The 66,960-nt window shown below is 47.6% G+C and overlaps 1 protein-coding gene across 2 annotated transcripts; it reads right to left on the bottom strand.

Moving 5' to 3' along the window:
• Positions 1–18,949: 18,949 nt before the first annotated feature.
• On the bottom strand, positions 18,950–60,258 carry Cacng5 (calcium voltage-gated channel auxiliary subunit gamma 5). Of its 2 annotated transcripts, none has more exons than XM_028761293.1 (6): positions 60,100–60,258; positions 28,261–28,512; positions 26,807–26,893; positions 25,511–25,651; positions 22,219–22,364; positions 18,950–21,911 (listed from the first exon to the last, which is right to left on the bottom strand). In XM_028761293.1, the coding sequence occupies exons 2-6, from the start codon at positions 28,454–28,456 to the stop codon at positions 21,654–21,656; spliced, it is 828 nt and encodes a 275-aa protein (XP_028617126.1). In that variant the 5' UTR covers positions 28,457–28,512; positions 60,100–60,258; the 3' UTR covers positions 18,950–21,653. The 2 variants fall into 2 exon arrangements, with proteins under 2 accessions (XP_028617126.1, XP_028617125.1); XM_028761292.1 differs by lacking the exon at positions 60,100–60,258 and adding an exon at positions 56,571–56,632.
• Between the last annotated feature and the right edge of the window lie 6,702 nt (positions 60,259–66,960).

A 66,960-nucleotide genomic window follows, 5' to 3' on the forward strand; every position in this document is an offset into this window, starting at 1 on the left:
CTCATTGGTTCTCCAGACTGAAGTCTGGTGGAATTGTACCTCCAATTAGTACTTTGGTTTGTCACTGGGACCTTAGGAGGAGGGGTAGACACTTTACACTATCCCCTAGGAGAAGAATTTTAGTAACAAAGTGTGTTAGCCGGGGTGTTCCACTCCATGCCCATACAGGTCAGGGGCCAGCTTGCAGGAGTCGGTGCTCAACTTCTAATGGGTCAGTTCCTGGAATTGAACTTAGATTGTCAGGCTTGGCAGCAAGTCTCTTTACCTGATAAGTCATACCACTAGCAGATTTTTCTTTTAAATGAGATGTCTTTAAGCACGTTGTTTATAGAGAAATGTCAATTTTAAAATGGTACTTATATCCTATAAGAAAATATGTCATTTGCTTTTTTTAATACATGGGCACACAACTCACCTTCCAGAACCACAGGTTTCTGCCTATGGATTCAACCAACCTCAGACTAAAACTGTCAGAGAAGGCAATTGCATCTTTACTTAACATGTAGATGGTTCTCCTTGCCAGTATCCCCAGATGATACAGTGTAACACCCATTTGCACAGCATTCACCATTGTACTAGATGTAAGTAACCTAGCAATGAATAAAGAACATTAAAGGGTGTATGTAGGTTATATGCAAATCCGACCCCATTTTGTATTAGGGATTTGAGCATCTGGCTCTTGGTACCCAAGAGAGCACTGCCATCAATTCCATTCCAACACTGAGGGAACACGCATGTGTGGGTGGAGATTTTTATTTATTAACAACGTGTAGGTTTTTGTTTTGCTCTGTGTTCTTTGTAGCTTAAGAACACTCAGTGCACCACTCTAAATGCTAGAGCCGTCTTGAAAATATAGATATAATATTTTGTTAAATCTTCGAGAGTTTCACACGATGCAATTGGATCCTGTTTACCTCACACTGCTCCCCCTAGCTTCTCCTTGACTCATCCACCCATCTCCCAACACCTCCCAGCTTCATGTTCTCTTTTTCTCTTTCTCTTTAATTACTACTGTTACATGTATGTATACATGTATGTAAACACATAAATGCAGCCTGCTGAATCCGTCTAGTCTTGTTGTGTGTATGTGTTTCTGATGGATGACCACTCGGGATCTGATAACCAACTAGGGGTCTCACCTCTGAGGAGGACTGATTCCCCCTTTCTTATCAGTCACTAGGGGTGGGGCTTTGTGAGATTTCCCTCGTACATGTTAGTGTGTCAACCAGTACAGTTGTTCAGGTCTTGTTTAGGCAGCCATGTTGTTGAGATCTCATGGGTGGAGCTTCCTTGTCCCTTACAGAAGACAGCTTTCTAGTAGATGTCTTTGTCCCCTCTCACTCTCCCATAGGCTTTCCTGAGCCTCAGGAGTTGTGTGCGTTCAGGCTGGAAACCCGAAGTCACTTGCTCTCTGCATTTTGTGCACTGTGGCTTCCTGTAATGGTCTCTGTTGCAAAAAGGAGCGTTTCTGTTGAGGAGAGCCACCCTTACCCATGGATGTAAGAATCAGTGTTAGCGTGCAGTTAGCAGTTACACTGGTTTAGGAGAAAGGTGGTAGTGTGTCCTCTAGGTTCCATGACCTCGTTAGCCATGAGTAGGCTTAGGTTTACAGTATTGGGCATGAATTTCTTCCTCTCAAGGATGTCTCATGTCCAATCAGACAGGTGAGTCCATGTTGCTGAAGATACACACACTTTGGATACAGGACTATGCTGGAACAGGCTGGGAAGCCTCCTGCCTGAGGACTATCTTTCAATAGTATTGGAAGGTGCCATGCAAGCTGCCAAGAGAAAAGCAATCAATAGTCCTATATCTACCTATCTGTGATGCTTACAAACCGCAATGACTGGCACAGCAAGGTACCCACAAATGTGTAATACTAGTGTTTATATTTTGGGGTTAACCAACTGATAAGGTACTGATAGATTTGTTTATTTATCTATCTATCTATTGTTCATTTATCATTTACATATCTATCATCCATTCATCCATTATCTATATGTTCATCTGTCTGTCTGTCTATCTATCTATCATCTATCTATCTATCTATCTATCTATCTATCTATCTATCTATCTATCTATCTATCTATCTATGTATCTGTCTATGTATCTGTTTTATCTATCTATGTATCTGTTTTTTTGAGATGGGCTCTCTATTAGCATATGTAGCTGGCTTTGAACTCCTGTCTGCTTTCCCCACCCCAAGTTCTAGCATTAAAGGTGTGCACCACCATGCCTATTCTTGGTGCATTTTTCTTTTTTTAAAGGAACCCCGTGCCTCCTGTATTTTGTGACTGTTGAAGGCACCCAAGTTCTGATTTTCTGTAGGCCTAGTTCCATGCAGTTGCTACATCTGGCCACTAGATGGAGCTTCTCCCTTTGCTTCCGAGTAGGCTACCGGCACTTTACACATTATGTCACCATTTTCTGGACTTAATCAAACCTTTATTGTTGATAGGTCCCACAAATGCGCCCCAACATTCGGGTCTCAACCTAAATTTCACCTCCTCAGAGAGACTTTTCCTGGTTCTCCTGATCCTGTTTTATCTTTGTGATTGACAGGTGTGTATTATTGGCTCAGCGCCTCAAGTTTCCTACACGGGACAAACAAGGATTCTGCCATACTAGCCTCTGGTGCACAGTAGGGACTCAAGAAGAATGCTCTGACTGTGAAGACAGGAAGATCTTTCAGTGGCAGTGTAGATGCAGAGTCAGGTGAAAGTGCTCAAACCGGACTGGAAGCACCGGCTCCTCCCTCTCCACCAGCCGGGGGCTGGGATAAGTAATTTGGAGTGTCCAAGATTCTGTCTTCTTATGCTTGCGATGGGGAAAACAGTCACTATTCTGTCAGGTCATCTGTGTGTATGTGTGTGTGTGTATGAGTTCAAGAGAGTGTGTGTGTTTGTGTGTGTGTGTGCATGAGTGAATGTGTATGGGCACATTGTGTGTGTTCATGTGTGTGTGTGTGTGTGTGTGAATGTGCGTGGGCACATGTCTCTGAGTGTGTGTGTGTGAGAGTGTGCATGTGTGTGCATGAGCAAATGTGTGTGGTCACACACTGTGTGTGTATGTGTGTGTGAATGTGTGCGGGCACATGTCTCTATAAGTGTGTGTATGAATGTGTATAAGTGTGCTGGTGCAAGTGAGCAAATGTGTGTGAGCACATGCGTGTCTGAGTGTGTAGGCCTGAAGCTGATGTTGTTTTCATGGCTTACTCTCCACCTTAGTAGCTTGAGGTGGAGTCTCTTAATCATTTAACCCAGTATTCACCCATATGACTAATTTAGCTAATTAGCTTGCTCCTGGAATCTTTTGTCTCTGCCTTCTAAGGACTGGGATTACAGACGGGCCACCATGCCTGCCTGACATTCATTTGTATGCTGGGGAACTGGAATTCAAGTCCTCACACTTGGAGACAGTCACTTTAGTTCATCCACTCAGTGCCGGCTTTGTCTCACTTGCCTGGAACTCACCACTTCAGTTGTGTTGGCTGTCCACCGAGCACACAGCTCGGCTTGTCTCTGCTTCTCCAGCACAGGGAGGGCAGGCACATCCTACTCTGTTAGATGTCTCCTCTTCCTCCTCTTCTTCCTCTTCCTCTTCCTCCTCTTCTTCCTCCTCTTCCTCCTCCTCCTCCTCTTCTTCCTCCTCTTCCTCCTCCTCCTCCTCTTCTTCTTCCTCCTCCTCCTCTTCCTCCTCCTCCTCTTCCTCTTCCTCCTCCTCCTCTTCCTCCTCTTCTTCCTCCTCCTCTTCCTCCTCCTCCTCTTCTTCCTCCCTCTCTTTTTCCTCTTCTTCCTCCTCCTCCTCTTCCTCCTCCTCCTCCTCTTCCTCCTCTTCTTCCTCCTCCTCCTTCTCTTCTTCCTCCTCCTTCTTCCTCTCCCTCCTTCTCTCCCTTCTCCTCTCCCTCCTCCTCCTCCTTCTTTAAACAAGTTTTAGAGTTTAAACTCAGGCCCTCATGCTTGCAAGGTATGCAGTTTACAACTGAGATATTCCTATAGCCACCTCCTCTGGTCATTCTGAACATTTACTGTGAGACAACTTACACAAAGTACCCAGTGCAACACCTGTCGCGTGACTGGCATTCATTCAACATGAGTGGCTTCCCAACCTTTCTGGAGAATAAGTTGAAACAAACACAGGCTGGAGAGATGGCTCAGTGGTTCAGAGCACAGGCTGCTCTTCCAGAGGACCTGGGTTCAATTCCCAGCACCCACATGGAGTATCATGACTGCCTGATCTCCAGTTCCCGAGGATCCAATGCTGCCTTCTTGCCTCTGTGGGTACCAGGCATGCAACTGGTGTATAGACATCCATGTAAACAAAACACCCCACACATTAAATAAATGAATAAATAAATGAATAAATAACCCCTTTTCCTGCTGTGAGCCCTGCTGAGTGTCCAGACATAGATTATTGACTTAGAACACCTGGGAGCAGGCAGGGCCAACATCTGTATGAATATGGAAAAGCTGTGACATGGACATTTCTATGGAAAAATGACTGTCTGAAACACCCTTTCCCCTACTGAAAAAAATACCGATTAATGTATACAACTGTCATTTTCTAGACCCTGTCCCATCCCCAGAACCTTGGCATAACCTGTCCCCCCAGAAGAAAACTGCCCAAGGCCTTTGGTGGGACACTCACTCACTCATTCCTCAGAGTTGCCTGGGAACACTTCTTCCTCAGGGAAGCCCTCCCAGATTACAGAGCCCTCCTTCTATCAGTATCTTGCCAGCTCCCTTGCACATCTGTTACATTTTATTTCTGTGATGCTGTGCGTTCCTGCTTGTCTGTGGGTGTACTGCTTGTGTGCAGGCAAAACTCAGAAGGTCAGAAGAGGCTGTTAGAAGCCCTGGAACTAAAGCACAGGCAGTTAGTTGTAAGTTGCTTGATGTGGATACACTGTACCCAGTCTTAACCTCTGAGCCATCTCCCATCATCCCTTGCTCATCTGTATTTGCCTTCTCCTTGGCTTCCCCGTCATTCCTTGACTGAGAATTCACCGGGGTACAATAGCTGCAAGATGAAGCCATTTGAGCTTCAGCCACAGTCTGCGAATCTAGAGCAGAGAGAAGCTGTGCTGGAGCAGCGGGCTAGGTATGCTCTGCCCAGAATATGCCAGAACCTGCTAGAAGAGCATCTGTACTCTGTGCGTTTCCATGCCAACCAGCTGAGCTCTGGCAAAGGGGTACTTGTTTCCCTAAATGACCCCCCAGGTCAACTGCAGATGGATCTCTGCTGAGCCAGAAAATCTGTTTTGAACTTGAGGAGACCAAATCCGTTGAGGGGTTTAGAAGTATATCCTGGAAGGAGGATCCGTCTAGGGAGTGAGTAGCATACTTCCAGATCTGGGGCTGAGGACTGACAATGAGAAAGCCTGCAGCACACCCAGCCTCCTGATCACTGTCTCAGAAGCCCCAGGTGACCCAGAGGCTGGAGACCTGGCTTCTGCCTCTGTGACCACCCTCCTCTGGCCCTCACTCATTTAGAGTTAGTTGATGGTGAAAGTTTTTGGAGGTGGCTGTTAGAGCATCGTATTGTTTATTCTCCTTGGCTGGAGGTGATGTGATTTTGCAACAATGTATCATGTTCTCTGGCCAAATAAGAGCCTCTGTGCAGGTTTTTGACTTTTATGACAGGAGTGTCTTTCCAGAAGGGAGTACCTGCTCTGCTCTTAAGAAGCTTGGCAGTGTGTGTGCATGTGAATTTGAGTATGCACATGTGCATATGTGCTTGCATGTGTGTGCATGCGTGTTGCTGCTATTTTCTTTATTTGGGATTTCCAATCTTCCTGCTTCAGTCTTCCTAAGCAAAAGATACAAGGATATTTTGTTTTAGCTGATTTGGAAACCGGGTCTCATATAGATCAAGCTGGTCTCGAACTTGCCATATAGGCAAGGTTGACCTTGAAACTTGTTTCTCTCTCTGACTCCTGAGTGCTGGGATTATAGATGCACACCATTGCGTCTGGTTTATATGGTCCCTGGGGACTGAACCCAGCACCTCCTGTGTGTGAGGCAATTGCTCTCTCAACTGAGCTACAACCCAGCCTTCTAGGATGCTAAGAAAAACAATTATTTATTTTGTGTGTGCATGTGTGTGGGAAGACAAGTTTTGTAGCACACCCGAGGAGGTCAGAAGACAGCTATGTGGGTTTTAATAATTACACTTCGATTTTTAGGCTTGGTGCTGATCCTCTTTTCCAGCTGAACCATCCTGCTAACCCCGCATAGAGTTTTTAATTGTTTGAGGGAAACACAGAAGTGTCTGCCAGATTTCCAAGATTAAACTATTTCTTGGGTATGGCCATCTAAGGCATGGTATGGGTCTCTCCAAAACTTGGCAAAGATGTGGACCAGGACAGACTGTCTTAGTCACTGTCCTGTTGCTGTGAAGAGACACCATTGACCACAGCAACTCTTATAAAGGAAAGTATTTATTTGGAGCTTACAGTTCAGAGGTTTATCCCATTGTGTAATGGCGGCTCGCAGGCAGACACGATGCTGGAGAGTAGCTGAAGAGTTCTACACTTGGAATTGCAGGCAGCAGGCAGAGAGAGACACTGGGACTGGCTTGAGCATCTGAAATCCCAAAGCCCACCCCCAGTGACACACTTCCTCCAGCAAAGCCGTGCCTCCTAATTCTGCGTAGCCACTTCCTGATGATTAAGCATTCACACATACGAGCCTATGGGGACCATTCTTATCCAAACCACCACAAGGATCTTGACATCCTTGGGGCACAGGGAAGATGGAAGGTTCAGAAAGAACAATATGAATATTGAAATCACTACTTTGTTTGGGTCAAAGATGAAGACAAGCTCAAGAACAGCTCCTGTGCTCGGGCTGGAGGAATGTCACTAGTGGATATTGTCCATCCACAGGGGAATGGAACATCCATCCCACAGGACAAGTGCAACTCCAAAATGGAATGGGGACTGGAGTCCATGAATAATTGCCTAGTAACTACACCCACTAGGTGTGCCTTTGGGCTTAGGAGTGATGTGGGGAAAAAAAATCACCAAGGCACTAAAGGTGCCATTTACCATAGGGTTTTGGAGCTTCTCGTATAGAAACAAGATCTGTATTTGGGATTGGAAACTTTTATGGAAGTTTCATACTGTCTGAAGATAAGATAGTATCACTAGGTATTAAACTTAGTCCTAGGCCTTTGCTCTAGTCCTAGGGTCTCTTGGCCCCTCTAGGCTGCTGTAAATGCTAAACACAGTAGATGAGTGTCTGGGGATGGGACTACATCTTCTGCACCCCCAAGAGTAGACTTGCCTTATTCCAATGCCTGACTGTGAAGGGAATCCTCTTGCACCACCCCAGGTAAAGGTCAGATGAAGGGAAACAGGAAAACAAACTGGCCACTAGAGGGCAGACTGGTTACTTTTTTCCTTAAAGACCTGGGAAAGCGTTTGAATTTGGGGAGAAGAAAGGATTCTTGGATGGTTCGAGTTCTATGTTGAATATGCACATGCGTGATAAGGAATAAGTGAAGAGTATGGGCTTCAGATCCCAAAGTTCAATTTCCAAAGTGCCTGTGCACACTGGGTAGCCATGTACTTACCATGTACGTGTATGTGTACATGTGTGTGACCATTCACGTGCAATGGGGTGCATGTGGAGGTCAGAGGACTCACCAGAGTCCATTCTTTCTTTTCACCACGTGGGTCCCAGGGATCAAACTCAGGCTGTCAAGCTTGGCAGAAAGCTGCTTACCTGCTCAGTCATCCGGCCAAGTCTGACATTTTCTTAACAAATTAAATGGACAAAGGTGGGCTGTTCACATCAAGGTAACGTCACAGGCCCCAGCACTGGGTGCTAGAGTTTGAAATGAACTCTGAAATCACACAGTCGGCTGGGGAGATAGTTCTGTGGGTCAAGTAAGTCCATTGCTGAGTAAGCGTGGAGACCTGAGTTCAAATCCTCAGCCCTCACATAAAAGCCAACTGCAGCAGTGAGCATCTATTACCCCAGTGCTGGGGACGCACAGAGACAGGAGGGTCCCTGAGGCTGGCTGGGTGGCCAGGCTAGCCAAAATGGTAAGCCAGTTTCAGCAAGACTGTTCAGAATATAAGGCAGAGAAGAATTGAGGGGTCACCTGATGCTGACCTCTGAGAACAACCCATGTGTGCACACATGTGCATATGACACACACACACACACACATACACACACACGGTGGGCAGGAGAGGGAGGGAAGGAGGAGAGGAGGAGAAGAGGGAGGGGGAAAGGACAAGAGAAGGGGGGGAGGACAGAGAGGGGGGTGGTTAGAGAGCGCTTGACCAGGATGATGAGTTGTCTCAGAATCCCAACACCTGCAGAAGGTGAGACTGTTCAGTTTGTAAGAGAAGTAGCCTTCAGTGAGAACTGGAGATAACTCTTGTGTGTGAAGCTGCAGTGTTAGGGTTTGTTTGTTTTACAGCACCAAAGATTAAAACCAGGGCCTTGAGGATGCCAGGCAAGAGCTGTACCACTGAGAGATACTCCCCAGCTACAAAGATAGTCGATTTTCAAAGTCAGAGCAAAATCAGGAGACCAAAGTGACTTGAGGTAGAGAAAGAATGTCAGGTTTTGGCGGCACCTGACCTAAGCCGTCCCTGCATGAAAAGGTCAATGGGATAATGGGGACATCAATCACAGGTTGCCCGGGACACAGGCAGAGGAGACATAATGAAGCATGTGGGATCCATAGAGATTGAGCTGTGGCTGTTGAAGTGTGATGGGCAAGGAGAGCACCATCCACCCAGGGGAGCACCATCCATCCAGGGGAGCACCATACACCCAGGGGAGCAACATCCACTCAGGGGAACACCATCCACTCAGGGGAGCAACATCCACTCAGGGGAGCACCATACACCCAGGGGAGCACCATCCACCCAGGGGAGCAACATCCACCCAGGGGAGCACCATCCACTCAGGGGAACACCATCCACTCAGGGGAGCACCATCCACTCAGGGGAGCACCATCCACTTAGGGGAGCACCATCCACTCAAGGGAGCATCATCCACTCAAGGGAGCACCATCCACTCAGGGAAGCACCATCCACTCAGGGAAGCACCATCCACTCAGCCTCTTTAACATCCTTTTCCCTGCCTTCACTTTTTTAGGGACCTCTTAAAAATATCCCAGGACACCCAGAGTCCCTGTGACAAAATTGAGCTGGTCACATATCCACAACCTACGACCTTTTAGCTTTGTGATATTGGCTTCTTCACTCAGTCCTTCTGTGAGACAAAAGACAATGGTGTGCATAGTTAGGTTAATCATGGGCACGGGGTGGGGTGGGGGTCCTTGTCTAGTGCCTGGCTCCCCAGTCCAACCATGCAGCTCACAATGGGGCTATAATCAGCTCTGTCTGCGTCCCTTGTCATCTCTGGGGCCAGAACACAGTGAGAAGGACAAGGGGACACAGAAACGAAAGACACTGTCTGTGGTCCATCCCTGTGGCTGCCAGCAATTGCAGTAGGCTATGCAAGCAAGCTGCTGATCTCATGAGCAGTTCCAGTGACCACGTGCTGCAGGTGTGGATCCTCGGGAAGGAAGCGATGGGGATGAAATGCCAAACTGACGGGTCTTGGGACAGTGTCGTGGAGCTCAGCCCTTGAAAATGGACAGGTGGAAGGCACAACTCCCAACAGGGAAGCCTAGCTGTAGTCCAGACTCCACCTCTAGGGGGAGCTATAGGCTGATGAACCTTAGTGCTTTGTATTCCCAAGTGGTCTGTCATTGGATGTAGGCTGTCCAGGCTAGGACTGAGTTTTCCAAAGGAAGGAAATGCTGGCCGAGGGTTGTCTCCTGACAGCTCTCCCAGTAGCCAGCTAGAAGTTGGGTTGCCAAAACCCTCACTGAGGGTGGTTCCTGGTACTCCAAACTGTACGGTCAACCAAACCGTGACAATAATCATTAACATCTTCACTATGCCTCTCTGCTTGACTGTGAACATCCCAGGGGGCAAAGAGTGAGCTTGAGTGGTCTTGTCTTCATTCCTGACCCCAGCTGAGAGCAGGGCCTTGGGAAGGAAGGTCCTCTTTAGTGGCTACATGCCCAGTGAACTACCGGCCACCTTTGATGTGTGTCTCTGAGTAACAAGTTATATTTGTAGCATCTAATACAGAGGCATGGAAGGAAGGAGGAGGATCAGATCGCTGACCAGCTGAGGCAGAGGGAGGAGCAGGCTGCTGCTGTGAGGACTCTGTGGGTGATCCTGAGCAGCCTGCTGGGGTATGACAATGTGTTTCTGAAGTTGCTTCTTGACCCTCCCATCTCCTGGCCTGAACTTCCTGTTCTGACTCCAACTAGCCAGGAGGCCAGTTTATGCTTGAGACCAGTCCCCCACCCTACCTGCTCCGGTTCTCCTTCAGATAGCTGCCCCAAGCAGGCTGGGGGTGGAGTAGGGGGCAGGGCAGGAGCAGGGCAGGATGAGCAGGAGGCAGAGCAGTCATGGTGTTACAGGAACAGGTTGGGAAACAATAATCTGAAAATCCAAAAAACGAAACAAAACAAAACAAAAACCTAAAGTGCTCCAAGTTGTGACACTTTTGAAGATGATAGAAAATTCCACATCTGACCTTATGTGGCTATGCCCAGTTGAAACAGGTTTCCTTACTACCACAAAGGGTGATAAAATGTCACAGGATGAAGGCCGTTGCGTGACACCCACTGTGTTTTTGCTGATCTTTGCTTGTGGTGTAAAAATATTGCTGCAAATGTCAATAAGGCCTTTGGGTTCTGTATAGGTCACAGCGATAAGAGTGTTTACATTTGTCTATAGCCCAGGAAGCCAAGCTACTGGGGAAGTGGGACCGTGTGAGTGTAGAGTCTTTAAAATATATATTAGCTAATTATTAACTGTGTGTGGTGGGATGAGGAGTCGGGTGTATACTGTACCATACATTTGGTTGTTGAGGACAACTTGTGAGAGTTGCTTTTCTCCTACCATGTGGGCCTTGGGTTTGGTGGTGGGTGCTGTTACCCCTGAGCCATCTCACTGACATGAACATGGAGTCATTCAGGGGTATGATTGACAGCCAGCCATGACCTACGGAACAGAAGGGCATCCCTGTGAGGTCTGGGATGAGCACAGGGAGCTGAAGTTGGTGGAAAAATATGAGAGCCCCAAATCTCAACAAAACTACCTTCATGTTATGGGTGTAAGATTATATCTAAAGCATAAATGGATTTTGTGTTCAGGTCTGGATCTCATCCCTGAGGTGTCTCGTTATACACACGTGAATATTCCAAAGTCTAAAGTTAAATCTGAGACCCCAAACACCTTCTGTCCCTGAGCATTTCAGAGAAGAGCTAGCAGACTGTACACTGACCAGAGAGCTATCCCGAGGGGAGGAGTTTGAAGGATGTCAGCCTGAGAAGTGTGTAGAGCATCAGGGACAAAGGGCAAAGAACAAAGGTCAGTTAAACCCAGGCCTCCATATCTCTGAGTTGAGAGAGTCAAACAGCTTCTCTTGGACTTAATGTACACATGTGTTAAATCAAGTTCTATATGCATTTAGTAGGTGTTGAAGACACTGTAGTATCTCCTGTCATGCTTCCCAAGGAGACAGGGGTTTCTGGGAGTTGGCCTCGGGAAGGAAGGTCCAAAGGAACAGGAAAGCGACAGCCCTGTATTTAGGGGGTGAGCAAAAAACGCACAGAAAGCTGCAGATTGAGCTACTGTACGGGGATAATTACGGCTGCTATTTTTGCGCATTTGTTTAACAATGTTAATTTGGCGACAGCCTGGTATTATAACATCTCTCCCACACAGAAGTGGCTTTTAGTTTAGTTACTTTCCCAGTAACCAGATTCCATTTGCATTTTCTCTGTAGGGTTTGGGGCCGGGAAGCTGGTGACTCACAGCTGTGGTGACTCCAGTAAAGGCTCTTCTTTCTGTGCATATGGGGCTGGGGGGTGGGGGAGGGGGCTAGCTTATGGCAATGCCATCCTGTGACCCTGACCCAATCCCAGCCTCCCTCTGAGTGGCCTTCTAGCCTCACAGTTGGCCTCTTTTCTCCCGGCTTGATTGATTATTCTTTAGTCATTTCTCCAGAGCAGACTTTTGGAGAACTTGGGAAGTGGTTGTTTAATGTCCCTGGCGCACAGGGCCAGAAAGAACAGCATGAATATTCATGAATTGAAGACAAGGTCGAGGAATGGCTTCTGGGGAGAGCCAGCAAAATGTCACTACTAGACATTGCTGGACCCTGCTCAAATGCCTTGCTCCTGGGGACCTCATATGTTCACATGTGGGTACAGACCAGTTCGGGAACCAAGACAGAGACACCAGAGTTTAGATACAGGAGCTTCACAGGAGATAGAAGAAACAGAAAATCAAAATCACCAACAGCATAAGGACCTAGCCATAAAGCTTCAAGCTGAGGGGCACTCTGCAGGCAGGCAGACAGACAGACAGACAGACAGACAGAGGGTAAAGAGGACTAGCCCAGTGACAAGGAGAAATGAAAGAAGCAGGGCCAGGTATGGTAATGGGAGACTCAGCCACAAATGCATATTTTAAATAACCGAGGAAGTCAAACAGCATGGATATTTGGTGAATTATCCACGTTATTGTTATATGGTTTCATAGCAAAGTCACATGACTATCATGTATAAAGCCATGGTGCCATCTCCAGCACTGCCCCTCAAAATATTTTTCACTGTTTTCCGTGTATTGTGGGCATCATGAGGTTGAAAAAACCCACGTTTCTTATAGATACGCAGTGAACTAGTCGCAGGGGGAAGTGACCTGATTTTAAAGATTTGCTTCTAAACAGTGTGGAGTTGAGCGTGGTTGGTCCTTGTTGAGGCTGAATGAGAGACAGGAGACATCACTGCACTGTCCTTGCTACCAGTTAACTTTTGTGTATGAGTAGTGTATGTGTGTTTGCTTGTGTGCATGTGTGTGTGCAGGTTTGTGTGACTGTGTTTGTGCAGGTTTGTGTGTATGTGTGTGTGCAGGTTTGTGTGAACATGTGTGTGCAGGTTTGTGTGTACCTGTGTGTGCAGGCTTGTATGCACGTGTTTGTGCAGGTTTGTGTGAACGTGTGTGGGCAGGTTGGTGTGTATGTGTGCATGCAGATTTGTGTGCACGTGTGTGTGCAGGTTTGTGTGCACGTGTGTATGCAGGTTCCTGTGAACATGTGCATGCAGGCTTGTGTGCACATGTATGACTGTATGCGGAGGTCAGAGGTTGACACTGGGTATCTTCTTCCATATATTTTGAGACAGTGTCTCTTGCTGAGCCCAGTGCTCACTGATTGGCTAGGCTGGCTGACCAGAGATCTCTGAGGATGGATGTTCCTGTCTCTGGCCTGCTTTACCCAGCATTAAAGTCACTGAAGTATACTATTGTGCCTGGCTTTTTTCTTGAGTGCCAGGGATCTGAACTCAGCTCCCCATGCTTGTGTCAGACACATGATTGAACAAGCCACCTCAATAGCCCCCCTCTTCTATTTGTGAGCAGAGTTTGAAGGTGTCATACCAAACATCACTTTTAAAACAATAGCTTTCTTGTATACTTCCGGCTTTGGTGTCACACCAATCTAGCCTTCAGTTCTTGGGCTCTGGGGACCAACTAAAGGACGTTCAACTTCACACTGCCCCTTACCACCTCATCCCTACTGTCTTTTTTTTCTTCCTGCCTCTGGGCCACAGGACTGGCATCAGTTCAGATCCAAATAGGATCACAGGTCTTCCATGGTGAGCTATGAGCTCTCTGAAGGATGGAGGGTTGCTGCTTCTTGATAAAGCAAATTGCTTAACTCCCCCTGACCCCCCAGTGTGTCCTCCACTATAAGATAGGTAGAATGATGCTTCTGTCATGGGCTTCCTGCAGATATAGAATGCAACCTATTGAATTGACTCAGAGAGAATGCTAGGCAAGACTGGGTGCTTCTAAGCTGGGGACACTGCCCCTGGACAGCTGGCAACATCTAAGTGTTTGGGCTGCCACAGTGGAGGACTGATGGTGGCTTGAGACATTGCTGAGTAATCTGCTTTACTCACAGAGAAGTTTCCAGTCAAAGTATCAGTACTCCTGATGTTGAGAAATTCTTAGGTGTTTGAGTCATCTAGGTAGGCAGGGGGATGCCCAAGCCCTGCTCAGGGAATTAGAAATCAGAGTGTGTGGACCGGGGTATAGCTCAGTGGTATAACATTTGTTTATTATGCAAAAGGACCTAAGTTTGATCTCAAGAGCAAATGATAAATAAAGAAAATAACAGCCCCCATCTCCCAAGCTTCCGTTCTGAAGGCAAGGATGGTGTCTGGTTATATCAAGCATATGCAGGGTTGTGATGTGTTCATCTCCTCCTTGGTCTTGTTCAAAGGCATGACCAGTCATCAGGTCTGCAAGGGGAGACAGAGACTGTGACTCGAGGTGAACCTCAGCCTAGCAGAATGTTGATTATGGTATTGATGGCGGCCCCTGGAGGTAAGTCACATCAGCACCTGGCCTCTGGATTTCACCACCGTCTTGGAGTCTGTCACAGATTTTTCACTTGGACTTTGGTGTAAGGCAGTGATGTGCACAGTGGAGTATTTGACAGGGGACCGTAGGGTTACAGAGCAGGACTAAGCATTATCAAAGCACTACTGCATGAAGAGCGTGTCTGTGATGGACAACGGAAGCGTCACTTACGGGAGTGAAGATCTCCAGGAAAGACTCCACAGTACTCATCCTAAAGAGCTTGGAGCCCAAGAGAGTACATTAAACAAACTTGCATGTTGCTCATGGACAGCCTGGGAAGGAAGGGATGAAACACTGGGAGCCAGGTCTCGTGTGGACCACCGATGGGTGTGTACTGTGTTCTGGAGGGCGTGCTTAGCTCTGGTTCTGCGCTGGCAGGTGGAGTCAGTAAGTAAAATGCAGCGGTGAACAATAAGGACTCCATGATAGAAACTTCTTAGAGAAGTTCATAAGCAAACGGTTGCAGCCACCAAAATAACATCTTAGCACTCATTTGATGATTACGAAAAGAAGTGAGGTAGATTGCTACAAATTCTGCAGACCGTTTTAAAAACGTCAACTCCCCTTTTCCTTCCAATTGTGGAAAGAGTTCACGACCGAAATTCATGTTTATTGACCTGGGATCTCGTCATGTAGTCAAGGGTAGCCTGGAACTTGCTGTATAGCCCAGGCTGATCTCATGCTTCCTATCCTTCTGTCTCAGTCTCCCTAGTTCTGGGGTTATGTGTGTGCCCTAAACCAGACCTGACTGGATCCACAATAATGTGAAGCATCCTTCCAAGGTATCAAGCAGGAAGAAGTTCCTGGGATGGGCCCAGGAAATAAGCGGTCTATAGGTTTGTCCCTGCAGGAAGGAAACGAATGAGGGAAGAGTCCTAAAGGGCCTGAGAGGTTGTTTCTGTGCACTCTGGCCACTGACATTGACATTCTGTCTCTGTGAAGCCCCTGACACCTACATTCTGATGACTGGGTATCCAGCTACCCAAGAGCTGCTGCTGTTCTCTCTCTATAGGACTCCTGGGTACCTCTTGGGAATTTCCCATCATCCATCTGAGCAGAGGATCCATCAGATTGAATTTGATTTGGTGAGCCAAGATGACATTTCTCACACCTTAGAGTGGTTGGATCAAGTTCATTGTCACCATTCTCTCTCTCTCTCTCTCTCTCTCTCTCTCTCTCTCTCTCTCTCCCTCTCTCTCCCTCTCTCTCTTTTCTTCATCCTGTGGAGCCTTCAAAAATGCTTTCTTGAAGGAATGGAAAAAATATCTGTCAGCTGAGGATTTGCTGACACACTAGCTTGACCAGGTGTCACAAGTCTTCCTCCAGTTATCAGTGGGCAAGGGTGAGTCAGCTTCCGCCTCTGAGTGGTTTCAGCCTGGGAGCTCCCAAATTGTACCACAGCCTTTTCAATATGGTTGACGTCATGAGCAGAGATGGCAGACAAGGCATTGGGAGGCTCCTAGGGAACTATGTGCCACCGTTCCTTCCCACTTAGTGAGGCCTTTCCCTCCCTCTCTGATTATGGAAAGGATACATTTGCCAAGCTGCACATTTAGAATTGCAGATGCCAAGCTCTCTCGAGAGTGAAATAAAACTTGCAGAGCATTGCAATGATTAGCAATTCTGAGTAAGTGTGTACTCCTGCCTCTCTCTGTCTTTCTCTGTCTCTCTCTGTCTCTCTGTCTCTCTCTGTCTCTCTGTCTCTGTATGCATATTCATCTGTGGTGATCAGATGTCTCCATGCTGTGTTCTCTCCCTCTCCCTCTCCCTCTCCCTCTCCCTCTCCCTCTCCCTCTTCCTCTTCCTCTTTCTCTTCTTCTTCTTCGTCTTCTACTTCTTTTTTCTTGAGACAGGGTTTCTCTGTGTAGCCCTGGCTGTCCTGGAACTCACTCTGTAGACAAGGCTGGCCTCAAACTCAGAAATCCACCTGCCTCTGCCTCCCAAGTGCTGGGACTAAAGGCGAGCGCCACCACTGCCTGGCCATGCCATGTTTTCTTTAGTCAAAATCCACCTTACTTGTTTGGACAGGATCTCTGACTGAATCTAGGGCTCACCAAATCAGCTAGAGTGTTTGGCTAGTCAGCAAATCTCAGGGATTCTTATATCTCTGCCTCCCCTGTACTGGGATTATAGACGTGTAGCACCATGCCTGGCTTTTTGTGTGGGTTCTGGGGATCAAACTCAGGAGGTTCTCATATTTGATTGATAAGCACTTGAGTGAGCTGTCTCCCCAGTCACCAAGTTTCTAAATCTGGTAAGAAACTTCTTTAGGTCTCACAACCCTTCCACACATAGGATGAAGAGGGTTAAATGGGGTCATGCTTACAAATGCCTACTAGGAACTGTATCCTTGATGAAGGCTTTAGGTGTGGGCTGATGACAATGTCTGGTGATGTCCTCCTGCGGGTGTGGAAGCTGATGCTATGGTGTCTTAATTGATTCACAAGAGCTTGTATTGGAGTCCACAGAAGTGAATCCTTTATCAGGTGAATGACAAACCTCAGCCTCAGAGCCGACCTTGATGCTGAGAGCATCGAAGCTTGCTGTAGATTTCATAGATGATGCTTACCTGGAATCTCTCATAGGACAGACTTAATTTAGTCTCTACCATTTTCTTAATAAAAAAAACTCAACTTAATCTGAGGAGAGTTTTACAATTTTTGCTATGCTTGGGATTTTCAAATAAAGCTTTATTTATTTTTATTTTATATGTATGAGTGTTTTGTCTCTAAGTGCACTGTGTGTGTGCAGTGCCCAGGGAGACCAGTAGAGGGCACTGGATCATCCAGAACTTAAGTTATAGACCAGTGTGAGCCACCACATGGGTGCTGGGAACTAAACCCAGATCCTCTGCAAGAGCAGCAACTGCTCTTAACCACTGAGCCATCTTGCCAGCCCTCATGATTGAGTTTTGGAAACAACAGACTAGAGGTCATTTTCATCCTGTTGTTCTGAATCTGAAACAGTGTGAGGGATATTTTGTGTGGGTGGATTTAGAATTCGACTGAAGTTGTATTCACTCCGAGCATAGTGATACATGGTCTCTTTATGGCCCCAAAGCCCTCAAGCCTGGTTAATTCATAATAGATGAGTGCAAAATGAATTATTCAAAAGCCTGCCCTGGAGGTTGGCTAGTTCTATAGTTGGAAGTCTGAGACTACAAGGTCACCTCTGAAGATCTGTTGGCCCTCCTCAGGACTGGGTGTCCATTCTTGGCCCTTACCATAGGAAGACGATCATCTTGGCTCTGGAACACTTAGTACTTGCCATCCTGGTCCTCAAGGGCAAGCTGTTATTGCATCCTAATGATGAAGGATGGCTCTGGAGCCAAAGTACTGACTGGGCTGAAGCTTGACACCTTGCCCATAGGCACAGCCTGCCTTACCGAGGCCAGCAAAGGCTGAGAGGGACCAAGGATGGTCCTGGGACCTTTATCCTTCTTGGTGGCCTACCTGTACTCTTTATCCTCTCCTGCATTTTGTAAGAAGCCAAATGAACTAGTGAGAAATTGGCTTTATCTTCACCTCTGATGGTAAACTCCATAAGAACTAGGTCCAAGTCCTAAATCCTGGGGTCCGAGCTCTCTGGGGAGCTTAAGAACATTCATGTGTTTAGAATCCTATCCATGTAGCCTAGGGTATGTCATGGCCTTGACATAATCTGGAAGTTGGTTACAGACACAGCCCACACCTCAGAATGGCATCTGGATCTCGGGTCTGGGATAACATGGGCAAAAACAATCATGAAGTGGTATGTTGTATTTCCAAGGGGGTCACTACAGTAGGTGCTAACTCGTGATACAATGGAAGGCTGTCTTCTCATCTCTTAAGTAGTAGAATCTATGTTTCTACACTTAAATCTGGGTGGTTTAATGATGATAATAAATATGACTTTGGGTCACTTGCAAGGCTTCTTCAAAACCATCAGTATGGCTCCTGCCTGTCTCGTGGGATACACCCTCTTAGCTCCCAGCTGCCAGGCTCTGAGGAAATCCTATACACAGGTATCCCAGCCAACAACCTCAACTACTGACTGCCAGTGGACCTCAATGGCCATACAAGTGAACAAGAAAGCCTTTAAATAACAGCCACTGCTCAAGTTCTACTTCCTGGGAGACCCTGAGCAAGAACCACCTTCCCAAGGCCCAGCCAACTCACTCAAATAGTTGTGATGTGACTGCTATCGCCTTAAGTTTAGGGAGATAATTTCTTATATAGATGGTCACCCTATTCCTATGTCCAGAAAGTGGTTCAGGAACGGGTATGTGACCCAGAATTGGCCAGTGGGGGATGAGGTGAGTCTCTGGGGCTTGCTACTGAGGGCATTTGTTGTCTTTGTCTCTAGGGAAGACAAAAGAAGGGGTTACCCCTGTATCTCTATGGGTGCTATTGCATCTTCCGTATAGCACTTTATACCACCCTCTTGCTGCTAACCCAAGGATAAAGTCAACTACAGAAAGTACCACCGAGAGATGACAAGAGTCGTGTTTAGGCACTTGAGTGTGTGATTCACAAATATTTTGATCAAGGAAAGACTATGAATAGTTTTTGAAAACAGTTTATAGATGGAAAAGAAATTATGACGGTGGTATGTGTTGATACATTCTCCCATCCCCTTGTGGGGAAGAAAGGGACCCAGATCCATTCCTACGGTAAGTGCACATGACCCATTCCAGGGTGGGGACACACTTGGACTTGACAGCTCAGCCTTAGACTGGGGATAGCACGCTCTAACAATACACAGTCAGCAGTCAGCTTAGAGTTAGGAGTAGATTCTGTTTTTTTTCCCCAGGTGTACACAAGCAAGCCCAGCACGGTGAGAGAGAAGTGTTTTAGAGAGAGAAAAGTACATTGCAGGTGTTAATGACATTGACAAAAGTTGTAGTCAAGCACATCCAAACGACTGTGCAGCTTGAAAATGCCTCTCAGCCGTCTCCAAACAGACTCTGGCAAACAGTGGCGAAAGCGAAGGACAGCCATTGCGGGGTGCGGATGGAGCGGGAAGCCAGGCCCTGCTAGTCGCCCTCAGTTCACAGGCAGACACAGAAACTGGCACACAAAAACAGTGTGGACTAGATCACTGGAGGTGTGGGTGTGGGGAGGATTCATGGAAGCCGTCTCAGCTGAGCTTCTCAGAACTGAAGGGGTTTCCCAAGCATTGAGTCAGGGACTGAACCGAGAGGCAAAACTGGGCTTCCCTTCTCTTTCCCTTCCGCTGTTTGTGAGACTGATGGAGAGCAGTGTACAAAGCAATCTGTACGTTAGGGGCTGAGCTGTGCCCTCTCCCAGATTTGTACTCTGAGACCCCAGCCTCCAGTACCTCAGAATGTGAATGCATTTGTACATGGGTACTTAAAAGATTATATTCATAGTTATTAATACTGATCATTGAATTTATTAGAATGAGCTCTAATCCATATCTGATTTTAAAATGTCTTGGGACACAGTCTCATGTAGCCCAGGTTAGTCTCAAACTAGCTATGTAGTTGAGAATGACCTTGAAGATCCTCCCTTGAATTCCAAGTGTTAGGATTACAGATGTGTACTGCCACACCTGGATTATACCGTGTTGAGGGGTCAAATCCAGGGCTTCATGCCTGCTAGGTAAGGACTCTACTGAGTTATATCCCCAGTCCCTGGTGTGTCCTTTAAAGGTAATTTGGATATGAAAAAAACACACACAAAAAAACCAGCCTCACGTGCAGCACATGAGGATACAGCAAGAAGCCGGCCATCTGTAAGCCAGGAGCAGATGCCTCAGAGATCAGTCCTCTGACAACTTGATCTTGAACTTCTGGCCTCTTCCATGCTGACTGAGTCAGTGTCCTCCTGTAGGCATCAGCTGTGCGGTTTCCTGTGCCACTTGCCAGAGCCTGCCCGGCACCCACTGCGGCTTTGTATATTCGGGTACATTTGGCATCTTAAAGAGAACGAGGCAAGAGTGGGCTCGGCAAAAACACACAGCACAGAGAATGCCACATTGGCTTGCCTCTCAAAACTCTCAGAATGAACAAGGGTCCAGCTGAGCGGACACCTGGAGAACTATGGGGGTTTTGTGGACTTCTCAGAAGCGCCTGTAGCCTCTCAGCTCAGTGTTCCCATCAGGAAAGCAGTTGTCACATTGTCTGGCATTCTGGAGGCATGTGATTTGCCCACATATGCCATGTAACTGGGAAGCAGATGCTTCCCGTATCAGGATTAAGTTGGTAACCCCCAAATGTTCACAGGCATCATTGGCAGGGCAGCTGGAGCATCTGGAATCTGGCTTGTTTGGGCTCAAAATGCACTGTGTCATCAAATCTAGCTCACAGCTATGGTGATCTTAGGTGGTACAGAAACCTGTCTACACGATCAGATCTTAGAGCCTTGGATGGAAATCGGGTCCCTGAAAGTCAGGGACAATGCCCCCAAGGTTGGACACAGTGCTTGGCGCTCTGAATACAAAACTGTCAAAGTCTTGAGTTCTCATTATCAGTCACTTCTTTGGGTTAAGGCATCAAAAGACCCCATGAAATAGCTTATCAAGGGGTCATGTGTATTAAGACATCTTCCGCCATTAACACCTTTGTGACGTCATTGGCACTGCTGAATACTTAACTGTTTCTGACCAGGGCAGCTGTTCTGGAAGGATGAAACGGGGAATGCTTCAGAGCTGGGGAGTACGAGGGCAGTGCTGCACAGAGAGAGGTGTTTTGTGGAAAGGCGGATGACATAAAAGGAACAGTCTGCTTGAGATTTCTGAGCCAGCCAGACCACTGCAGCAGAGTCACCCGGATGGAGAGCCAGGCTGGTAGGCAAGCATTCAAGTCTGGCTTTGATTGTATCAGAAACTCAGCAACTCCAGCCTGGCCTTGGCTAACCCGGAAGTGCAGGAACAAAACTCAACTAGCACAGAAGCATCTTCCAGCACAGCACAGCTTGGGGGCGCTGCTGGCTTCCCAGGAGCCCATGGCTATGATTGACACTTTAGAGGCAGGGCTTCACCCATGCTCTCAGCCAATCAGCATGCCTCTGACTCCAGGCTCTGATGCCCACGGAAGGACAAGCTAACTACACTGGGTGCAGGGAGAGGATGTGGTCAATGGCTAAGCAGGGAACAGCCTGGGCCTCGGCTCAGGGGGAGAGGGAAACGCTGTCCAGCCATCCAAAGTTCAGGTGAGGAGAAGGCTAGGGCTGACTCAGCAGGGAGATGATGACATCTGGTCGTAGTCTGGGCACTTGAGCAAAGCTGGGTAGTTGCTGTTCATCTGTAGGGAGGCATCGCTGGAGATGTCGGAGGGGCTGCGGCCCCGGATCCAGGCATCTGGATGTAGAAACTGGCCGGAGTAGTCGGAGCAGTTGCTCAAACGTGGCCGGTAGAAGCCTGGGTGAGGTCTATACATGTCCTCAGCTGTATACCTCTTCATGAACAGGTACACAGACATCACCCCAGCACTCTACAGTGATAGAGAAACAGAAGAGAACTCACTGATGGGGCATGGGAGTGTCTTCTTGTGATGTCCCAGCTATGCCTTCCTGGGACACAGTCGTGAACCCTCTCTGGTGGAGGGTCAGTGCATGTGTGGACAGGACTGGGCCCTGGGAACCTCCAGGATATTAGAGACCCAGTAAAGCCAGGGATAGGTACATTCTGGGGAAGAGTGGTAGAGTGGGTAGGTGGTCCAGGATGCTGTGGGATGCTTCCCTCCTCCCTTCCGGGTGGGGCGGTACCAATCTGGCACAGGGCAGTATGGGGCAGATTACCTCTGTTAAAAGGAAGGAGATGGCAGCAAAAGCAAATGACCATCCATATTTGTAGTTGAAATAGGTCTCTGAATCCTTGGTTCTGTTGAGCATCTCATCATTGATGCTGGAGATATACAGCACCAGGCCCACCACAAGAGAGAGGCCTGGATGATGAAAGGGAAGGGAAGAGAAGGGAACACTCAGCCTGGAGGTCCAGAGAGTTTGCCAATATGGTACCCACTGAGAACAAAGCCTTCAATTTGGAGTTCAGAAATGAACTTGAGTTTGCCCCCCATGATTCTGTCTACATCAGCATCTTCTAGGTAGTGAACAGGCATAGGTAGAATCTCCCTGTTCAACCACTCTCCTGAGCCAAGCCACAAGCCTAGTGATTGATATGACTGCCTCGGTCATACACACCCTCCTGGGTATCCTTGTTCACTGGGCCTGCTCTGGGGTCCTGCTCTTATACTTTTCTAAAAAGGCATTGCTATAACCCTGGGATGTGAACCCTGAACTACGAAGAGGATTTTTATTAATCTAAGGACTATGATAAGGCTCTTCAGCAGGGCCTCTAATCCCTGTCTCCAGCAGGGGGTGGTACATATCTCTCTGGAGTCTTCCAGTGTGGCCTGGGGCCTATGCAGACCATCTGGTTACACAGTGAATCCTCTCTGACATCTTCAGCCAGGACATGTAAGGTAAGTTAGATCAGATCCTGGCCTGCAGTGGATCAGGAAGCCATTGGGGCCCCCGAACTCCAACTGCCATTGTGCACATGACTGCTTCAGGCAACAGTCTCATCAATTAGTGAGTGTAATTGAGTCAAGGCATAATTAATTACTCTTTGTTGAGCTCTTAATATTTCATTCCACTCACATTATTTTATGAAACCTGGGCCTCTCCAAGGACGGATGTTAAAGAGAGACAGGTATGATTCAAACCTTCCTCTGTACTTAAGTGAGTCACTGTTGTCCCCAGATGTCCCTCTGTTATTATCACGAGACAACTTCAGGTATATCAGCTCCATCCTAGACTTAAGATCTGTGATTCACTCACGGTTGGAATCTCAGGCATCCTGAGCTCCAACCATCTTGGCTGCTGTGGAGTTTACACAGGAGAAGTGGATCACTTGGCCTGGAGTTGGTCGCACTCTGGCTAGGTGGAATACCACCATCATGGTGGGCTGATGATACTGCAGGTGTTGTCTGAAGGGTGAAAGACTGGAAGGGTGGAGTGGAGGAGAGAATGCACTACAGGTGTGTAGAAGAAGAATTAGATGGGCAGAGGAGTGTATGTGTGTGTGTTTGTGTGCATACATGCACTGATGTGTGTATGTGTGTGTAAGGAAAGAGTGAGGAAGAATGGTTCTTGGGAGTCAGGTAATCTGTCACCTGGCACTAAGATTATGCTGACAGGGAAATGGGGGAAAGATCCCAAAAGGACTGGGAAGTCGGTTGGCAGTAAGGATGCCTATGCCAGAAAATCATTTTTCTTTTTTTGTCATTTATCTGTTCATCAATCTTTCCATCCATACATCCATTCATCCATCCATCTATCCACCCATCCATCCATCCACTTACCCACCTATCCATCCACTCACCCACTCATCCATCCATCCATCCATCCATCCATCCATCCATCCATCCATCCATCTTTCCATCCATCCATACACCTGCCCACCCATCCATTCATTCACTCATCTATCCACCAATCCATCCACCAATCCATCCATCCATCCATCCATCCATCCATCCATCCATCCATCCATCCATCCTATCTGTTCATCCATCCATACACCTGCCCACCCATTCATTCATTCATTCATTCATTCATCTGTCCACCAATCTATCCATCCATCCATCCACCCACCCATCCATCCACCACTCACCACCCATCTATCCACCCACACATCCATCCTTCCATTCACCTATCCATCCAGCCAGTCATTACATCTATTCATAATTTTCAAGCCACCTACTCATCTTCTACTTGAGAATCAACTCTTAGACCTCTTTCTAGTCAATCAATTCAGGACACTGAATATCAACACCCTGAAAACCAACCCACTATCTTTTAGGTCACAGGTCTCCGTGAGGTCACTGGGGATAAAGCATCTATTTTATTCACCACATTCCTTTGCCTTCTCATGGAGTTCCCATGTGTAAACTCACCATGATTCATGCTTGCATCCCCTAGGCTGACAGCTCTCAAATCTTTGTGATTTAGGTGATTCTATGAGCCCCATGCCCTGATGTCTGGCAGCCATCTATATACCTCTACCTTTATGCCACAATGGAAGAATCAAACTTAGTTTCCCACACTGATCTTATAACCTTTGTGCAAAGCTATTTTTCTGTCTATGATTCCTAATCACGGATGTAATATCCACTCAGTGTGGAAGCAAGCAAACGGCTCTCATCCTCGACGCTTCCCTTGAGAGCCTGGTCCTGTTGAGTTTACCTTCTAAATGACACATGAACCTTCCTTCTTCTTTCTGCTGCAGTATCCACCAGTCTGTGCCACTATTGCCCGAGTCCTGTACTTCCAGTAGCTTGGGGACCTGCCCAGGTTTCTTGGCTCCTGTCTCACTTCCCTTCCTCTCACTGATCCTAACAGCAAGGGTTCTAGCATCCAAACATGATGTCATTCCTTGGCTCAAATTTTTCTAAAGGCTTCTCATAAAGTTCCAGATCTTAAGATAGTTCGGGTGCCTCTATAATCTCACTTCTCAGTACGTTTCCTCAGCGCTCAGAGACTCCATGAGAGTTTCCCACGCTTCCTGCTATTTCCTCCCTCCAGCCTAAGTCCATTGCCTACTTCCTATTAGTTTTCCTTGACTAGCAAATACCTTGTTCGGAATTTTAGCTATATTCTTGGTCCCCTTGGCAGTTCCCGGTGCCTCCTGTCCTAGTCCCCTCCACTCTGAGTTCCTGTTTCCAGTCTATCTCCCACGACACTGACCTTTCTATAGTCAGTGATGCCAGCATACAGAACACAGTCGGATAGACATTGTGACTGACTGACTGAATAAATGAATGAGTGAATGAATGAACGAATGTAGTACAGCCTAGTGATCATTCATGAAGATATGTCTATGCTGAAGGGGTCTAGCGAGCTCAGAATATGGGGTATTGTTAGATCATGAAAGCAAGGAGTCTCTGAGGGTAGTTGAGGATAACTCAGTTCTGCCTAGGTCACTGGCTCATCTTATTCTATGCCCAGTGTTGGCTCACAGTTGTGAGTGGGACTTCCTGAAGCAGAACTGCTCAGGAGCTAAAAGTCAAAAGTCTAGGGCATCACAACTTACCGGAGAGGATAAAGAAGATGCCAGAGACAAAGGCCAGTATGGTCCGGTGGGGACGGATATGTCCGATGTTGCTCAGAATGAAGCCGATGAACATGAAGAAGAGGCTGACCAGCGGGAAGGGCGTGGCCGAACGAATCATTTCTAATGCAGAGGGCAGAGGGACAGCCTGTCAGTGACCTCCCTACTCTGTCTCACTTCAAGAACTACGTTCTTACAATGTCTACCAATGGATGCTCAAAGTCCTAGTTCCACCCAGTGACCTAAGGGTCTCCTGATGCTGGCAGGGCTTGTTTCCAAGGCAGGATGGGAAGGTCTGACTTCAACTGTCAACGTGGTTACTCAGAGACTTGTCTCCCCTTCAGGCATAAGCTCCGCTCCCAGGAGACTACACTGCCTGTCTATAGGAGAGCTGTGGGGTGCCTGGTCAGTCACATCATCCTGCCTCATCTTCAAGAGACACCCACCATTTCCAAGGGTACAGGTCAGGCTCTGAGTGTTACAGGGGACCGGCACGGGTCTCTTTATTTTTCAATTTATAATCATTTGGGGGTGGTGTTCTACTGCATAATAAAGGATTTGCTCTTTGTCCCAGGTTCCTGAGAGGTAACCTAATTTCTCAAAGGGTATCTTTGTTAGTCACGTGGGGTCCTGAGAGCACCCGATTTTTTTATGCTAACAGGTCACTCAGGATGGAGGCAGGAAAGAACAGCCACACCAATTAGAAAATTGGGGTTTGGGGCCATGTGACATAAGTTTGACCTCTGATGAGGGAAAGGTCCGGACTCTGAGTTTAGTTATTCACACTGTGGTAGATATTAGCCATTATTTAGAGCTGACTTCAAGTCCGCAGGACAAGTGTGTTGGTATATTCACATGGAGTAGTGGACTATTTTGCATAACAGATGTGTTCATGAATGTTTGTATCCAGAGGGTCCTGGAGCCTACTCTCCCAACAGACCAAGATCATGGATCGCATTATAGCATCAAGTTCATGCTGAGGGTCAGAAGACAGTTTGATGAGATTAAGGCCATAAAGTCAGTCTTTATGTAAAGTCCAGAGAGACTGCTTCAGTCAGTGGAGTTCTCCTCCACTTCTGGGGATCAGAGACATAGAGGTTCTAGAAATCTATCTTCATTGCAGGAAAACAAATGTACAGGGCAAGCTCCAGTGAACTACACTAGTATAACCAGCTAAGGCCAAGGGCTCTTGAGAAGATTCTGGATGTCTGACTCTTCCCTTTGCCTGGCTTTCTCTGTCCCATCTGTGGCCCAGGTTAGAATGTTCTAGACACTTACTTAGAACATTGACTGTGGATTCTGACGTCATCTGGGAGTTCATGGGCATCACATACTCGATGGTGAAACAGCGTCCTCGCTCCTCACCTGTGGAGATAAGAAATTACTGCTATTCCCAGGTTCTACTCTAACAAGGATTTGAAGTTAGTACACTCCAAATGTTTCCAGAATCTTTGGGCCTGTGTCTCTGTACTTGGACTAGATAAAATCTCTAGGTAAGTTTTCAACCCTGGATGGTGGCCCCCCAGCAGAAGTAGGGCACATGTCTTGATGTCTCTTTCTGGAGTAAGGACTGAAGCATGTCAAGAGGTCAGCACTATGAACTCTGTGTCCACCAAACATCTGGGTGCCATCTGTTGCTTTTGACTGATGACAGCACATGGCTGTCTCAGATGCACGAGTGTAGATTTTGTGCAGTAACCTTCCATAGCCTTGTCAATCAGACCCTGGTGGCCTCAAGACTCTGCTTCAGGTTAAGCAGAGACAGATGCCACAGCATCTGGGGCAGTGGGAGATGAGGTCAGAGTTGGATGCTGTTCCTAAAGCAGGCTTTACAAAGTGACACAAGGTAGCCATAGTGGAGCTGGAGGTGACCCTTTTGGTATACCTAATTCAAGTCTAGCCTGTCCACCAGAGCCCTAGCACCAAGACAGGAGAAAAGGCTGGGGAAACAAACTGTATCTCTTCTCGATTCACACACAGGTTCCAGGATTCCACAAAAGAAACATAAGGACGTACTGTGGCTATGCTGACTAGAACAGCTTTCCCAGATCTTGTAGGACATGGGGGTCTACTCTTATATAGGGTAGACTCAGGCTGTGATAAAGGGTTTAAGGACAGGGCTCTTGGTTCAGTAACTCACTTGAGAATCCTCAGTGAGCTGAAAGGAAGTCTAAAATCTACATCCTCCCACAGACCTGGAAGGATCCACATTTGTGTTTTCTTTGTGCGGCCATTTCACAGACAGAGGAACAGGAAGCTGCTGAACATTTCCTGTTCCTTAAACTTGTGGATGTCAGTGAAGTAGAAGTCTAGATGCATTTAAGCTGCCAGAATCTTCACTTCTGGTGTTTGCAACGTGTCAATAATAAGTGTGTCTTGCAGTTTCATAGGGAGGATTATGCACAATCAATAACTTGAGGCGCTAATGAAAGGCCTGCACAGGTGATTCAGGTCTGTGAGGTGTCATTCAGCACTGGGAGGCAGAGGCTGGGAACGCCAGGCTTGCACGGATCTTTTAGGAAGAAAGCAAGCTGTGGGAGCTGAGAGAGCTTGCTCAAGAGGACATTGTGAATCAGAGTCTGAGTTTGAGTCTGTGGTCTGGTGGTCGCTTGCACTGCCTCTGGGCTGTGGAGATTGTCTATGGTGAACTGTCTACTGGCACCTTCTGGTTGTCTCTAAGTAGGGCGAGATCCCCTTGGGGCAGGTATTCCCCAGAACAGGACTGTCCTTACCAGCGAGGAAGCAGACCCGCCAGAGGCCCGAGTGCAGGGACATCTTGACCTCCGTGCTCTGATTCTGGGGAAGAATTATGCCTTCTTCCAGGTATAGCCAGTAGTCCGTGCTGACGGCAATGCCCAGCAGGCCCAGGCCGCAGACGGCAAAGACACTACTCAGCAGGGTCAGGGCCTTCCTCCCACAGGCGCTCATCTTCCTGGATGGTGACTGGGCAGCAAAGAGTGCTGTCTCACCGAGGGCAGAATGGGCTATGGGGAAGAGAGAGGGTATCAGCTGGAGGCGGGGAGCAGTAGCTGAAGTCAGTCTTCTCCGAGTCAGTAGATGAATAAACATCTAGGCCACTAGTGTCCAGACCATCTCCTCTTAAGGGTGACCCTCTCCCTTTTCTCCTCAGGAATTCACAGATTTATCTTAAGGCTACTGTATCTATTCCCTTGTCTTCCGAGTTCCCCTTACTACACATGAACATTCATCTATCCACCTATCCACCCACTTACATATCATCCATCCCTCCATCCCTCCATCCATCCATCCATCCATCCATCCATCCACCCATTCATCTATCCATCCACTCATTTGTCTGAACGTCTGCCTACCCACCTAGGCATCCATGCATCTATCTATCCACCCATTTATCCATCCATCCACTCATTTGTCCATCCATCCCCACTCATTTGTCCATCCATCCATCCGTTCATCCATCCATCCATCCATCCATCCATCCATCCATCCATCCTTCCTTCCTGATTAGATTTTGAGCCACTGTGGAAACACACCTCTGGGTATACTGTAAGGATGTTTCCAGAAAGATTTAACTGGCTTAACACACTCTCCCTTAAGTTGCTTTTGCCATGTATTTTGTTACAGAAATGAAAAAGTTAACTTATTTGCAGAGAAAGCTTAGAGTGTGACCTGAGCCTAGAAGAAGGCAGACAGAGCCACCTCTATAAAAGATGTAAGCCTAGGGTGACAAGGACAGGGGTTGAACTATAGCAGTCCTGCCCATGGTGTGGGCGGCTTTGAGTCCACCAGGCACAAGACCCTACCCAGGGATGATGTCATGCCTTGGCTGAGATCTAAGCATAGGTGGCTGCCAAGACACCTGAAAAGCATCAGAAACCAGGTTTGGCTGTGAAGTTGAGCTCACCGCATAGTGTCATGAGGTGATATTAGTGTTCTTTGCCTGGAGGGGTCACTCAGGTCCTGATCCCACCCACAGCAGCAGTCCTACCCTAGCAGTTGACCATGGGAATGTTGGGAGAGCTACGGTATGGGCCACATGCTGGCACTCTGGAGGAGTATAAAGTCTGCAGGGTGGGAGAGCATGGGTCGAGAAGGCCCTACAAGCCTTTCTGTATTGGCTCTGACAAGGAAGAGGGAAGTGAAATGTCAAGTCATTCGCTACGCAATGCAGTGAGGTTTGGAGCAATAAGTCTAAGGAATATTCTGGGGGCGGGGAAGAAGGCATCAGGAGGCGCTGTATCTTGGTTTGGAAGAAGTGCATTGCATGACAACCACTTTAGTTTCACTTACTCCAAACTTCCCCAGACTTATTTGGGCACAAAATGAGGGCTCCAGGAAACCCCCTTTGAGATCCATGCTCCTCAAGACCAATAAGACCTGTTCTGATCCCCCACCCCCACCCCACCCCCTAATTGCTGGGGGATTAACGGTCACGGCGGACAGGACTGTAGTTTGCAAAAGGCAAAGCTGGACCTGGTGTTATTATTATTCAGTAACAATGCAATAAAGCCCTGCTTTTCTCAGAGCAGACAGACCAGGGCATCTGAAATACGACAGCTATTGCCCAGCCGAAGCTGAGCAGCCAATTTTAATGTTGAGCTTGGCAGAGATGAGAAAGATTTGGGTCTTAGAGATTTGGGAAGATGAAAGTGGAGAGGAGATTGGATTGGAATCAGTAAAGCAAAGCATAAAAGAAGAGACTGAAGGTGACCTTGCCTGTGGACTCCACAGGAGCAAACCCCAAGAGTCACCTCCCTTTCTGGAGAACATGGCGACTGTACAGCAGGTGAAAGGTAACATTGTTAGCAATTGCAAACATATTTATGTGTTTATTGTGGCATCATATTTATTTATAAAGTACTAACTATTAACTATAGCACAAAGCCATCACCAAACCTTCACAGTAGCCCCATGAGGAAGTAATTAACATTAACTCCCATTTCCCGGATGGGGAAACTGAGGCTCAGAGGTGTCAAGCAGCCCACAGGATATCCTAGCAGGCAGAATGGATTGAAATCAGGTCTAATTCCAAGCTCTGTGCCTAGACTGTTACTGTAAAAATGAACAGGCCCAAAGAGTGTTGAGGTGGTGGAGAAATGGGAAAAGAGGGTTTTCAGCAGTCTAGGAGTGCATAAGACATGGGTCTTTAGAAAATAGTCTAAGTGACCAAGTATTACATAAGATTAGAGAAACATGTTTTAGGGCTTCCTATTGGGCGCCTCTGGGGTGTAGCTTCTGGTGTCATTTCCATGGCGGGCCACTGTGGCTCAGCACTTCTGATTCTGAAAACCACATTGTAAGCAACAAGACTAATATTTCCCTCCACCCACGTCTGCCAATCAGGTTCCAGAAGGTGGAGGGGTCTGAGATGACCCAGCCTGCTAATTCTGAGGAACTGAAAGATCAATATACAGACAGATCTTTTATGAGAGTTCTGGGGATCAAAGTCAGCTTCTCAGGTTTATTCCATAAATGTCTTCCTCATCACACCATCTCCCTTGCTCCGAGTCTGTGCTTGTGACGTCTGCTTCTCGGTCTCCTGACTCTCATCCCTCTGCAGTCAGAGCATTTCCACGTGGTCAGGCTTCTGCTAAACGAGTAGTCTTTGTTTGTTGAGCATTCTAAGGTAAACATCTCTTACATGGTAACAACTTGTAGAAATTCTCTACCTCTCTCATCAGGAAAATATCACAGACTCAGAAGATGCTTCAAGTAATAAAGCTATGTGTGTTTTATGTTCTTTATACATTTCTGTGCTCCACACAGCTTCTAAAAGAACACACGTCATTTCTATAGCCAGAGAAGAACATGAAATTAAAGATTAGGGACATCAATTCTCTGGCCACTCCTGTGAGAAAAGTGAGGGGTGCCGGCCCACTCCTGTGCTGAGGATATCACGATGCAGTGTCATCCTTTGGAAACTGGGGCCCTGGAGCAGAGCGGTTTTGCACAGTTTATGATGATTACCGGTACCATTACCTCTAAGTATTAGCTTGTTAACGATCAGGAATTAACTGCCACTAATTATCATCCATGACTAGCAATTAGAGAGAAATGTCTTGCGGAGATTAAATCACTAATGGTACATTTCCCTGCCCAAGCCAGTCATGAAGAACTCTAGGATGGAGTGCGCAGGGACTCGGGGTAGGTGAGGTAGTAGGTATAAAGGATTGTGGGAAAAACAGATGGGGTTCAATTGGGGAACAGCAGAAAGTCAATCAAATGAAGACGCCGAGGGTCAATATTCCCAGCCGGTTCAGAGGAACCCCAGTAGAGCTTCAGTGAAGAGTTTGGGGAGTAGGGGCTGTAGACAGGGCTTTGGAGCTGGCTACAGCTAGTCCTTTGAGCTGATTCGCTGACTCAGCACCACTGTGGTCAGCAGCCAGCAGGAGAAAGTAACTAGAGGGTGCCTAGTGGGTCCTGATCCCCTGCCTGCTTTCTACGAGAATGTCTACATTGTTTTCTAGGGGACTTAAAAACTGATCACAGGGGCTGGAGAGATGGCTCAGCTTTAGAAGTACTTACTGCTTTTGCACAGGACCTGGGTTCTGTTCCCAGCACTCACATGAGGGCCCACAACAATCTGTAACTCCAGGTTTAGGGAATCCACTATCTTCTGGCCTCTGCAGCATCAGGCATGCACGTGGTGCACATACGTGCGTACAAACAAGCAAAACACGCACACACATGAAATAGAAATAAACTCTTTTTTAAAATGGTCATAAATTATTTGTTATTCTTTGAATTCACAGAGATCCGTCTGCCTGTCTTTTGAGTGCTGGGGTTAAAGGTGTGTCCCACTACCACCTGGCTAATTATTTGCATTGAGAAGTGGGATCTGTGTTTCTTTTCACTGTTTTCTAAATCTAGACATGTTTGTGACTGTTCTGATTAAGAAAGTACCCAAGAATGATGCTACGGGCCTTTTGGGGCCATGTAAAGATACTGGATATTCTCTGGAGCTGCCTCAGGGAGAGTGGCGTTCATGGATAATGATCAACCTGAGGTCACCATGCTTTAAAGTGGGGTTTCTCAACCTACTGAACTTTGGAGATGGAAAATCATTTGTCATGAGGGCCAATCATAAATATTGTAGGATTCGTAGGAACAACCTTATCCTTCTTATTACTAGATGCCAGTGGTACCTGAGTCCCGACTCATGAAAATCCTTCTCTACAGGAAACAAAACAAACAAACAAACAAAAATCCACCTCACTGGGACCCACTTTCAGGCTAGCACAGATGCTATGATTGACATTGCTGAACTTCACACCAATAGCCAGCATGTGCTACCTAACAAATACCAGCTTTCCTGTCTCCTCTCTCGCTTCCACAACACCAGTCAACTGAATAGACGCTAGGTCTCTATCCTCTGGAGAGTTAAACTGCTCTGTGTAATGATACAGGAGGCCTTCATGGTGGGGAAAGTAGCATCTCTGAGGACACAGATGAAGAATATCCAAATGTATACAGAGTGCTGAATACCAAGCACATAGGGGCTCAGAAGACACCATGTCTCCTGAAACCTAAAGACCTCAGCATCATCCTGTGCTTCTCTCTCCAAACTTCCTCCATCTTGGTTGGAGACACCTTCCACCAAATGATCAAATAGCTTCTGGCTGAGGAACTGCCAAGCAGCTGGTTCTCCCTGCTGGATTACCAGTCTCTCTCTGATGAATTGATGATGCTCTTCTTAGGAGTTGAGAATTGCTGGGTAAGGATGTACCGTCCTTCAATAAAAAGGATGCAAAGAGTATGCTTTCCAAATTTTAACGCACTTTATTCTACGACTAAGCCATGGCCAGCTTGGCTATGTCAGGAACTAAGGCTATCGAGCGGAGGATATAGAGCCCCAGCAAACCCCATCACACAGCGCCACTAAGGCTTATGGAAAGAGGGTGATGGTTATTAAAACCCCTCCCACACTTGGTGTGGCAAGAGGTAGTTAATCAATGGGTTTTCACGGAGACCAGGAAGCATTTTGGACAAGCAGCAAGGGCTGATGCCCATTGCCCGTAGACATCTAGCTGGGGTCAAATGACCATGACTTTGCTGAAGGTCCAGCAGAAAGCCTTGTGATGGTTCTTCACTGTGACCTGATGGGATTTGGAATCACCTAGGGATCAGACCACTTGCCACATCTGTGAGGGCATTTCCAGAGAGGTTCAGCTGAGGAGTAATGTGGGCATTGCCGTCCTAAGGGCTGGGCTCCTAGACCCAATAAGAGGAAGGGGAGAAGGTGAGCCTGGGATCAGGACTTGTCTTACTTACGGATGAACCTTCAAACTACAATAGACCGTGCCCCACACTGTGAGTTAAATCCACTCTCCCTTTAGGCATTTTGTCACAACATCGAAAATGCACACCACTGTGTTACTGTCTCTGCAGAATTTCTCTGGGCAGCTTAAAATTTTCTACGCATAAAATTGGGACCACATCACACACACACCTCATGTACACACAGTATAGCTTGAAGTTGTTTTACTTAACATCAGCATTTTGCATATTTTAATAGCTTCAGAATTCATATTCTCCGATTTGCATCTGCTTAAAGCAAGATAGCCATTTCCCTACTGCAGAATGGTTATTTTCAAATCTGTCCTTATTACAAAAATCAATGAATAAATTTACTCATCTCTAACTATCAAGGGGACATTTGCAAATAGTTTTCTTTGGGATAAATTCCTACAAGTGGGATTTTTGGGAGGAAAGAAACCATCTTAGCAATCTTAAAAGTATTATCAGACTTACCCTGAAAGCTTCCAAAGGGCCTGCTACCCAAGACACAAGCAGAGGCCTTGCTGTCAGAGACGTCAGAGTGAAAAGTTCTCCTCTGGATGGATTGACCCAGAACTTGGCCTCTGGGCTCTGCTCAGCCAATGCTGTCTGGTGCATTGGTGAGGTATGCCAGAGTAAGGATTCTACACTACCCTAGATGATCTGGGAAATGTCTAGGCTTCCCACATAACAAGGAATATGGCTTCCATCAGTGCTAATACATTAACCAAACGTCCAAGTGTTGAAGGTGGAGTCCTCTGGACAGTGAAGAACTTTTAAGAAGTGGCAGAACTTTTAGGAGGTTGAGCCTAGAGAGGTCTTCAGTGATTGGGGTTTTAGTCCTGAAGGGGATACAGGACCTCAGTCTCCTCTTCCCTTTTCTTTGAGAAGAGCTGCACACTCTACCACAATATGTTGCTTCACCACAGGCCCAGAGTAATGAAGACAAGCGTTTATGGGCAAAAATTTGCAGAACTGTAGGCCAAAATAACTGTTTCTAAAGAGAAAGGGTTGATCAACTTTGGGTGACAGAAAACTGACAGACATAATCAATGACTTGGTCAATATTCTTGGCTTAGCAATTATAAAAGTACCACCAGAACCACTCTGACCAATATACTTTCTAGGATATCACCACCTGTGTGACAGACAGCCACAGATATCCAGGCCAATCAGCTGGAAAAAGCAGTATTAAAAACAATCCAGCCAGGTATGGTCTAAAGTCCTAGCACTTCGGAAGATGAGGCAGTAGGATTGGTGTGGATTTGATGCTATCCTGTGCTATTCCCGTGAATTCTGGGCTAACCTGGGCTACAGGGCTGATCCAGTCTCAAAACCAAACCTGTTTAAAACAAGAGAATCCAAGGGTTGATATAAGTGATTTGATGCAAAAAAAAAAAATAGCCACATAGGAATAGCAGCCAAATAGAAAAGATAATAGTAGATGGGAAAATATTATCTATGTAGCAACAGAATAGTAAAGTGTTGGAACTAAACAGTAAGTTATGAGCTGGTGCTATGAAAAAAATACAGGACAGGCTCAGTGCATATACTAATTTGTTTCTCTATTGCTGTGGTAAATTCTACGACCAGTAGCAACTTGGAGAGAACGAAGTTTGTTTATTTCAGCTTACAACTCTCTCAGGACACATTCCATCACTGAGGAAAGTTGGGGTCGGAACTCAAGGTAGGAACCTGGAGGCAGGAGCTGATGCCAAGGCTGTGGACGATGCTGCTTACTGGCTTGCTCCCCATGGCTTGCTCGGACTGCTTTCTTATAGCACCCGGGATCACCTGCCCAGGAGTTGTACTATCCACAGTGGTCTAGACGCTTCCACATCAGTCATGAATCAAGAAAGATTTGCATCAAGTTGACAAAAATTGACCAGCAAGTAAGGCCATTGTGTGAGCATAAGGACTTGAGTTTGGGTCCCCAGTCCCCACATAAAGCCAGATGTGCTTGCACATCTGTAGTCTCAGAACTCCTATTGTGATATAGGAAGCAAACACAAGAGAGTTCCCAGAAAGCTTGCTGGTCAGGCAGCCTGGTGTACCCAGCAGTAATGAGACCCTGAGCAAACAGAGTGGAGGAGAGGAGTGATCCCTGAGGCCCTCTGTCATATGACCACCCATGCTCACATATGAACACACACACACACACACTCACACACACATACACAAAATAACTTTACTGAAAAATATAAACAATATTGATAAATAAAATACTTTATATAAAAAAGGATTTCATAGAACGTCTCTCCCAAGGTAATTATTAATTCAATGTAATGAGCTGTTCTTATTTTTATTATTACTTTAAAATGTACTTATTTTTCTTTTATGTGTATGGATGCATGTATGTGTGCCACAAGATGCCAGAAGGGGGCGCTGTGTCCCCTGGAGTCACAGAGTGGTTGTGAGCTGTCACTGGGTGTTAGGGGCTGAACCTAACACCATTCATCTTCAAGAATGGCAGGTTTTCTTAACCACTGAGCCATCATTCCAGCCCCTACAGGGAGTTCTTCAGAAGATGTCACGACTCTGGGCATAGCCTAGAGGGGGAATCTCTTGCAAATAGCCAGGGATTTATTTTAGGGATGAGGACACATGAGTAGGGAATACCAGGCAATTATCCTCGTGGCAGAGTTACCGTAATAAAAACAGTTTGATTCTGCTGAGGGGGGACGACATCAATGGAAATTTTAAAAGCTATTTTTGGCTGTGATTAAGTAGCTTGTTAAAAATAGACATTTCCAGCTATGAATAACTGGCATATATTAGGCAAATCCTCCTGCTGAAAATAACTAGAGGAGTTGGGTTAAATATAAAAATAAAATAAAATAAAATATAACAAAAAGTTTGAAGATGTTGGACAGTAATCAAGAAAACCAGTATTTCCGAGGTCAAAGGGTGAAGACAAAGGAGACGCACTGAGATGGGCAGGGCATTTTGGGCCGTTTTCCCATTTAAGTGGAGCACCTGCCGGTTCACAAGGGTGTGAGTCTGAGAGGCTGAGTCCAGGCCTGTGCAGATCTTTCTGTTGTCCATTTCTATTGTGGGATCAAACTGAGAGCTCAGCTCAGCTCACCAAGGAGGACAGGCCTAAGAAACAGTCCAGATTTCCCAGCGTGGGTCCTGGGAAGGAACAGATCTGCCTCTGCAAAGATTGAAAACCATCTTCAACCTAGCTCATCCATGACCAGATGCAGGTGGTCCTCTGTGACGGATGTCAGAAATGCAAGGGAACACCTATGGTTTTCCTATGTGATGCCCTCGATGGAAAGTCAGCAAACTCATCCAGAGGTGGGGCTGAGATACTGAAATGAAGAAAGTCAGAACTAACACGATAACGCTTTTCATGTTCTTAAGCCAAGTATTCATCAACATGGACATTTGTACTCTTGGCATCGAAGGCAAAACAGGAATATCCTTAGATAAACAAAACCAGGAAATGGGTTATCCACAAATTTCCATAAAAGAAATGCCAAATGAATTCCTGTGTGTGTGTGTGTGTGTATGAATGTTCACATGTGTGTATATGTACATGTCAAAGTGTAGAGGCCAGAGGTCAACCTTGGGTGTCATTTATATGAAGCTGTTTCCTTTGTTTCTGAGGCAGTGCCCACTTTTGTCTCTGTGAAACCGTGCGGCTCTTTCATCTGATCCACACATTTTACGCCGTCTCCCGTCCTCAGCGACACACAGTGAGCGATTAGACAAACACAGCTGCCCCTGGAGTCTTCCGTTTCGATGGATGACTCCCAGTACCACCATCCTTGAAGCACTGGCGCAGACTTTCCTTTGGACTAGGTCTCAGCCCATTCACAGGGCACATCAGGGAGGCTGGCTATCAAGAGAGACCCAGCAGCCTTCCAAGCACCAGACCCATGAAGAGAGCCACCACCCTGACTTCTGAGGCAAAAGCAATGGATTTTTTTTTTTCTTATTGCTGTTTCAAAAAAGCCCAACCCCCTTCAGGGGAAGCGACATCACACAATTACCTCCCTCCTTTAAATCAAATACAGCGGCAGCAACTGCAAGCTCCATAATTCAGCGACATGAAGTCTTAATTGTCGCCAATTAGAAGCCAGCTCCCGTGAACTTGCCGGCTCACACCTCCAGCAACCCAGAGCAGCATCTAGCACCCGTTTCCCCCGTGGCTACAGGGTGTGAGAAAAGCCAGTGAGAAATGGAAAACAATTTTTGTACCCCACGACCTAATAAATGTAGACAGGAAAATGTGCAGACTTGATCTAATTCTGGTGACAACAGGCATCCATCAGATGTAGGCTGCCATTGCCGGCTGAGACGGCCGGGCCACACTGTTTACCCTTCCTCAGAACCCCAGCAGTGGGCTTGCAATCCCCTCGGCTGTGTGCAGCCCTGCCTCCCACCGGCTGAGGTTTATTGGACCAGGACGTGTGCTAAGCACAGTTTCGAGCTGTTTGCACATATTAACTCTGTACCCTCCAGTAACCCTTTGTTGTACAATACAAAGAGATTAAGATGATGGTTCTTCACAGGCTGTTCGGAGTTAAAGGAGCTAACAGTCCAGGTCAGTGAGAGACCCTGTTTCAAAATCAAGGGGACAGTGCCTGAGGAAGGACACCTGGGGTTGACCTCTGACCTCCACATACACACACACACACTCGAGCATGTGTGCATTCACAAACACACACATAGACATCTAAAGCCATGTGCATCTGCATGCATACAAGCATGCACACTCACACACATACTCACACACACATGTACGCGCACAGAGTATGGCAATTCTAGCTTAACAATATAATTATATACGTGTCGCTTAGTATCTTTTTATTATTATCAGAAGAGGAAACAAGCAGTAATATTGTTCGTTTGTAATTATCAACATAATTACTTCTGGTATATTTAAAATTACTTTATGGGACTTAATTTTCTTATGTGGCTTCATTTGCTTGGAGCGTCCTGGAAGGAGAGAGTCAGGTAGTTCCTCTGACAGTAAATGCTCTGTTTTTGTTTAGCTGGGTTGTTTTTACCTTTCTGACTGCTTCAGATCCCACAGGTACCTTCGCTGGCTCTGAAATTCTTAGTGGGTGGCACCCCCACTCTGTCTTCCAGCCTTGCAAAATGTGATGTTCGAGGGAGATTCAGGTCTGTAGCTTAGTGTGTGTGCGTGTGGTGGGGTAAAAATACCTCTTACGTTTTTCGCCCTCTTGCTGTTTCCACAATGCTCTTTTTTTTCCCTCTTAAAGATGTATTTTTATGTGCATTGGTGTCCTGCCTGCATGTCTGTGTGAGGGTGTCAGATGCTTCGGAACTGGAGTTACAGACAGTGTGAGCTGCTGTGTGGGCCACTGGACTCAAACCTGGGTCCTCCTAAAGAACAGCCAGTGCTCTTAACTGTTGAGCCGTATTTCTATCCCCATCATGATGCCCTTTTTGTCTTTGCTTGTGTTGCGTCTAGATGTGGTTGCATAAGTCACCTCTATGATGGTTATTCCCATCCTTGCTTTTAGGTGCAGAGCTTGGGAAGTCCCTGCACAGCTAAAGTGTGTGTGACCAAGGATTTGAAACCAACCCTGTGGTCCCACCAGCATTTGGGTTCTGCTGACCTCTGTTCACCACAGCTTGGCTCCTGCAGGGCTCCAGAGGCTGGATGCCATGTCCCACTTGGGTGCCCAGCTTGGGAGCACTCTCCTGAAAGGCAGAGATTGCCCACTGACAAGCAGAAACTTTGACCCAATTTTCTTCACCATGGTCAGCACCTTGCCTGGTGTAAAAGCGCTGATGGCTTTGGTTTTTCCCCTTAGGCTGAGTGTCGCTCAGGTGGTTGGACAAGTCAGATGCTTTCCTTAAAAAACAGTGTTGCAAAGGAAGAAAAGGAGGAGAGAGGTCAGAAGAGGATGAAGAGGAAGGAGAGAGGAAGAGGAGGTGGGGCGGGTGTCCATGGGTGGGGGGAGGAAGGGCAGAAGAAGGAAGAGGAGATAGAGGAGGAAGAGAGAGGAGACAGGGGCAAGAGGATGATGGGGAAGAACAGGAAGAGAAGGAATAAAGGAAGGGAAGGGGACAGAGGAAGAGGAGGAGGAGGAAAAGGAGGTGGGGAGAAGGAGGAGGCTGATGAATGTCCCCGATGGGTAGGAAGCTATTCTTGATTACTCCCCGGCCTCCCTTGATGATTAGAGTCAATATTTATGTCTCAAGATCAATCAATCAATCTCTCTCTGTCTGTCTCTGTCTCTCTGTGTCTCTGTGTCTCTCTGTGTCTGTGTCTCTCTGTCTCTCTCTGTGTGTCTCTCTCTGTCTCTCTGTCTCTGTCTCTCCCTCTCCCTCCCCCTCCCCCCTCCCCCTTCCCCCTCCCCCTCCCCCTCCCCTTCTCCCTCTCCCTCTCCTTCTCCCTCTCCCTCTCTCTCTCTGGCAATCTGTGCCCATTTCTCTTTCCAGGAAGATAGCAGGGAGTCCTGAGAAGAGAAACCAGCCTGGCCTGGCTTTAGAGATGCTCCCTGCTCAGCCTGGTGTCCTCCTGAAAGCAAGGCTGTGTGTGCTGCAGAAAGACTTGCAGACAATCAAGTGTGGCCTTGTCTGCTATGAAGCACGGCCACACAGCTATAAATACCTCCTCCAGAATGGCTTTCCTGCCTCCAGCCTTTTTCCCTATAAATCAGTGTGCTATAGTATGTAGGACACATGCCCGAGCCCCCCTTCTCTCCACTGCTCTGCATCCTCACCTTCTCCCACATGCTCCAGCTTTCCTTCACAGGGTTCAAGTGTCAAACAGAAAAGCTGCACAGGTTTCTAGGGGTCCAGGAACAAATCTCAGACTCAGTTTCCAGTCCCCTGAGGGCTGGGAAGAATAAGAAACTGATGTTCTAGCCCCTCAGGCTGAGAACCTTGAGAGATGAACAGGAATAGAAAAAGCTTCCAGAAGATGCTGGGTCTCTCTAAAGAGTGAGTTCTTGACTTGAGTTTCCTTTCCTTTTCCCATAGCTGTAACTTACGATAAAAACATGACCGAGTAAACCTGGGGCCTCCAGTGGCCTGGTGTGGATCGTGTTCCCGTGATGGAGGAAGCCCAAGGCCACAATGGGGCAAAACAAATCCATTGACTCCCATAGTTCTGGAAGATGGCCCCATGGCCCCCTGGGATGCCTTGCCTGGGACCCACGTCTCCAGTCCGTGTCCTTAGCAGGTGCCTTATACCTCTTGATGTATCCAGTTGCTTAGAGTCGTTTAAAAGAAATCTTTATCTCTCCTGACTGGGTGACAGAATTAAAGCCCTGAGGAGCAAAGGCAGAACCCAGATAGGGGAAGCATTCACAACTCACTGGGCCCCTGGGTAACTCCTGATGACAACAAGGTGGGGGAAGGCAGGGGGCTGCCCCCTTCCCCTTCCTCAGCTGACAACACCATCTCACAGGCCCCAGAGCCTCTGGGCATCTGAGAGAATTGGTCTGGAAGGGTCTGTAGGAAGGCAGGCAAGCGTGAAGCTCTGCCTCGTGCCTCAGCCCCAGGACGGCCGTCTGGCTCCTACTTCTGTCCTAGCAGGGCCCCTCGGGCATCTTGCTCAGCCTCTCCATCTCATGGATGATTCAGGACCGACTCTCTGCACAGAGTCGGTATGAGATGCTCTCGGCACATGGCAACCTTCACTCCTGCATCGGGAGAGGATATGGATGTTGACCCTTGAGGAACTGGAACAAGAAGGGTGGGTACAGCCACCCAACACCTGATTTAGCATGGAACAGCCACCCAACACCTGATTTAGCATGGAACAAGTCAGATGCCAGAGTGGGATGAGGCAGGGTGGGGCAGAGTGGAGCAGCACAGAAATCGACAGAAGGAAAGGTGTGCTTCCCAATGGGTCAGCTGAGGAACCTAGAGTAGAGGGGTCATTGTGTCCTGGCCCTCTCTCAGAGCCTGGTGGGATGGGACAAGACAGAACCTTTCCAGCAATAGTCCCAAGAAGATAGCTCAGTGGGTAGCGAGCTTGCCATACAAGAATGAGGAGCTGAACTGGGATCCACAGAACCCAGAGAAAGCTGGCCGTAGGCGCTTGCATCTCTAAGCCCAGCATCCTACTGCGAGATGGAAGTGGAGTCAGCCTGCCTCTCAGCCAGCCTGGCTTCCATGGCAGCAAACTGGAGACGGTGTCTCCAACAAGGTAACAGGCAAGGACCACTACCCTTGGTTGTCTCTGATTCCCATGTGCATGCTGGGGCACATGCATGTTCACACACACGCACAGACACACACACCATGCACCCGTATATTATTAACATTGTTTTTACCTGTACCCTTTACATTTATTTTTTAGTGTGTGTGCCGGTTAATATTGTCAACTCGGCAGGATTCAGAGTCACTCGGGAGATAAAACCTTTGAGTGAGCGTATGATGGGGTGTCTATCATGGGCTAACTGAGGTGGGAGGAGCCACCCGAAATGTGGATGGGATCCAGGACTGAATAATAAAGAGAGACTGATGGTCGGATCACTGGCATCGGCTCTCTGCTTCTGACGGCCGCACTGTGAGAGCAGCTGCCTCACGCACGCTGTGTGTGCTCCTCACAGGACAAACTGCACTTGCAAATGTAAGGACAAATAAGTCTCCCTTCCTCTCTTCTTCTTCCTCCCTCTCTCCTTCCTTCCTTCCTCCTTCCCTCCTCATTCCTTCCTCCCTCTCTTTTCCCCTCCTTCCCTCCTCCCTCCCTCTCTCCCTTCTTCCTCTTCTCTTTCTCTCTCTTTCCCTCCTCTCTCCCTCTTCTCTTCCTCCATCCCTCCCTCTTCCCTCTCTTCTTCTCTCTTTCCCTCCTCCCTCCTTCTCTCCCTCCTTCTCTCTTCCTCCATCCCTCCCCTTCCATTTTCCCTCCCTTCTTCCTCCCTCTCTCCCTCATTCCCTCTTCCCTTCCTTCCTGTCTTCCTCTCACTCTCTCCCCCTCCCTCCTTTCCTCTCTCCTCCCCTCTCTCCCTCTCTCTCTTCCTCCCTTGATCAAAATAACCAATACAGTATGGTCATAGGAAAAATTGTAAATTATGGTACATTCCATTTCTGCTGGCTTAGAGACAAGCCAATCAAGGATGTGTTCTCTGTCTCTAGCAGTAAACTTATTTCTTCTAGTTTTAACAGAAATTTAGCTTATGAATCCATTTCTTTAATAGCATAGAAATGACAAAAATAAATTAGGGAACTAGAGGGCAGAGCAGTGGTTGCTGGGTTGGGGTGAGGGCGAGAGGGATGGGGAGAGGCAGGTTGTGGTCAGAAAAGAGCCACATTCTTGGGGTGAGGTGAGTCTGTATCTTGACTGTATAGATGCCAGATCTTGATAGAGATGTGCTCTAATTCTGCAAGATGTTCCCACTGAGGATGGGGGTGGGCATGGGAACAAGGCACATGAAGTCACTACATGTTTACTGTAATTGTATGTGATTCACAGTGACCTCAAAACAAAGGGTTAGGCTCTAAGAAGGTGGCTCAGTGGTTACACACTTGCAGTGTTAGAGAGGGGACCAGCTCTTGGATCCCTTGAGCCCATGCATGGCAGCCTCAGAAGGCAGAGATTAAAGATCCCACAGCAAGCTATCTATGGAGAATAGTCATCTGAATGATCTCTGGGTTTGATTGAGAGACACTGCTCCAATGAATAAGGTAGAGGGGCTTCTGAAGACAGTTGGTGAGGACAAGTAAGGATTCATGACATCCACCTCAGCTCTCCACATGTGTTCTCTCCCTCCCTCCCTCCCTCCCTCTCTCTCTCTCTCTCTCTCTCTCTCTGCGCCTCCCTTCCTCTTTCCCTCCCCCCTCACACACACACACACACACTCACACTTGCCCACAAACATGTAAATATGTAAACAGTACACACACACACACACAGAGAGAGAGAGAGAGAGAGAGAGAGAGAGAGAGAGAGAGAGAGAAGTTAAAAAAAATAAATGAAAGGGTTAACTGTGAAAAAGTCCCTTCCAAATCCAAATCCTAACTTTGGCAGAGACAGCATAAAACAGTAGACCTCGTTTGGAGAGTAGTTTGGTCAAGCACTAAGCATCGTCATTTCTCTTGGTTCCAACAGCGCTACCCCTGGGAGTTGCTGCCACGGGAATAAATATGAACAAAAGGACAAAGTGCACAGAGATGTTGACTCACTCTCCCTTATTACAGCCAAGAGCACAAGCCAGCGATGCGCATTCTCTAAGGAAAGTTACATGACATACGGCATGGCCATTCAGCAGGCTACTGGGTAGCCATGGCTAATGACATACGGCATGGCCATTCAGCAGGCTACTGGGTAGCCATGGCTAATGTTTGTGAGATGATGTCAAACAACAAACAGCTGGGCTCACCTTTAATCCCAGCATTGGGGAGGCAGATGCATCTGTGAATTTGAGGCCAACCTGGTCTACAGAGTGATTTCCAGGCTAGCCAGGGCTATATAGTGAGACCCTGTCTCAAACAAACAAACAAACAAACAACTGAAAACAAAAACAAAACTCACCACCAAAAATAGGTAATACTAAGTATCGATGATTAGTTTGTTAAGTCTTAAAACTATCTTTTAGTGAGGAATGACGGGTATAGAAATATGAATGGTGGTTATTACTACTATAAATTAAATTTTAGGCTTCATTATCCTTTCCATGGTTTTATTTAATATATGTTCACTTTATTTGCATCCAATGAAATGAGGTAGCCTTCTATTGCCAGGAGACAATGCCTTCCTTACCAGGGAAGAGGGCAGACAGTTGATGTGCCCCCTGCTGGCTTATCGTGGTGGTGCCACGGCATCTTGAGTTGCCAGGGAGGCACACATTGGATAGACTGGACTCACATTTACTATGGGTAGATCTGGAGGCCATTTCTACCGCAGCACTACTTAGAGAGTTATTGTCTAGGCAGTAGAAAGGAGAATCTGAAACATAGTAGCTTATAGGAACTCTGGCAAGATATTTAAGTCTTCTTAGACTCCTTTTTGTGTGAAGGAGGGAGTTACAATGACTCTGGAGGTATCCAATTGTCTTCCGAAATAGATGCAGCACCTGCAGTTTATGAGTTCATAGCCCAGCCCATCCACTCCAGCATCCAGGATTGTCAGACTTTATTCTTCTCAGGGATGGTGAGAATAACATGGTACCTGGCTTCTCCTCATCTGTGTCTCCATGGTTACCAATTACACAAGGCCTACTCTCACTTATAGTCATATTACTGTTCCTTCTGTTGCAAAATGACTTCGTTTATTTATTTTCCTGATTTTATTAAATTTTTAGAATGTCCTATATAAGTACTGTATTTACATCTTCCCCCGCCCCCTCAACCCTGTAACTCCTCCCATGTCTCCCTTTCTCCCTCTCATGTTCATGACTTCTGCAAGCTGTTGGGTGCATTTAGTGTTGCTCTCATGAGTATGTGTGTAGAGCTGGCCACTTGGGATTGCGTAACCTATCAGGAGACTCTCCTCAGGGAAAGATTCTCCCTGCCTTGGCATCCATTATTCTCCTGTAGCTCTTCGTCCAGGGACGATCCCTTGTGAGACTTCTCCCATTCATGTGAGCATATGCTAGCTGGTGTTGTCTCTGTTAAGGTCTTGTTTAGTCAGCCCTATTGTTGATATTTCATGGGTGCAGCTTCTTTTCCTCATTAAATAAAAGTGTGTGTGTGTGTGTGTGTGTGTGTGTGTGCATATATGTATGTGCAGGCACTCACAGAGACCAGAAGAGGGTGCCAGATCCTCTGGAGCTGGAGTTACTGGAACTTGTGAGCTGTCTTGTGTTGGTGCTGGGATTTGAACTTCCATCCTTATGACTGAGCAGATACTGAGCCATCTCTCCAGTTCCATCCTTGCTCTATTCTTACCAAGTTTGCTACCTTTTCTCATTAATTTATGGGAGCTCTCAAAGTAGTCCAGATATGATATTTGATATATTTGTGAGGAAATTATTTTGGGCAACTTCATGGCTTTCCCCCACATGGCTTTTACCAACTCTTTGTGGTACCTTGTGGGAGCTTTTTAGATTCCAATGTGCTGTACTATTATTGATTTTTGAGTGTTGATCTTGTATTGGACAACTTTACTAAACCTGGCCCTCTTAGATTTTGTGTGTGGATTACAACATCCATGGACCATAAATACTTTGTATTTTTTATTCCAATTCTTTTTTTAAGGGAATTACTTATTTACTTTATGTATATGAGTACACTATCTCTGTCTTCAGACGCACCAGGAGAGGGCATTGGATCCCATTACAGATGGTTGTGAGCCACCATGTGGTTGCTGGGAATTGAACTCAGGACCTCTAGAAGAGCAGCCAGTGCTCTTAACCATTGAGCCATCTCTCCAGCCCTGGATTCCAATTCTTTTATTTTACATTTCTTTCTCTTATCTTGCTGAATTGTAGAATCTCTCACAGATACAAGCAATGGTACTTATCTGATTGGAAAAATTGTCTTGTGTTTTATCACTGACTATAGTATTTATTTAAAATATGGCCCATGGAGGGGAAAGGCTTTCTTGATTTTTGCTAGTTAAATTAAATTTTTTATTTATAACATGTTGATTTTTAAAAAATCAATTTCTGCATTTCTTGAGAGAACACGTTTATTTTCTAGCATTAAGCATCCTTACACTCTGGGGGGGGGGTCTAGCTTTCTGTTCTTATTTCAGACATACACACATGTATGAGCACACATACGACGTAATTAGCTTTAGTGACATTTGCATTAATATTGATAAGTAAGGCTGAGCTATAACTGTCAGTGACACCATAAAAGTCATAGAAGAACCACAGAGATACCCTGGCACACAGATGCAGCTAAAGTTCACAAAAGACTGGTAATATAAAGTGTTGGTGAAGACGAGGAACAGCTAGGGGCTGCTGCACATTGTAAGAGAGATTTCCAAGTGGTCTGACTATTTCAGGAAGCGGTCTGGTGGCTTCTTTACCATACAGCTAACCAGTTCCATCACTTCAGGATGGAGTGAAATTTAGAGTCTCACAAAACTCATCTGCAGTTAAGATTAATTCAAGAGAATCCTAATTGTTGCCAGTATGAATATCTCTTATTGGTAAATGGATAAACAACTAAAAGAATTTAAAAAGTGGGTACGAGGGCTTAAACTTTAGTCCTAGCATTTGAAACGAGGCAAAGGCAGGGGAAGAGAGATTTCTGTGCGTCAAAGGTGTAATAGCAAGTCCAAGCCAGCCAGGGTCACACAGTGAGCCCCTGTGTAAAAAACAAGGCATTATGTTAAATTATAATTGAGACACAAAGGAGCACATCCTGTCTGATTCCCCTTTGCGTGACACTGCAGACGAGGCGAAGCTTTAGGAGAGAGATGAGTGGACCAGGGCAGAAAAGTCACTCGTGGACAGAGAGCTGATTGTAAAGGGGCACAAGAGAACGTGTCTATTCATTGACTGTACTCGAGTAATTGAGAATTTTCACTATGTGTGGACTGTACCTTTTTCCACTATACATTAGCTTCCTAAGGAGGTTTATGCCTTACACGTTTGGAAAAACTTGCCAGTAAAGCCTCATGGAGGGGAGGGTAGCTCAGTAGGTAAAGCATGAGGAGCACGGGGCAATTCCCAGAACACACGCAAAACAGCCAGGCATTGTGGTGCGAGCCCATAATTCTAGTGTTGGGGACATAGAGACAGGGGGATCCCTGGGGATCACTGACCAGCCAGCCAGTGAATTCCAGGCCAGTGAGAGACCCGGTCTCAAAAAACAAACTAGATCACACCCAGGGAACACCACCACAAGGTTAACCTCTGGCCTCCATACAAATGCACAAGTGTGCATACACACATGAGTGTGTACACATACATACACATACACACACACTCACACAAACATGCATGCACACACATGCACTCACATACACACCCACATGCATACACATGTGTATGCACACACACACATACACACACACACACACGCACATATGCCCACACATGCACATATGCAGGCACACTCACACTTCACTGGTCTATATTTGAATGTGGCTCCGTTTGAATTCCTCTCAGTTCTTTTAATGACTACAGCCTATTAAGTCTCTGCTTCTCCTCACATCACCTTTAGGAAAATCACCCATTTTAATCAAAGGTCATGATATTCTCTTATATGTCAAAATTTTTCTACTGGTATTTTAGGTTCACCCCTAATCTTATTCCTAATATTGTTTTTTTGTAAATCTTTCTTGTTTATTTTTTAGTATTGCCACAGATTACTTTACGTAAACTTTGAATTTTAAATCCATTACTCTTGTATGTATGCAGGAAGAGTGTGTGTGAGCATGAGTCACTATGTCAGTGTGTGCTTCTGTGGTTCACATCTGGATCCAGTACACACATATACACACACCCACACTCACTCTTAGACATTTTTTTTGGGTTAGTTTAAATGTCAGATTCAAGGCTCTGAGTTTGGGTTTGCAGGCAATTTTCTCTTAGTAAGCCATCCACACACTTTGAGAACCTCTCAGGTAGGGAGCTGGACCAGTGTGTTTAACTGAGCTCAACACTCAAACTAAGGCCCTTGCTCTACGTTCCTTTCTCTTTCCTGTGGTGTGCCAGGCTTCTCTGCATCGTGAGATAGAGAGACGAAGGAAGTCTCTTTTATCTTTTATCTAGAAAATCTTCTTCATTTTCCAATGTGCTACAAAGAGCAGAAAGAATTTCTCCAGTAGGCGGTGTATACACATCTATTTGTGTGTGTGTACGTACCTATGTGTGCACATTCATGTATACATGTGCATAAGTATATACTTATTCATGTGACTACATATATGTGTGTACATGTCTGTATGTGTATTGTAATTTTTAAATTCATAAATGTCACCAGGTGTGGCGGTGCGTACCTTTTATCCCAGCACTACAGAGGCAGAGGTAGGCAGGGCTCTGTGAGTTTAACACCAGCCTAGCCTACATAATAATTTCCAGGCTAGGGTTACATAGGCTCTATCTCAAAAAGAAAAGAGAAATTAACAAATGTTTAATTTTTATTCATTTTTAAATTAATTTAAGAATTAACAAGGATAGAAACAAATAAGGAACTTTATGACCAGCCCTCATGGCCACGGATTTGAACAACCATGATCTGAAAATGTTTTCTCAACCGTGTCTGCAGTGAATATGTCCAGACTCTTTGAGATACTGCTCAGGAAAGAGTGCAGCTGTTGATGGTGTTTGCTCTGTAATGCTGCTATCAATGCTGTCGAAAGGATTTTAGATACACAGGAGGATGGCATGTGTACCTGTGAATATGCCACCATTTATGAGCTTGGGCATTTTGGGACTTGAGTTTCTCTGAGGATCCTGGAAGTGTCCCCTCACCCTATAGAGAGGGACAGCTGGATGAATACAGCTCTGTGACCTAGCATCAAGGCCAGCAGTGAGTGTCCTCCCCTCTTCCTGGGACAGCTTTTCTCCCTCCTTCCTCCTGGGGCTCCAGCCGGCCTGCCCCAGGCTTTACTGTGTTCTACTTTTGGTTGCCCAGTTAACAGTGGCATACATACTCTGGATGGGGATTGCTCTTCTCTGGAGTTTATGGACAACTGACCTCAGACTGCAGATGCCCAGATCACATGGAGACTCTGCAGGCCATGAACAGGATTGTCAGCACTCTACCCCCACTTCAACTTCAGCAAGACCGGGACAACAGCCAGCCCCTCCTCCTCCTCCTCCTCTTCCTCCTCCTCCTTGGCCAAGGAAACAGAGGAGGGGCTAGCTGCAGGAGAGGAAGCCAGAAGACTCCCACTGGGCAGGGTCTGCTTGCAGCCAGCTCTCCTTGTGGGGCCCCTGTGTGCTGACACCTTGTTTTCTCACCTCTCCTGGCTTGTTTCTGACTAATTAACTCAGCTCTGGGATAGACTGGCTAAGAACTCTCTGCTGGACTGGCCTCCTCCAGGAATGGGTTTTAAAAATTGTTGTTGCTGTATTGTTTTCTCGTTGCTGGGGGATTGAGCTCTGGATCTTGTGAAGGCTAAGCAAGCGTTCTACCATTAGCCACATATCCACATAATTAGTTAATTTTAATTAGTTAATGTATGCATATATCTGAGAGACAGTCTCATGTAGCCCAGGCTGCCACAAACTGGATATATTGCTATGACCTTGGGTTGGATCCTCCTGCCTCCACCTCTCAAGTCACTGACATTAGGGGTATTGTACCATCACACTCAGCTTTCTGCCAGTGCTGGGGATTGAACCCAGGGCCTTTTGCATGTCAGGTGAGTGCTCTACCAACTAAGCAAATAAGCTGTATCCTCAGCCTCATGTTTAAAACTTCATTTTCACCTCCACTGTAATCTACACTGTGTCTTCTGACCAGCTGACACTCCAGAGTTTATACTCACAGGAGCCTGGAAGAGCTGCCAGTCAAGTGTGGGAAACTACATAGCAATGTTTGTTGATTGACTGTTCTGACCTTTATCAAATACATTCACATGTTACCTTACTGGCTCCTTGACCAAGCCTACTGAGATGACATTATAGATGACATGGTTCGTCTTATGAAGTAAAAATAGAAGCCAAGGGAGGTTGCCTTACTCTGGGAAGCTAGGGCAGGATTTGAACTTGGATATAGTCCTCCAAAGAGACAGGGTTTTCCCCAGGCAGACCCTTGAACACAGCTCTAGGAAGCCACTAGCCAGTGGGTGTCATTCTCAGGTAGAGCTACTGGTACCCCAAGCAGAGAGACTCCTAGCCATCACCCCCATGCTGGATCTGCCCTCTCTCGGGTGGGGAGGAAGTGAGACCAGGCAACTGTTGCCTTCTGGCATTCGTCACCCCCCTTTCCCTGGGCCAGCTCCATCTGGCTGGCTCAGGGCCTCTGCTTCCGTCTGCCTGTGCATAGCACAGCTCCCCGGGTACCTCGGATGACGAGTGGTTTCATCCTGCCCATAACGACGCGTTTATCAGGAGGGAGGCAGACGTTTCTATCCGGAGGGAAGAGAGAGAGGGAGCGGAGGAAATCAATATCGGAGAATGACGGGTCTATTCTGCATCTCCTCACTCCAGGCCCTCAATAGAGGCAGCACATAAAATAATGCTAGTTTTGATATTAATTATCTTGAAGCTGGGTGAACCGAGCCGTGCCCCTTTAATAGCTAGCCACCACCTGCTGGCACTGGGGCTGACAGTGAGTTCTCAATCAATGTGCACAAGTGTCCCTGTCTGATGCTATACCCTGTTCCACCCTGAGCCCACACTGGACACCATGTCCAACTGCAGGGATCTGAGGGTGGGGGAGGAAGGTCTCCGGGTGGAACACAGCACCCTGTCCAAGGTTCGGATGCCTTCAGAGTTAAGCTGAAATCTAAGCAGTGCAGACAGTATTACTACCAAGTCACTAACACTCTAGTATGAATGGTCACAGCCTTGTCCCTATGACAATAACCACAGAGTCTGCTACAGGGACATGGTGAGGGGTTACGTGAGGTGACTCATACTCAGGGCCCAGCCTACATTTGGCACTTTCAGCTTTTCTGGCCTTGCCCCCCCCCCCCCAGTTCCCAACTGGTTTACCAGCTGGCTGCTCTGGCTGGAGCTGGCTCTGAGGAACCCTAGTTCCCCAGTAGGAACTCTCGGCTGAGGTGGGATGGTGGGTCTTAGTGGAAGTACCAGGCAACAGGGTATCATAAACAGGACTTGGCATAGTGCCCAGCACAGGGCGACGGATCCCGGAATTTTCTAGAAAGAAGAAGGATGGAAAGAGACACTCATGATTCTGTAGGAAAACGTCAGGGAGGGCAAAGAAGGGTGCAGAGGGCTCGCAAAGGTCCGTCATCGCCTTATACCTGGGACTGAACTTGGAGATAGGGACACATGGGTAAGGGATGTGAGGACTAGCCCTGACCCTCCAAGAACTGACACCTCCTGAGGTCTGTCCTTCATGTCTTCAGGGTGATTCAGTATCCTCAACACAGAGAAAGCAGGGAGGTTGAAGGATCTGCCCAGTTTAAGTTTATTCCTAAGTCCGTCCTCCAAGAAGTTACAAAAGCCACTAGTTGCCCATTCAAGCGCTCTGTCAGTTCTGATCCTGGCTCCAGCCCTTACCAGCAGAGTGACCTTGAGTCAGACACTCTCTCTTATTTTCTGTATATATACAGGGTGATAAAAGAAATTAGAATTCCTTTTGTGGAGTTGTGTGCAGGTGGATCAAAAGAGCACAGAGACAACCCTGTTAGGCACGCTCTGATTATGACTACAGGCCTTCTACCAGCATGCACCTGTGTGGGGACCAGGTTGAGCATCAGTTGACAGTCACATCTGTCATAGGGATCTTCCTGTTCCAAACACTCTTATCCACTGAAGTTGAAAAGCAGGTCTAGTCATTGCCTCCCGTAACTGTCGTAGTTTAGAAGGGGGCTTCTTAGAACTCAGGTCCTTGACCTTGGCCTGGATCTCACAGTAACTGGACCTACCAGGAGTGGCAAGAAGAACCGTGGGTCTGGCTGCCACCCTGCAGGTATCTGGGATCAGACAGTTGACCCTGATGAGGAGGGCAGTGGGGAGGGGCCTGTAGCTGTGAACCTGTCCTGATTAGACAGGTCGTTTCCCTATCAAGTTCCCAGTCATCCTACACTGTGACCGAGGGAGCAATACCTGCTATTCCCCAGAGTCCATCATCAAGGGAAGCCAGGCGGAGAACTCAAGCAGGAACTGGGGAGACAGCTTCTTCCTGCTTACAGATGTCCACAGCTGGGAAGACCCAGATGTCCATAGCTAATGGATGTATAAGCAGTGTGGTCCATCAACACAGGGAGGTTTTATTCATCCATCATAGGGAGGGAATCTCTTGGATTGATGAACTTGCTCTATGAATAAGAGTGCTTATTATAAAAGCATTGTCATCAAACATCCAACTCAAGTTCAAATCCCTAGCACCCAGGTAAAAAGCTGGGTGTGAGCCAGGCGGTGGTGGCGCACGCCTTTAATCCCAGCACTTGGGAGGCAGAGGCAGGTGGATTTCTGAGTTTGAGGCCAGCCTGGTCTACAGAGTGTGTTCCAGGACAGCCAGAACTACACAGAGCAACCCTGTCTCAAAAAACCAAAAAAAAAAAAAAAAAAAAAAAAAAAAAGCTGGGTGTGACCACATGTGCCTGTAACTTCAATGCTGTGAGGGGGAAGTAGGGAGAGAAGGCTTGCTGAGGCTTGCTGGCCTCTAGCTTAGCTCCAAGTTGATGGAGAGACTCTGTCTCAAAGGAATATGGCAGACAGCGATAGAGCAGGACACCCAGTACCCTCTGCAGGCCTCTACACCGTACATGGGTGTGCATACTGAGTGCACACACACACATCCGTGCTCATACACCAAACATACACACACACACACACCTGTGCTTATACACCAAACACACACACACACACACACATCTGTGCTTGTACACCACACACACACATACACGGAATCTCAATATATGTTTCAGCTTGAAAATGTGTGAAATGAAAGAAACCTGACCCAGTCCGACATCACATGTTTACATAAGATAACCTGAAGGTGAAGTCACAAGGACTGGAAGCAGCTTGGCAGTTGCCAGAATCTCAGGGAGGGAAAGGGGGCTACAGGGAGGATGGTTACCAGAGCGCATCTCTGGTTAGGATGATGCTGTCCTAGGGAGCAAGGCTGGCTTTGCCACATTGGATTATGAAATGCCACTGGACTAGACATTTAAGATGGCAAAGGCTGGCAATGTGGGTCATCAGGTGAAGCACCTGCTGTGCCAGTGTGAGGACCTGAGCTTGGATCACCAGAATCCACATAAAAGCCAGGAAGCATGGCAGCCATCTGTTATCCCAGTGCTCAGGATGTGGGGACAGAGGGCTGCTACAGCAGCCTGATATGCAAGCTCTGGGTACAGAACCCTGGCTTAGTGACTAATGAGCAAAGAAACACCACCACCACCACACACACACACACACACACACACACACACACAGGAATTTCTTTGAAAGGGCAGGATCTATATCAGTTTAGGGGTGCATACTACAAGTGTGTATACACAAGCAACGGAAAGGGGGCAGAAGCTAGGAGTGAGAGACTAGAAGCTAAGTAAAGTGTTCATCAAGGGGTGAGGCCCAAAGCAGCCCCTCAGTTGCCCCAGCTCCTTCATGCTAAGAACTTTGACCTGACAGTCACATGGTCCTGCAGCCCCACGTGGCAGGAGGAGCAGGTCTCCTGCAGATCAAGAGACCTATTGCCTCTGGTACCTCTGCTAGCTGAAGACAGACCTCAGAGATTGAACCTGCTAAAAGGCTCTGAACACTGAACTCTGAAGGCCCATGATTAGACTTGGGCACACAAGTGTCTTAGACATTAGCAGAGCCACAATATGCATGGGTTTCTGTGACACTGGAGTGGCTGCTATTTGGCCAGGTAATCTGGAAACACTGCTAGGTGCTCTTGGTCTCGAGGGAGCGACAGTACTGGAGGAAGCTGGCTGCTACTATGCACCAAAGATGCCCCTAATGCACACAAGGCCCCAGATAGGACCATCTTGGAAAGCTTTTTTGAGGAGGTGACACTTGGCTGAGTATCTTGCATCTCATGGCTTCCATCTGGAGGTTTCATTTCAGATAAAAAGAAGACAATTTTATAAGAATCTACCCCTAGTTTAGATGTTTTGGTTGTATTCGTTGGTTCATAAAGCAGTTAGGTGACTTGAGATTAATTAATGATGCCTTTGTTTCTTCTTCTATAAAATCTGGCTCATGAAAGCTTAGGAGATAGCTTGGTTTGAAAAGTTCTTGCCTTGAAATATGGGGATATGAGTTCAATCCCTGAAACCCACACTTAAAAAGGCAGGTGTGCTAGTATACACTTTATAATCCCCAAACTGATGAAGTAGAGATGGGCAGATTTCTGGGGCTTTCTGGCCATCAGCCTAGTCTATTTGGTGAGCATTAGGGCAGTGAGAAAACCTACCTAAAAAATAAAAATTAAAAAAAGAAAGGAAGATCGTTCCTGAAGAACAACCCCTGAGATATTGTTTCCTGGTCTTCACATGTCTGTGTATAACTGTATACATGCATCTGCACATACATGTATACCTGTACACAGATAGTCTGTCTGTCTGTCTGTCTGTCTGTCTGTCTCTCTCTCTGTCTCTCTGTCTCTCTCTCTCTCTCTCTCTCTCTCTCTCTCTCTCTCTCTCTCTCTCATCCACACATCCACCCAGGGCTCATGGTAACAGCCTCAGAAATTCATTCTGCAGTTAGACAAGGTCAGCAAGAGCACAGCATGGGGACCCCAGAGTAGGAAATAATGCCATTGTCATCAACATTGCCTTGCCCATGTCTTGGCAGATGATGGCTTTGGGACCAGGGTCACCAACATGGCCAAACTTCAGCCAAGCTGAGCATAGACACTATGTAGAAGAGGTACAGCGCTCCATGCCCATGACACTGGGAAGGTGTGTGGTAATGGGTGTACAAAGGATCCCCGGTCACTCTAAACTTGTTACCACAGTAGTAATGTTTGCCGCTTCATTTCATTAGAGAATTTCTGAGCCTCTCTGGGGCTCCGAGAGGGCAAGTGACTCTTTCAAGGCACACAAAGGGGCTAAACTCCAGGCTACATGCCCATATGTCCACTGCAGAGATGGCGGGGGAGGGGATCATGACTAACTGCCTAGGTCTTCATTCTCAATGATCCAGGGACACCGCAGCAAGCTGCATCGCCAAAGGTTGAACAGGCAGGACACTTACCAGGCTCTGTACCCACTGCCATCTCCCAGGATGCTCTTTTCTATGTCCCTTCCTCCTAATGGAACCCCTAGGGATCCATGTTCCCAGAGAATTCATCCCTGGAAGGGACGCTGCATCTGTTTAGGCAACTCTATAACCCAGGCTTTTCCACTCAAGTCAAGGATATTCCTCATGTCCATGGGATGTGAGTTCCTGGTTCAGGGTCCCTCGTTAGCTTGGCTCCCCCTCACTCAGGCTGGCAGATGGCTTTCTTCCAGGCACCAGCAGCACCCCCTCTACATCTTTCCTCATCCTGGGATCCTTGGGCAACAAAAAGCATCAAGGTTTTCATAGTGGCAGTCACCAGAGAGGTCACTCCTTTGTAGTCGCTGTGAGCTGCTTCTCCTCTCCCAGTTCTGAGCTATTTTTAAACCTCTATTTTTAAGAAGGACCTTACTTCCCATATATACTGCTTGATCAATAAATAAGGGCCTGCCTGGGACTAATTGAGACTCTGACTTCTTCATGGGGCAAGAGAGGCTTAGGGAGGGAGATGGTCTCGGCAATTCTGCTCAACTGTGGAACATTCCATTTCGAGGCCAGCCTCAGGCTAGCCTCAGCAAAGGGAGATTGGCAAGCCAGGCCTGAAGGCCTGGCGAGTCACTGGATTGAAAACACAAAGCTTCCACTTGCTTGGGTTCATGTCACTTGACCTCCTGGGATACTGGTCCCAACCTTAGCAGATAGCCTGGGTCCAGTTCAATGAATACATACAAAGTCAAACGTAAGAGATATTGCCTAGAAGCAGGAGGGACCACTTACCTCCTAGTTCCTGGTGACAGGCGTGAGGCATATGACCACTAAGGATAAACACTATCCTCAAAGAGTACCAACATGTGGGATTGGGGGTGGGGATCACCAATCCTCAGAGAAAACATAGGCTCTGGGAGATGTTTTAGTAAAGGGGGCTAGAGCTGGGGGCAGAGAATTCAAAACGGCACAGCCCCAGAGTGCACTTTGTTGGGAGACGAGGGTGTGGGCTGTCCATTACATCTTCCATGTTCCTCCACCCTTCTGGACCTTACTCTTGACAATCGGAAAAAAAAAATGAAAGAAATAACACCTACCTCTGTCAATGTCAGCTAAAGGCAGTCAAGATGGCGTAAGTCAGCACCCAGCAGGCTGTGAGTGCTCAGTGCAAAAAAATCGCAAAGTCCTTGGAGGGGGATGGGAGGGTTAAATCATCAGACTCCAGCAACCTGTCCCTATCCCATCTGCTCCACCCCTCCACCCAGCCCCAGACACCGCCCCTTAGGCTTCCCCCTCCCACCCGCTACTTGGCAGGTGGGTCTCCAGATTCCTGTACACTTTGCTCTCTCTCCTCACGTCCCCTCTCTGCTGAAATGTCACCTACTCAGGCATGCCTCTGCTGAGGCTCCTTTAGAAATGGCCGCCCACCCCACCCATACTCTTCAGCCTCTCACCCCACCCTCTTGCCAGCACTTCCACCATGCAGCTGACTGCTTTTTTGCTGCTTTCGCATAACGCTGCTCCTGAGGGAGCAAGACTGTTTTTTTCCCCTCCCAGTTTATTCTTAGCTAGATCCCCAATGATTCTCAACATCAGGCTGCCTTGCTCCCCAGGGAGTATCAGGCAAATGTCTGAGGACAGCCAGGTGTGTAGATAGATGAGGGCTACTGGTATCTAGTTGGTGGAGACTGGGGACATCCTGCAATAGGCAGGTCAGCTTACTTGTCACCAAACACTAGGATACCCATCCCCCAAAGCCAAGCATACCATAGCACCCCTGCTGCTTAGCTCATTGGTTGGCAAAAGCACCCTGGGTGTTCATTATGGAAGAACAAAGATATGCCAGCACCATCAAGATTATATATAAGGATGGCTGTCCCTTGCACTGGGGCTGTAGCTCAGCTCAGTTGGCAATGTGTTTGTCTACCTTGTATAAGGTCCTGAGCTTGATCCCCAGCACTGCATAAGGCAAGCATGGTGGTATATGCCTATAATTCCAGTACTTGAGAGGCAGAGACAGGATAAGGAGTTTGAAGCCATCCTCAGCTACATGAATAATTTGAGGCTAGCCTGTGGTACATGAGAGCTGGGGCTTTATTAGAAAACCAGAAACAACAGAATAAAGCAAGCAAACAAAAAGATGTGTAATGGGAGTGCAAGACCATAAGGACACTTTAGTGGCCCATTGTGTCTCCTTTCTGGTTGTGACCCTGCCCTTTGGATTACTGGGGTGGGCTGCAAACACTCTTCTTTGGATTAGCATAAGCCAGGACTGGGCAAAAGTGGGAGTGATATTCACAGATGTAAGTGATGCTTATCCACCCCTCCCCCAGTGAGGCTAGCCCATGGGCTCTCTCAGCAGGGACATTCCCCAGTTCTCCAGCATGCCCCACACTGAGACACACAGAACCCCACAAGCCATTCATGCTGACTCCAGTGGAATCCCCTGTTCCTTCAGCCTCCACCAGCCCGGGAGCCATGTCGGGTATGAGTGAACGACTGTTCCTGCTTCTCTCCGGAGAGGTGACATAAGGGGCAGGGTGTGTGTGTGTGTGAGTGTGTGTGTGTGTAAATGTAAGGCACTGATGTCCTTGTTCTGCTGCCCCAACTAACAATGTAAACAGCCAGAGCCGCAGCCTAGGTTTCCAGTCAGTTGTCCAACACAGGTTTCCTTAGTAGGCACCCACTTCCTGTTTCCACAGAGAATCACAACTGAGGTTTAGCCCTTCCCTGTACATCACCTGCTGTCTGCCTTCCCAGCCTGCCTTCCACCCAGGGTACTGGGTCTGTTTCTGGGGACCATACAGTTAGCAAAGTTCCATCTTTTCTCTCCTGCACCCCATCTTCCACTTCTGCTCTTCTGTCCTTACCCTCTTTTCTTAAAGGTCCAGAATGTCTCTAAACAAGCCATTGTTGGGAAGGTTTAGTGGCTGACATAGGTTACAGGCAGGGTACTAAAGGAATAAACTTCTCACGGTAGAACATTAGACCCCAGATGGCAATACTCCAGGAGAAGTGGATATTTGGTGAAGAGGAGATTTATCAGTGCCTCTAAAATCATATCCAGTTGTTCCCCAGTTCTGCCAACATGTACGACTAGTACCAAACTCAAGATGGAATGAGACAGGCATGTGGTGAAGGACCAGCTGGCAATGACCCAGGAGTCTGCAAAAAATGGATCAGAAGCCTGGGGGGGGAGGGGGGATGATAGCTCCCCCTAGAGGCATGGCTCCACAGTTACAGCTCCTTCATCCTCCTTTGGGAATCTAAACTCTGCCAAAGCTTCCTCAAGTTCTAACACTCAAAGCACATTCTCCTTCTTGGAGAACTAATTAGGCTTCCTCACTAGGTGGCCACCATCCTCAAGTCTGGTGTCTGAAGAAGCTGAGGCAGCCCTGGACATTTCTGCAAATGGATACTGTCACGTGTGACCTTACTTTGTTCTCATAACTGACAGCCCAGCTTTACAAGAGGAGGAAGTGGAGCCTCCGGGAGGTTCTGTGAGTTAGCCAATGTTACACTGTCAGAGGGTGAGCTACTGGGGTTAGAGTCCATGTTAGCTATCACAAACTAAGGTCAGCCTCTTCCAGCTGGATGTGCACAGTGCAGCTACCATGTCTCCAAGCCCTCTCCCAGATCATGAAATCCCGATGCCTCCAACCTGGGAATGGTTGGGATTCTTGCTTTCTGTGTGGCAAGACCAAACAGAAAGCTATCCATTCCTAAGCAACCTTGAGAACCAGCCTTGAGATGGGACTCTCTCAGCAACCATGGGAGTTCTCACCTAGGTACCTGGTACATTTTTAAAATCCCTGTTCAGCCCTAAGATTTGATTTCACTTTGAGACTCTTCATATGCTGCAGTTTCATCAATTGCCAAGACAGGGTTCCAGTAAAGAGACCAAGTCATTAAATGGGGCACTTTCGAGTGGCTAAGGAAAATATAGGGTATTCCTGGGGGTTGGCATCTCACACAAAGCACAAAGGGGATCCCCGTGTCTTATGCCATTCCATCACGGACCTTTATCAGCTTTGGGGCTTTTGGCGAAGCCCCTTTCTCCTATTAGCCCTCCCCAGGCATCATCCTGTCGCCTAGAGCAGACAGGAGGAAAACAATATAGGCGGAGCAGATGTCCTAAGATGGACTGGTAAGCTGCGGATGGGCAAGACCACTGGGAAATGGTCCAATCACAGACCCTGACAGCCTAGGGGACTTTGGCCCTAAGAGACCCACAGCCCAGCTCAACAGGTGGCAGAGGGCTTTACTCTCCCGCATCCAGGTCATTTCTTCCAGTTTGACTCAAGTCTGTGATGGGAAAGTGTGGCTTTGGCTTTGGAGTGGGCAAATTGCTCGGAAACATTGGCAAAGAGGGGGCGATGATCCCCAAGTCCCTACACAGAGGGAGAGAGGGAGAGAGGGAGAGAGGGAGAGAGGGAGAGAGGGAGAGAGAGAGAGAGAGAGAGAGAGAGAGAGAGAGAGAGAGAGAGAACGCACGCCCCACCCTACCCCTGGCTACTCAGTAAGGAGGCCAGCCCGATGCTGTAGCGGTGCCACCACCAGGGATCATCGCTTCCCGGACCCCCGACAAGGCTTGTGTCTATCCCTCCTGCTCATCTTTGCTCTTACCTCACGGCCACGACTCCAGACTCGCCTGGAAGTCCCTTGTGGGCTGCGCGCGGTGGAAGGTATCGCGCTGCCTGCCGGACGCCCGCCCCGTCCGGTCCGCCGGAGCTGCTCTGCGCCAGCTACCGTGCGGGTGGCCGCCGCTGGAGCGAGCACCGGACTGGAAGAAGGCGGGGTCTGGGGCGGGGTCTGGGCGGGGCCTGCCTTCCCTATGCAGTCAGTTGCGGGTGGGCTTTAGGACTGAAGGATGCTGTCTTCCACCGAGAGGAGAACACTTGGGGTGGCGATGCATCCTTGTGAAGGCTGTAGGTGAAGACTTTGGGGTTGTCGTAGAAGGGAGGCTTTCTAAACCAAGAACACCTGCCTTGAGTCAGAGTCATCTTCCCGTGGCGGCTGCTGCAGTCAGTGATGGAGAGAATATTCTAGCACCAGCCAGTTGTTTATTGAGTTCTGAGGGTCAGGCACTGGTCAAAGCGCTTTTCAGGTCTCCGGCCATTTGACCCTCACAACACTCCCATTTCACGGCTGCCAACGGGGAGGCTCAGACCCAAGGGTGTTCCTGAAGGCACACCACAGAACCACATCTGCAGCTCATAGCTGCCTGCCTCTGTCGTTAAGCATTTCTTCCTTCTCTAAATTGTTAACTGGAATACAGGGCTTCCACGGGGCCATCAAACTTAATTCCAAGCCCCAAACAATTTGCAGCTGGAGACACGGTATGGTGAAGGGCTATCCAGCCAGAATGACTGGGAAAACCCGAGGGCTCACTCATTTTGGCCGGAACATCAGCCCATCTTCATGTCTCTGAAATGGCGGCTGGTAACTTTATCCACACGTGTGTGAACTTTACGCACAGTAGCATTTGCTGCAAGCTAGAAGCATGCCCTGCAGGGACATGGGCTTGGGCAGCTTGGCCACAGGGGTCTTCCACAACTTGACACTTTTATCCAGTTCCTTCAGGCGATGAAATGGGAGAAGATGGGGAGTGTTTGTGAGTGTGTGTGTGTGTACACACGAGCGTGTGTGTGCATTTGGAATCTCGGTACTGAGACTCTGATTAGACTTGGCTGGCCAGCCAGCAAGCCCCAGGGATTCTCCTGTTGCTACTCCCCAGAGTCTGGACTGCAAGTGTTTGCTAGCATTTTACCAACTCAGCTGTCTCCTCTGCCCAGTGGTTAGTGTCAGACATGGAAACATCAGCAGTGAACACATTTACCCCCGGACTATAAGACATCACTTGTATGGAAGTGAAAGCCCTTTGTGGCTAAGATCGCTTGATCCAAAGACAGTGGGTGGACACTGCACCACATACTATCGGTTCTTCCTGTGGTCTAAGGATTCATTTCTCTTCCTCCTCTGGGCCCAGGACTCATCAGCGTGGCAACAATGAGTTGACTGGCATTCTCCTTGATTATACTGTGAGCTTAGGCAGAAGGCTTGGCACATAGCAGGTGCGAGGGGGCGGGGTGTTTGTTGAATGACTGTCTAAAAGTTGGATAAATTTTTCAAGAGACTAAAGCAACCAAGGAGATAGCTGCTAAACAAACTGCATTACAGGTGTGGTGGATCTGTGCCATGAAAGGACAAAGGAGATCTGAGTTTGAGTCTAGCCTGGTCTACACAGTGAGTGCCAGGATAGCCAGGGCTACATCGTGAGACCAGACAGACATTGAACTCACAGAAATCCACCTGCCTCCGCCTCTGTTCTGGGATTAAAGGCATGTGCCACCATGCTCAACTTTTTCTTTTTCCTTTGAAACACTTTACAAAGGGCATTTCCAGGGATGCCCGTGGCTTCCTTCCCAGTCCTGCCTCAAGACTTGGTGTCTGAGAGAGAAAGGACGTGGGTTTGTTGGAATGCGGTTTTCAACGTAGATCTGTCACCTAGCTAGCTGTGTGACCTCAGACAAAATCTATAACCTCTCTGAGCCTCACTTCTGGGTAACCAGGGTATGGCTGAGCAGTTGTACAACTCTTTCTTAGGAAGGCTGTGTTTGGTGTATTTATTGATAAACTTTCTCACAATGTAATTCCTAAATCACTTTGGCTGAGATGCTGCTACATTTTGCACAGGCTCCGTCCTCACTGCGCAGCCAGAACTGGTGAGAATCTTGAACTTTCTGGGCCACTGGGAGGCTTCTGAGACCTTGGGGGTGAAGAGGTGTAGCACCTGACATAGTCTCTATGAAAGTTACTTTCTTGGCCTTGCAGGATGCAGAGCATTTCAGTAGTGAGGCAGAAGGTTGAGAGGGAGTTTGAAGCAGAAGGAGGGGCCAGCAAAGACCAAGGTCGGAGAGTAGGAATGCAAATGAGCTGGGGTTGGATGGGCGTGGCTAGCACAGACGCTACAGCTGCAGACTCAGACAGGGCCTGCGCTAAAGCCCTTGTGGTTCTTGAAGGAGTCTTGCCCTCAGGCTGGAAGACCCCTGAGCTAGGGCCAGGAAGGGAAAGGAAGGCATTCAGCCTTAAGCAGAGCTTCCATCCCTAGCTACAGCTCTGCAGGGCTGGTTGCAGATGAGGACAGGCCTCGAATGGCAGGAGAGGAAGTCTGCTCAGAAGCTGCCAATACAGCGGGGCTGGAAACGCTCCTGTTGACATAATGGGAAAACGGTGTAGGTGTGAAAGCCAGCAGCTGCGCTTGGGGACTTGGGGACTCCTGGCCTGATGAATAATGGAGCAGATCTCCCTCCCTGGCTTGGCTCGCTTTTTCTTTTTTTTGATCCTTTCAATAATTCATGCACTCCCTATTGGGAGAGGAGTTTCATGAAACGCAAGCTTTCTCTGAATCCACAGCTGAGTTGAGTGACTGAGGCTCCGCATGCTAGTTAGGTCTTAATTAGGAACACCCTGCCCCACTCGCACGTGCGTGTCGGCTTTGGCCAGCGAGCTCTGCAAGCATGTGGAAGAAAATGCCCAGTTATGTCCCCGTTAGGGTGAGGGTGGGGCTTCCTGACAGACTCCTCCTGGCCCTAGAGGGTAGGAGGTGGTGACAGATGTCACTTTCAGGTGTCTGTTCTGTCACCCAATTCTCCCTGCCTTTGGGATCATGGAGACAGGTGACATGATATCTTCTGTCACCTGAGCTCCTGTATGTGATAACGAGCAGTAGAACTTACTGGATGACTTTTGATAGACACACGCCTCGGGCAAAAGGCAAGCTGGCTGTTACGGCCACAGAGAGTTTCCTGGTGCCTCTGCATCGCCTTGTGAGCTGATTGCTGTGCTGTAAGCAACGAGGGGATGGGCTGGGAATCCAAACTCCAGGTCACAGTGGTGGCCAGTGGAGATGTGAACCAGTCAGTGACAGATAGGCGGGATAGCTTTTTGGTGTCAAAGACAGAGGAGATCAACACTTATCTGTCAGGCTTATATACGTGTGAGTTGGGGACACATAGGCATGTCTATGTCTGTGGAGATAGAGAGAGGGAGCATGGTCCAGGAAAGGTGGGAGCAGGAGGGCAGATCGGAGCTGAGCGTAAGCTCTAGCTGTCCCCTCGGAGGGATGATTGATAATATCATGAATCCCTATCATTACTCAAGGCAGTCGCACACTAAGGATGTTCTCTGAGTTAGCATAGTTGATTCTAAAAACAAGGCTACCAGCTCAGACATCATCACTTCCTATGGGGAACTGAAGGCTTAAAGAGGTAAATTTCCCCAGAGACAGCCAGATGCCAAAGGAAAACGACAAGTTCGCACCCTGCTTGCACGAGCATCTCATGTGCTGTAGGTGAGAGCAAAACCCACAAGGCCTCAGGTCCCAGGAGCAGATCAGACCAGCAATGCCAGGGAGTGTTCTGAGCCACACAGCTTAGGCTGCGGAAGCAGAGAAGGAATGACAGGGTTACTGGACACAGGGCTTGAGGAATAGCAGGTTTCAAGAAGCAAAAAGCCAGGGCTGTTGATGTGGCCCAGGCAAACACAGTCCTGAGTTTCATTTTTAACACCACATAAATCAGGTATCGTGACGAATATCTATAATTCAACCACTTAGGAGGTGGAGGTAGGAAGATCAGTTCAGGAGTTCGAGGTCATCCTTGGGCACATAATAAATTTGAGCCCATCCTGAACTCTAGGAGACTCATGAAGGAGGAGGAGGAGGAGGAGGAGGAGGAGGAGGAGGAGGAGGAGGAGGAAGAAGGGGAGGGGAAAGGGGAGGGGAAGGCAAATGGGAGGAGGGGAAGGAGGAGAAGGAGGGGGAGGCAGATAGGGACCTAGAAGGTAAGGCTGTGCTGTGTTGCTCACAGTTCTGTTTTGCCTGTGGCGTCTGCTCTGTAAGTGGCTCCCCTTTCCTCCTGACTTAACTTTTCTGGGCCAGGCATGACCTGTGTTCTACAGAGACACTAGTATAATCTCTCCTGCTCTGGCTCTTTCGGACCAAGCCGCATCCCTCCACTCTCCATCAGCCCAGCCTGAGCTGTTTTCCACTCTCCTTCCAGCTTCCCATTCCTCTCCTTCCCCCAGCTCAGCAAGTGCCTTGTTGGGGCTTCAGGCCCAGCAGGCAAAGAAGTGATTTCCTTTCTTGCCCGGGAACATGCTCTCCCTTATTCTCACGGCAGCATCCTGTGGAACCCGGGTGATGACATTGCAGCCTGCATGCCCACCCAGTGACTGCCACAGCAGCGCTCGTTGCCAGCATGGCTGTTCTCCATGTTCTCTGTGTGCTGTGCTCTCTGCTCGCTCAAAGGCCAGCTGTTCAACTTCTGCTCTCCTGCGTCGTCCCCTTGGTAACGAGATGATTGCTTCTAAAACAGTTTCAAGGTCAGGGAAGCCCATACACAAAGTGAAGATGTCTCTCGATTTTGATTACAGAGAAAGTTATAAGGAATAGCTTCAAATACAGGCCCCCGGTGGAGGAGAATAGGCAGGGTCCAGAAAGAAACTTCAGCAGGAGGGGGCGAAGGAGAGCTGTCCGGTCAGCACCTGGACAGCTCCTGACTGGGCTAATGAGTCAGGCAATTGGTAGAGATCTCTGCAGGGAATCATAAACTCCAGACTATTAGTTCTCAACATTCCTAATGTTGTGCCCCTTTAATACAGTTCCTCCTGTTGTGGTGACCTGCCCCCAACCATAAAATTATTTCGTTGCTACTTCATAACTGTTATGTTTGCTAGTTATGAATCATAATGGAAAGAGTTGATATGCAGCTCCCAAGGGCTTGCCACCCACAGGTTGAGAACCACTGTTCCCAGACTGTTCCTTGTTTTCACCTGAACTCTGTAAAACTTCTCTGGTGACTCAGGCCTTGTGTCTCTGGGAGATCCCAACCTCGTCTGATGAGAATAAATAAAGACACGGAGCTGGAGAGATGGCTCAGTAAGTGAAGTGCTTGGCATGCAAGCTCAGGTCTCCTGCGCCCACTACAGTGCTCGGGGTGGGGGTGGGGGTGCATGCAGTCCCAGCACTGGGGAGATAGGGCAATCCCCAGGGTTTTCTGAGCTGGCAGAGCTGAGACTGGGAGCCGCAGGTTCAGTAAAAGGCCATGTCTAAACAACAGGCTCCAGGTTCCACAAAGGGAAGCAGCTGAGCCTCGGGATGAGACAGTGGTCAACCTCCCACCAGGTACCTTGTACATGGCAGACCTCATCAGTCCAAGATGAGGCTGGACTCCCAAGACAAAGGCCCAGGGATGACATGGGAGTGCAGAGAAAAGAAGGGCTGGAGAATGAGAGCATTTCCATTTATTTCAGAACAAAGAAAGCAGGGCTAGGCAAATGTCACCTCCCAATTACCTACCTCTCAGGATGACAGGAAATTGTGTCTTAAGTAGCCATTTCCTAGCTTTGAAGTTAATGAAAAAAAAACCCTCTGAAATAAATGTGTGGAAGAGCTTTCTAGAAGACCCACAGAGGAGCCGGATGAATCCCTTCTGCGCATGGCAGCCTTTCACCCCAGGTCTGTTTACAGGACCTGCCAGCCTCCACTGTAGGCTGCGTCACATCCTGTCCCATCTGCTTCATATAAGGCACTTTAACATCTGTGTGGATCTTGATATCCTTGGATACCCCAAGGGTACTGTCCTAGTCTGGTTTCTGTTGCTGTGATACAGATCATGACCAAAAACAATTTGAAGAGGAAAGGGTTCACTTGGCTTACAAGCCATAGTCCGTCATGGAGGGACACCAGGGCAGGAGTCTATGAGGGAGTACTGTTGACTAGTTTGTTCTTCATGGCTTTGCTCAGCTGGCTCCCTTAATACAACCCAAGGCCACCCAGTCAGAGGTGGCAAGGCCTATAGTGGGTTGAGCACTCCTGAATCAATCATTGGTCAAGAAAGTGTCTCACAGACAGATCCACAGGCCAGGCTGATGGAGGCAACCCCTCAACTGACGTTCCTCTTTCCCAGGTGACTACAGTTTGTGTCCAACTGACGAGAAAGTTAGCAGCACAGACACCAAGGGACAGCTAACACCCTACCTTCAGCATAATAGTTTTGACTCCCATGTGTCCTGGTTTGGGTGTTTAGTTACATGGTCACCTGCATGTGTCCTCATGTGGACATATTAATTACATAATAAAGGGGGAAAAAACTTCCAGATCAGAGCTAGCATTCTGATTTTTGCTCAGTTCTGCTGCACTTGGAGACTGGAGACAGATGGGTGTGAAGTGGCTAGGGCAGGGGACAGGAACTTTCCCAGTCACTGGGAATGACACAGGGTCTCCTGGATGGAGTGACACACCTCTAGGTAGGTGTTCCTCCTACATAGGTGATCCTCCTACATAGGTGCTCCTCCTACATAGATGCTCCTCCTACATAGGTCCTCCTCCTACATAGATGCTCCTCCTACATAGGTACTCCTCTTACATAGGTGCTCCTCTTACATAGGTGCTCCTCCTACATAGATGTTCCTCCTACATAGGTG

The sequence above is a fragment of the Grammomys surdaster genome, unplaced genomic scaffold (genome assembly GCF_004785775.1).
Source record: "Grammomys surdaster isolate TR1022 unplaced genomic scaffold, NIH_TR_1.0 126906, whole genome shotgun sequence".
Lineage (NCBI taxonomy): Eukaryota > Metazoa > Chordata > Mammalia > Rodentia > Muridae > Grammomys > Grammomys surdaster.

Bases quoted from the DNA above. Each gene is read 5' to 3' on its own strand.
- Cacng5 (XM_028761293.1), bottom strand. From the start codon at position 28,456: ATGAGCGCCTGTGGGAGGAAGGCCCTGACCCTGCTGAGTAGTGTCTTT. The intron at 25,652-26,806 runs GTAAGTGTCTAG...CCTCTGCATTAG, and splicing joins ATCCACAGTCAATGTTCTAA to AAATGATTCGTTCGGCCACG. The intron at 22,365-25,510 runs GTAAGTTGTGAT...TTCATCATCCAG, and splicing joins CATCTTCTTTATCCTCTCCG to GCCTCTCTCTTGTGGTGGGC.